We start from the raw sequence: 71,933 nt of genomic DNA on the forward strand, positions 1-71,933 counted from the left end.
CGGTGCAAACCAGTCCCAGTCTGCTGCCTTAACAACCACACACACACACACACGTATGCATAACACGCATACATAACACCAGTCTATGTATGTGTTTGTTGACTGTAGCTCAAGGGGATTCAAACCAGACTTATATATACAACTGTACTAACGCCACATATATGTGTTTGTTGACTGTAGCTCAAGGGGATTCAAACCAGACTTATATATACAACTGTACTAACGCCACATATATCGACACATGTACAGCAAAATGGTTTATACCACATATACACATAACGTCATTACACACCAGTCCACACATCACCCCATCTTAAACGTACATTTATTGACCTTACTGATGGAATGTAGAAAGTTTAACCCCAGGGAGACATTGGAGGTACATTACGCAGCGTGAACGAAGGTACATTGTGGATGAGTGGGGAGCGTTCAGATTTTGGGAGTAGTGTTCAGATTTTGAGAGGAGCGTTCAGATTTTGGGAGTAGTGTTCAGATTTTGGGAGTAGTGTTCAGATTTTGGGAGTAGTGTTCAGATTTTGGGAGTAGTGTTCAGATTTTGGGAGTAGTGTTCAGATTTTGGGAGTAGTGTTCAGATTTTGGGAGTAGTGTTCAGAGAGTAGTGTTCAGATTTTGAGAGTAGTGTTCAGATTTTGGGAGTAGTGTTCAGATTTTGGGAGTAGTGTTCAGATTTTGGGAGTAGTGTTCAGATTTTGGGAGTAGTGTTCAGATTTTGGGAGTAGTGTTCAGATTTTGAGAGTAGTGTTCAGATTTTGAGAGTAGTGTTCAGATTTTGAGAGTAGTGTTCAGATTTTGAGAGTACGTAGTGTGTTCAGATTTTGAGAGTAGTGTGGATTTCTTTTTCTTTATTCCTCATCTTTATTCTCCCTCTCCCTCCCTTTCTCTCTCTCGCTTCCACCTTCACCGCCAAACCGTCATTTCAACACGACACCTGAACTTCATTGTCTCTTTTTTCTATAAATTTTACCACTGATCAGGTGTCGAGTTGCCTGGGCCGCCAATCCAGTATTTATTTTTACATTATTCACATTAAAAAATAAATTACCCCAGAAAAATTTACAGAATTGATGATATAAACATAACTAATATCCCTTAGTTACATCTGCTATATATATACACAATACGTTTATTTCTAGCAATTATTAGATAATTCTTAGTATTATATAAATTAGTAAGCATATCACGTTATTGATGTATTGGTAATTAAATATGAGTGTGTTACCAGCATTGTGGCGTTATTTATCTATGGGTATATGTGATTTAAAACGTCGTGGATGGTGTTTTCTATATAGGTAAATAAATTTTTTTCTCCTTGGTTTTGTATGTACTGTACCGTGTGTGTGTGTGTGTGTGTTCTTAAGGTCTGTATTGGAAGTGGTAAATAGATTCCATAACTTGGCTACCTACATGTTGAAGGTCCTTTGTTCTCGACGTGACTAAGATAACTACCAGTCTTGTCTCTCTCTCTCTCATCTCTTTGTCTCTTCTTACTTCCTTCCTTACCCCCTCTCTCCTCCCTTCTTCCTCCTCCCCTCTCTCTCGACATTTGTTTCGGCGTGGTTTCAGCTAGTTACACGCACACAAATAATGACAAGTGTTGATATCGTAAGCAATGTAATAGCTTATGTGTGTGTGTAGTGTAGCACCCAGGTCTTGTGTGTGTTGAGGGGGAGGGAGGGGGGTGTGGCAGGGGGAAGGGGGGGTGTGGCGGAGGGGAGGAAGGGGAAGGGGTGTTTGGAGATCACCCCTCACACACACTACTAGTACTGCTACTTTGCCGTCACTGGTAATCGAGGCTGACGATCATTCAGCTATGATACAATGATATGAGTTATTAAGGATGTCACCTACAGTAGGTTGGTGAATTCTGGGGTGACTAAAGAGGCCGATACGGGACCGGCAGAGTCGTCCACAGATGTTGCACGTGTGGAGGGCTACATCTACTGCGGCAGCGTCTTTCCGGCGTTGGCGCTTGTCTGCCTCGTCATGCAGTCGGGTTCACTCGAAAGTATTGACACCTCGTGTGGTGCTCCTCCAAGCGTTACGGTGTGCAGTAATCGTCTCCCAGGTGAGGGGGTCCATTTGGCACCTTTTCAGGCTTGTCTTAAGACTATCCTTATACCTTTTCAGTTGCCCGCCAGCGTTACGTTTACTATTCGTAGGTGACTGTAAAGTAGCTGCTTTGGCAGTCTACTGTCGTCCATGTGGGTAACATGGCCAGTCCAGCGTAGTTGTTTATGGATAATGGTAGCCTCGATGCTCCTACAGTTGGTGTCTTCTCAGCGAACTCGAAGGATGGAATGAAGACTACGTTGGGGAAGCTTTCAAGGTCACGATGCTGTTCTCTGCACTTTTCCTGTATCTGGCGGGCAGCCAAGATCATGTCAGTGGTGCCACGTGATGGTCTAAAGTCACATTGAGATTCTGGGAGGAAGTTTTTCTCCTCAGGAAGAAGTCTGTTTAGGAGGACTCGGGCGATAATCTTGCCAGCTACGGACAGCAGTGAGATCCCACGGTAGTTGCCACAGTCTGACCGGTCTCCCTTGTTCTTATAAATATTGACAATGGAGGCGTCTTTAAGAGCTTGGGGGATTTCCTCCTTTTCCCATATATTCTCCAGGAGAGAGTGGAGATGGCTGGTAAGCAGAGGTCCTCCTGCTTTATACACCTCGGCTGGGATTCCATCAGGCCCTGAGGCTTTGTAATTCTTCATCTGTTTGATGGCAGTAGCTACCTCATCCAGGGATAGAGGATAGCTGAGGTGGGTCAGCTCTGGATGCTGGGGGACGTGCTGGGTAGTCAGGTCATCCACATCAGTGTTTCGGTTGAGCAGTGAATGGCAGTGCTCTTTCCAGCATTGAAGGAGGCCTTCTTCATCTTTAATTTGGGAGTTACCGTCGGGAGAGGCGGGGGGCTGCGCCATGAGTGATTGGCCCATAAAATGTTTTAGTGGAATTGAAAATTTCACACATCTTGTGTTGATCTGCAAGTTTTTGCATTTCACATGCTTTATTTTTAAACCAGTCGTTCTTCAGTTTGCGAAGTTCGCACTGGGCCGCAGCTTTCTTCTTGAGGAAGGTATCAGCTTTGGTCCGAGACTGAGGGTTTTTCTGCCAGTCAGTTAAAGAAGCACATTTATCATCGACGAGCACATTGATTTCTGGTTCATTTTCATCAAACCAGCCCTGGTGTATTCTTTCGATCTGGCCGAGGGTCTCTGCAGGTTTTTGTCATGACAGTGCCAAGAATACCCTCTTAGGCACTGGGATTTGGGTTTTTGTTGTCGGGTTGTTTATCAGCCCATGTTCGAGCTGCTATCTGAAAGTAAGTGCAACTACTGGATCCTCCACATGTTTAGTTTTAAATCCTGTTCTGGAGGCTTGTTGCCTTTGCTGTTTTTGGGGTGACGTTAAGTGAGTGCTTGGCTCTGAAGAGCCGATGATCAGTGTCGCAGTGGTCTGAGCCACGTATTGCTCGGGTGATGAGGATATTTCGGCGATCTCTTTCTCTGACAATGAGATGCCAGTGTTTGGATCGTGGGTGTTGCCACGAGCCCTTGAACTTGTCGGCCTGCCTAAAACAAGGTATTGGTGATAGTGAGGTTGTGTGCAGCACACTTGCTGAGGAGGAGTAGGCCGTTGGCATTACAATTGCCTAGTCCATTTCTCCCTATGATTCCCTGTCATATGTCAGCATCTCTGCCAACTCTGGCATTGAAGTCACCAAGGAGCACAACCTTATCTTCTCTGGGGATAGAGGTTAGCACTCTGTCGAGGTTGGCATAAAAGGCCTCCTTGATGTCATCCTCTGCATCCAGTGCTGGGGCGTATGCACTGATGCAAAGGGCATGACGTGAGTGATTCAGTGGGACTCAGGGCGTGATGAGGCGCTCGTTGATCTCAATAGGCATTTCAGTTAGCCTGTGTAGGATGCGTTGGTGGATGGCAAAGCCCAACCCCATAAATGTGGTTTCTCTCCGCAGCAGGCTTACCCTTCCAGAACGCATAGCCAAACCCCTGTTCTGTGAGTTGACCCTCGTCTGGGAGCCGGGACTCACTAATGGCTGCTATGTCGATGTTATACGTAGCCAGTTCTCTTGCCACAAGGGAGGTTCTGACATTCCATGCAGCGACCATAAGAGGTTGTATAGTTTGTTTTTGTTTTGATCTGTGATTATAATTGTGTTTTCGACCACATAAGGATGACCTTACTGGGTGCGGTTGCCCAGTCAGGTTGGTTCTTTAGGCAGGCTATGTTTAGGGCACCTTTTCTAGCCCCCTCCCCATGTGGGGTGAGCAGAGTGGCTCCTCGTAAGGGCTGCTCAATCGCACAGACAGGACTGGGTTGCACTGCTGCCTAGATCCCAGTGCATAAACGACCATCTTATCTGTGCCGCCCATGTGTAGAGTTGTGACTAGAGACTCCCGGCAGTCATCTCTGCCTGTCCCCGTCGCCACTCGTCCGTCGCCATGGGACTTATGGGGGTATAGGGGTTTTGATGATGATGAGAGGTATGATGAGCTGGGTAATGGCTGCGTGTGAGTTGATTTATGTGGTGAGGCAGGAGCGCAGGCTGCAACCACACATCTTGGCTCTCCCTTTTCCTGATCCAGTGGTGCAAGTGTTGCAACGACTGGGGAGAGGGAGAGTTGCAATGGACTGCCGATAGCCAAGTTTGTTGGGTTTCGCCTTAGTAGTCTGTCCATCAGGCATTGCCTTCGTCCGCCGGTGTAGTCGTTGGGTTCCCATGGTGGTCACCTCTTCCGCCTACACCGCCGTTGGGGTCTTGTTGGAGCTCTGTAAGCATGTCTGACTGATGTGGGGCTCCACTGCAGATTTTTAGTTTGAGGTTTTCCCTCCCGTAGCCTTATGCCTACCAAGGTCAATCCTCAAGGCAGCGGGGCAGTGGTTGGTAGGCGCCAGGACGTATCCACATGCCAGTGGGCCGTCCCTCTGGGGCCCACTGCTACTCCGAGATCCCCTGCTGGTCTAGCCTGAGCCCACGTGGCACCCAGTTACCGTGTACTGGCAGGGGAAGACTTATGCAAGTTGCTTCCTTGTTCGCCACGTGGGTTAGCCAGCGGCGGTAGCTGAAAGCAAGAGGAAGCAAGCAGTGCTTGCACCTTAACACTAACATTATGCTGCCACACTAGACGCATTACACCACCCTGTGTGCAGTACACACATACACAAACTACAAACACACACACACACACACACAGCAAATTATGCACACGTCCGCTTATAAAATGAACTCGTCTAGTACCTGTTGTGAACCCCCACCTCCCACACCAACCCCACCTGCCGCACCACCCCCACCTCCCCACGCCCCACCTCCCCCCGCCCCACCTCCCGCACCACCTCCACCTCTCCCCACCCCAGAGAAACACGGAGGCCTCCTGGACACTCGCGATAATAACCCTTATGACAGTTGCTTATTATTATGGCTGGATGGATATTCACCTTCCATTGTCCCACTACCTACTGTACACCTTCCATTGTCCCACCACCTACTGTACACCTTCCATTGTCCCTCTACCTACTGTACACCTTCCATTGTCCCACTACCTACTGTACACCTTCCATTGTCCCACCACCTACTGTACACCTTCCATTGTCCCTCTACCTACTGTCCCTCTACCTACTGTACACCTTCCATTGTCCCTCTACCTACTGTCTTCCTCTACCTACTGTACACCTTCCATTGTCCCACCACCTACTGTACACCTTCCATTGTCCCACCACCCACTGTACACCTTCCATTGTCCCTCTACCTACTGTGCCACCTTCCATTGTCCCTTCCATCACTGTACACTCCATTGTCCCACTACCCACTGTACACCTTCCATTGTCCCACCACCCACTGTGTACACCTTCCATTGTCCCCCTGCCCATTGTACACCTTCCATTGTCCCTCTACCTACTGTACACCTTCCATTGTCCCACCACTCATTGCACACCTTCCATTGTCCTCTTACCTACTGTACACCTTCCATTGTTCCACCACCTACTGTACACCTTCCATTGTCCCTCTACCTACTGTACACCTTCCATTGTCCCTCTACCTACTGTACACCTTCCATTGTTCCTCTACCTACTGTACACCTTCCATTGTTCCTCCACCTACTGTACACCTTCCATTGTCCCACCACCTACTGTACACCTTCCATTGTCCCTCTACCTACTGTACACCTTCCATTGTCCCACTACCTACTGTACACCTTCCATTGATCCTCTACCTACTGTACACCTTCCATTGTCCCATCACCCACTGTGCACCTTCCACGGTCCCTCTGCCTACTGTACACCTTCCATTGTCCTGTACCACCCACTGTACACCTTCCATTGATCCTCTACTCTACTGTACACCTTCCATTGTCCCTCTACCTACTGTACACCTTCCATTGTCCCTTCACCCATTGTACACCTTCCATTGTCCCACTACCTACTGTACACCTTCCATTGATCCTCTACTCACTTGGTACAATCTTCCATTGTCCCACCACCCATTGTGTACACCTTTCATTGTCCCTCTACTCTACTGTACACCTTCCATTGTCCCACCACCACTGTACACTCCTTCCATTGATCCTCTACCTACTGTACACACCTTCCATTGTCCCTCTACCTACTGTACACCTCTTCCATTGTCCCTCCACCTACTGTACACCTTCCATTGTCCCACTACCTACTGCACACACCTTCCATTGATCCCACTCACTGTACACCTCCTCTCCATTGTCCCTCTTACCCACTGCACACCTTCCATTGTCCCTCCACCTACTGTACACCTTCCATTGTCCCTCTCTACCTACTGCACACACCTTCCATTGTCCCTCAATGCACAAAATAATCTTCCATTGTCCCACCACCTCCACTGTACACACCTTCCATTGATCCTCTACCTACTGTACACCTTCCATTGTCCCACTACCTACTGTACACCTTTCCATCATTGCCCTCTACCTACTGTACACCTTCCAATAATCCCTCCCACCCACTGTACACCTTCCATTGTCCCTCTACTTCACTGCACACCTTCCATTGTCCTCTACCTACTGTGCACCTTCCATTGATCCCTCCTCCACCTACTGTACACCTTCCATTGTCCCACTACTACTGTACACCTTCCATTGATCCTCTACCCACTGTACACCCATTGTCCCACTACCACTGCACACACCCTCCATTGTCCCTCCACCCACTGTACACCCTCTCCGTCATCCCACTACCCACTGCACACCTTCCATTGATCCCCTCTACCCACTGTACACCTTCCATTGTCCCACCACCTACTGTACACCTCTTCCATTGTCCCTCTACCTACTGTGTGTACACCTCTTCCATTGGACCCCTCTACTCACTGTACACCTTCCATTGTCCCTCTACCTACTGTACACCTCCATTGTCCCACCACCCACTGTACACCTTCCATTGTCCCACCACCTACTGTACACCTTCCATTGATCCTCTACTCACTGTACACCTTCCATTGTCCTCTAATACCTACTGTACACCTTCCATTGTCCCTCTCCACCCACTGTACACCTTCCATTGTCCCACTCACTGTACACACCTTCCATTGATCCCTCTACTCACTGTACACCCTTCCATTGTCCCTCTACCTACTGTACACCCTTCCATTGTCCCTCCACCTACTGTACACTTCCATTGTCCCTACCTACTGTACACCTTCCATTGATCCCCCACCTACTGCACACCTTCCATTGTCCCTCTACCCACTGTACACCTTCCATTGTCCCTCTACCTACTGTACACCTTCCATTGTCCCCTCCACCTACTGCACACCTTCCATTGTCCCCAACGTGTACACCTTCCATTGTCCCTCTGCCCACTGTACACTCCATTGTCCCAATTACCCACTGTACACCTTCCATTGATCCTCACTCACTGTACACCTTCCATTGTCCCTCTACCTACTGTACACCTTCCATTGATCCTCCACCTACTGTACACCTCTCCATTGTCCCCAATTACCTACTGTACACACCTTCCATTGATCCTCTACTCACTGTGGCACTTCCATTGTTACTTCACCTACTGCACCTTCCATTGATTCCCACCACTGTACACCTTCCATTGTCCCACTACTCACTGTACACCTTCCATTGTCCCTCTACCTACTGTACATCTCTATTGTCCTCTACCTACTGCACACCTTCCATTGTCCCTCCACCCACTGCACCTTCCATTGTCCCTCTACCTACTGTACACCTTCCACGTCCCTCCACTCATTGCACACCTTCCATTGATCCTCTCACTCACTGTACACCTCCATTGTCCCTCTCTCACCTACTGTACACCTTCCATTGATCCTCTACCACTGCACACCTTCCATTGTCCTCTCTACCTACTGTACACCTTCCATTGTCCCACCACTACTGCACACTCCTTCCATTGTCCCACTACCACTGTACACCTTCCATTGTCCCACCACCTACTGTACACCTTCCATTGTCCTGCACCACCTACTGTACACCTTCCATTGTCCCTCCACTCACTGTACACCTTCCATTGATCTCCACCCACTGTACACCTCCTTTCCATTGTCCTAATTACCCACTGCACACCTTCCATTTCTGTCCCATCACCTACTGTACACCTTCCATTGATCCTCCACCCACTGTACACCCATTGTCCCTCCACCCACTGTACACCTTCCATTGATCCCTCCACCACTGTACACCTTCCATTGTCCCACCACCCACTGTACACCTTCCATTGTCCCACCACCTACTGTGTACACCTTCCATTGTCCCTCCACCCACTGTACACCTTCCATTGATCCCCTCCAACCTACTGTACACCTTCCATTGTCCCCTCCACCTACTGTACACCTTCCATTGATCCTCCACCTACTGTACACCTTCCATTGTCCCACCACCTACTGTGTACACCTTCCATTGTCCCTCTACCTAACAACACCTTCCATTGTCCCTCCACCTACTGTACACCTTCCATTGATCCCTCTACCTACTGTACACCTTCCATTGATCCTCTCAATTCACTGTACACCTTCCATTGTCCCTCTACCCACGTACACCTTCCATTATCCCCACTCACTGTACACCTTCCATTGTCCCTCTACCTACTGTACACCTCTTCCTTTGATCCTCTACCTACTGTACACCTTCCATTGTCCCCCACCTACTGCACCTTCCATTGATCCTCTACCTACTGCAATAATCTTCCATTGTCCTCTACCCATCATTGCACACCTTCCATTGATCCACTACCCACTGCACACCTTCCATTGTCTTCCACCTACTGTACACCTCCATTGTCCCCTCCACCTACTGTACACCTTCATTGTCCCTCTACCTACTGTACACCTCCATTGTCCCCTTCACCTACTGTACACCTTCCATTGTCCCACTACCTACTGTACACCTTCCATTGATCTCACCATTGCACACCTCCATTGTCCCACTACTTCATTGCACACCTTCCATTGTCCCTCACTTCCACTGTACACCTTCCATTGTCCCTCCACCTACTGTACACCTTCCATTGTCCCTCTACCTACTGTACACCTTCCATTGTCCCTCTACCTACTGTACACCTTCCATTGGATCCTCCACCTACTGCACACCCTCCATTGTCCCACCACCACTGTACACCTTCCATTGATCCCTCTACTCACTGTACACCTCCATTGTCCCACCACTCCACTGTACACCTTCCATTGTCCCCTCCACCCACTGTACACCTCCATTGTCCCACACTCACTGTACACCTTCCATTGATCCCACTCACTGTACACCTTCCATTGTCCCACCACCCACTGTACACCTTCCATTGTCCTCTCACCTACTGCACACCCTTCCATTGTCCCACCACCCACTGTACACCTTCCATTGATCCCTCTACCACTGGGTACACCTTCCATTGTCCCTCTACCTACTGTACACCTTCCATTGTCCCTCCACCTACTGCACACCTCCTTCCACTGTCCCACCACCCACTGCACACCTTCCATTGATCCTCTACCCACTGTACACCTTCCATTGTCCCTTCTACCTCTACTGTGGGTTACACCTTCCATTGTCCCTCCACCTACTGTACACCTCCATTGTCCCTCTACCTACTGTACACCTTCCATTGATCCCCACCACTGCACACCTTCCATTGTCCCTCTCCACTCTACTGTACACCTCCACTGTCCCTCCACCCACTGTACACCTTCCATTGTCCTCTACCTACTGTACACCTTCCATCATCCCTCCACCTACTGTACACCTTCCATTGTCCCACTACCCACTGCACCTTCCATTGATCCCCCTCACCTACTGCACACCCTTCCATTGTCCCACTACCTACTGTACACCTTCCATTGTCCCTCTACCCACTGTACACCTTCCATTGTCCCACTACCTACTGTACACCTTCCATTGTCCCTCCACCTACTGTACACCTTCCATTGTCCCTCTACTCACTGTACACCCTTCCATTGTCCCTCTACCTACTGTACACCTTCCATTGATCCTCTACCCACTGCACACACACCTTCCATTGTCCCTCTACCTACTGCACCTTCCATTGTCCCTCCACCTACTGTACACCTTCCATTGTCCCACCACCTACTGTACACACCTTCCATCAGTCCCACTACCACTTGTACACCTTCCATTGATCCTTCATCGCACGTATGTCTTCCATTGTCCCTCCCTCTCACCTACTGTACACCTCCATTGATCCCCACCTACTGTACACACCTTCCATTGATCCCTCTACCTACTGCAGCACTTCCCATTGATCCCTCTACCCATCGTACACCTTCCATTGTCCCTCTACCTCCACTGTGGCACCTCTCCATTGTCCCTCTACCCCACTGTACACCTTTCCATTGTCCTGTCTACCTACTGTACACCTTCCATTGATCCTCCACCCACTGCACCTTCCATTGTCCCTCTACCTACTTTGCACACCTTCCATTCCTCTACCTACTGTACACCTTCCATTGTCCCACCACCCACTGTACACCTCCATTGATCCCCTACCCACTGTACACCTTCCATTGTCCCTCTCTACCCACTGTACACCTCCATTGTCCTCCTCCACCCACTGCACACCTTCCATTGTCCCTCTACCACTGTACACACCCTTCCATTGTCCCACCACCTGCCTGTACACCTTCCATTGTCCCTCTACCTACTGCAATAATCTTCCATTGTCCCTTCAATACCTACTGTACACCTTCCATTGTCCCACTACCCACTGTACACCTCCATTGTCCTCTACTCACACCTTCCATCACTGTCCCACTACTCATCAAGCACCTCCCATTGTCCCTCTACCTACTGCATTGTCTTCCATTGTCCCAATTACCACTGTACACCTTCCATTGTCCTCCACCTCACTGTACACCCTCTTCCATTGTCCCTCTACCCACTGCACACCTCCATTGTCCCTCTACCTACTGTACACCTTCATTGTCCCACCACCATCAGGTACACCTTCCATTGTCCTAATTACCCACTGCACACACCCTTCCATTGTCCCACTACCTACTGTGGCTACTCCATTGTCCCACCTGCCCACTGCACACCTTCCATTGTCCCACTACTCACTGTACACCTCCGCTGTCCCTCTACCTACTGCACACCTTCCATTGTCCCTCTACCCACTGTACACCTTCCATTGTCCCACCCACCTACTGTACACCTTCCATTGTCCCTCCACCTACCGTACACCCTCCATTGTCCCCACTACCTACCGTACACCTTCCGCTGTCCCTCTACCCACTGCACACCCTCCATTGTCCCTCTACCTACTGTACACCTTCCATTGTCCCGCACCACCCACTGCACACCCTCCATTGTCCCTCCACCCACTGTACACCTTCCATTGCTGTCCCTCTACCCACTGTACACCTCCATTGTCCCACCACCCACTGCAGGTACACCTTCCATTGTCCCTCTACCTACTGTACACCTCCCACCACCCACTGTACACCTTCCATTGTCCCACCACTACCTACTGTACACCTTCCATTGTCCCACCACTCACTGTACACCTTCCATTGTCCCTTCTACTCACTGTACACCTCCATTGTCCCACCACCACTGTACACCCTTCCATTGTCCCACCACCACTGTACACCTTCCATTGTCCCACCTCACCTACTGTGGGCCACCTTCCATTGTCCCACCACCTACTGTACACCTCCTTCCATTGTCCCACCACCATCACACCTTCCATTGTCCCACCACCTACTGTACACCTTCCATTGTCCCACCACCTACTGTACACCTTCCATTGTCTCACCACCTACTGTACACCTTCCATTGTCCCACCACTCATTGCACACTCCTTCCATTGTTATGGTAAATCAACGTAGACTATAGTGAGGGGGAGAGGGAGGGAGAGGAGGAGAGGAGGAAGATAGGCAGACAGTGAGAGTGGGGAGGTGACCTGTCCATCACCAACAGCTGTTATTCTTCATGAGATAATTAATGCAATACGCACCTGTAGTTCTCTCATCCTTCTCACTGTCTCACTGTCTCTCTCTAAATGAACTCTTTTCTTTCTACCTATGTGAGTTTGTTTTCTCTCTCGGCTTTGTTTTTCACTTGGTCATGTTTTCGATTATTTAGTTATTATTACATTATTTTGGCTATTTTGTTTCTGGCTATATTTTTATTATTATATTTTTGGCTATATTGTTTGCTATCTTGTTTTTGGCTATATTGTTTTGGCTATCTTGTTTTGGCTATCTTGTTCCAGCTTATTTTTTCTGGTGATTTACGTGTGGTTATTAATTGTGCTATTATATATATATACTAATCCTTCAGCTACACACACCAGTTTATTCCATCTGAAGATTAACCACACCTTTATGCTGCCCGGTTCGTAAGAAGTTAGGTTAGGTTATCTTTCCTGACATATACTATAAACAAGTCAATTTACTGTGGGTGTCTGATGACCGTCCAGTAGTCTAGTGTCAGTATGACTTACAGGTCGCGGGGCGGCGTTATTGTGCTTAGGTGATGACGTGATAGTAATTGCAAGGACGTTCGTGCCCAGTGAAAGTTTGGAACATCATGCTGGCTAGAGTATAGCGAATGAGGGTGCGTTTAGTCCGTACACTTGCATCGTTTTCAGCATAAATAAAATGGTTAATTATTATTTCCTAAATATGTCCACGACATGGGACCAGGTTTGTTCCACTTCACGAATTTTTTATGATTTTTCCACCAAGTTTGATGAAAAACGGTTGTGCGTTTCGGCTGCCCAAATATATACACACACACACGGCCAGTCCTATAGCATACTAGATAGCACCATTACACGTGGTGTCAACAGCTCTAACACAATTCCACAATAATGGTCCAGCCACCATAACGCTTCCTCTATGGTGTGTTGTGTACCACTGGTGTTGCTCATCATGGTCGCCCCTTATGTATTAACCTTTTAAAATAAATTCTGGCAAACACGAGGGTTTTATTGAGTCAAGAGCTGCCTCTGCCTCTGTAAAGGGTTAGAGACTGTTCCAAAGGAGGGCCACCAGATCGGTGCCTGCAATTACGGCACCCTCAGTTACCCAGCGAGATTAGGAGCGCCTGCAACTGCCTAGCTTTATACTACAGACGGCAAGGGGTGACTCTAGTTGGAGGTGTATAAACATCTCAGTGGGCACTCACTTCCAGTCAGAGTGTCCTGGACCTGGAGCCAGGACGCCTCGCCCCACAAGGGGTCATATTCTCAAGGTTGAAGAAGCCACAAGTCCAGGAAACTGTGAGGCAAACTTTTTTGGAGGAGAATTGTGAACTGCTGGAACAACCTTGCCAGAGAGTGTTGTGACGGCACCGAGTGTGAGCTGTTTAAGACTCAGACTGACTCAACACTCGAGCAGGTTAGGGTTAGATTAGGTTCGCGGTTGGGTCACTAATCTTGGAGGTAAGGTTGGGTTAGACTAGGTTAGTTTGGCTAAATTAGAAGAGGTTAAGTCTTGTTGAAGAAGGTTCTGCTTAGGTTAGCTATCTTGACACTTATATCAATTACCCTGCATATCTATAGCTGGAGGACAAATAGTAAGTAAGCGACTCGTCACCGCCACATCACCAGGAGTAAAGACCAGTAACACGTTCTGTAGGTTAACTTGAAAGAAGTCGTCACTACACCAGAACCCCATCATTTGACTTTTATGTAACGACAGGTTTCATTGATGTTAATAAACGGGGTGTGTGTGAGAGATGGTTTATTCTTGACAGATGCATTGTGTGTTTGTCTACGGTGTGTGTGTGTGTGTGTGTAATATAAGATAGAACGAATATTGTAAAGGTCATACTACTAATCTGGTAAGGACAGGTGAAAGTTCTACGTGCATACATGTGGCCAAATGACCTGCTCTTCACAGCTTGCAAACACAAATCATCACCATATGTACCCACAGAGAGTACATGTTCTATCTAGGAGTATATGATCTAGAGTACATGATCTATCTTGGAGTATACATGATCTATCTTGAGTACATGATTCATCTGAGTACATGATCTATCTTGAGTACATGATCTATCTTGAGTACATGATCTATCTTGAGTATATGATCTATCTTGAGTACATGATCTAGAGTACATGATCTATCTTGAGTACATGATCTATCTTGGAGTACATGATCTATCTTTTAGTATATGATCTATCTTGAGTACAGATCTATCTTGGAGTACATGATCTATCTTTTAGTACATGATCTATCTTGAGTTTTGAATTGAATTGAACAGTTTATTTGAATAATAAAACACAGATACAGAGTGGATATTAATAATAATATTAACATGGCTGAGCTTGAAGTTGAGAACCTGAGCTGCACCTGATATATACTATACATTTATCTCATGAAGTATTATAACACGTAGTGTCATCATCTGGAACAAGTAATAACAGAATGGTGGTGATAGAATATCTCTTAATGTTACTTTTACGGTTATCACTTCAATATTTATTTATTTTATTTATTTATTATCATTTTTAGTTTTATTTATTTATTTATATATACATAAAATTACAGTGAATTTAAAAACATAAGTATAATGGGGGAGTGCATAACCTGGCTGTAAGAGTAATATAAGTTGAATAAGAGGACAGAGCTGTTGTGATTTATATGTCTAGGTTGGCAATTATGTTTATTTGCAATGGTAATTACTTATCTAATTACATGATAATTTCCTGATAAACGGTTTTGATGGTACACAAAAGCAGGTACTGTAAATATAGTAAGTGTTATAAGAAATATTAATACTTTAGACAATAGATATTTTTTTTAAGAGATGATTTAAAGGAAGGAGCGTAGTCTTGCTGGGATGGGTGGGGGTGTTGTTCCACATCTTCACACTGTGATATTTTATGAGGTCTAGAACTGAGAGGGAGCGCATGTGGGTGGTCTTAGTAGCTCTGGGTGCCTTGTTGTATCTCTGATTATTCCAAACCGAAATAATTATTGTCAAGGTGATTGATAGATTTGTAAACAAAGAAGGCTGCAGTAGGTGTTAATATCTTCGAATTTTAACATTTTCACTCTGCAAATTTTTTTGTTTGTGTGGATCTGTTACAGGTCATTGTCCGTACAACTCTCTTTTGTGCAGTAATCAGGATTGTGTTTTTGGAGAGCCATAGAGGCCCCCTATATGTGTGACAGTAGCATTGTGTGTTGGTACAAGAGATCATGATCGATTTCTTTCTCTTGCTGTAGAGTGAGTGATCGTCGAGTGACAATATGATACTGCACTGTTTGTTGACCTTATCAGAATGGCTTGTATGTGGTTTCTCTCCAGTTAAGTTTCTCATCAACAATAACCTGGAGGAATTTAGTCGCGTTTGAGGACTGTATTACCAAGGTACAGGGGGTCCAAGTTGGGGGGTAAGTTTTCTGTGAAAGATCGTAGTGGGTTTTCTGCTTAGCGTCAGTTTATTACGTATTACCCAGGTCCTGACTTTAGTCAATTCAGTGTCTATGAAGTTCTCATCAAGGAATGGAGGTCTGAGTTGTTGGCATAGAGATGACTATCGTCTGCAAATAAGTTGTATTTTGCGAGTGAGATTGGTGGATTATTATACAGATATACTGCATCTTTGTTGGACAGATATGAGGTAAAACCAATTAAAGGGACAGGCCCCCAACGCCGTAATGTTCAAATCACAGAGGAGGTATAATGACAGTATCGAAGGCTTTAGGAGAGGTCCAAGAATATACCGATCAGAACTGACTGTCATCAAAGGAATTTAAGATGTCATTAGTAAAGGATAGCAGAGACTCTCAGTCGAGCTTTCTAGCCCTAAATCCAAACTGGGAGTCTGTAAAGATGTCATTGGTATTGCAGAAGGAATTTAGTCTACTATGATAGCTTTTTCCAGTATCTTATCATGCGCTGAGGACTGATATGGGCGGTAGTTCTGAAGAGACCTTTTGTCCTGTGATTTTATATGCCGGGTGGACTTTAGCAATTTCAGCTTATCCGGAAAGACGCCACTAGGCGAAGGAGGAGTTACAAATGGAGGAGAACAGGTAGTAATAAGTGGGGCCACTTTTCTAATGATGCTCATTGGTATATTGTCTTCGCCACAAGGCATCTTTTGGACATTTTTATGATGGCTGTCTGCATTCATCTGCTGTGACAGGGGATAAGAAATAGCCTATTTCTTGCTGGGTCTGTTTCGGGTAAGTAGGCTCTAAATTCTCATGGTGATCAGGATGCTTCTAAAGATTTTTGCCAACATTAATAAAATATTCATTCATTTCAATAGTTGTTGGCAATGAGGAGGGTCCTTATTACAACTGAATCATTTATCATAAAACTGGAGGGAAATAATGAGTGTTCCTGTTCGAATAGAATTTATGACTTTCCATTTCTAACTGCTTGAGCATTTTATTTCTGGATACTTGGTAAGCATCACCGAAAGTTATGGGTCTTTACAAATTCCCTTTTGGAGTTTGTGTTTTTCCTTTATCATTATCTTCACTTCTGCTTGTAGATATATAGGTTTGGAAATGGATACAGTTTTCACTGACTTAGTCTTGAGCGGGAAGCATTTATCAAGGCAAGCATTGAAGATGCTAGAGAAGTTGCAGCTGTTCACGTTAGGGCTGTTGTTGGAGGGCTGACAAGATCCCAGTTACATTCACATTAGGTTGTTCTCAGACAGTAGTTTCGTATTGTATTGAGACTTACTTCTTGACCCTTCAGGTCTTGTGGCTGGGCTTTACATGGCAAAAACTGGGAAGTGATCTGAGATATTGTTATAAATAATTCCACTTGCTAGGTTGTTAGGAGGTTATCCAGATATGACCTTTTTTTTTTTTTTTTTTTTTTTTTATCAAGGTGGCAGAGGTGGTAGTTACTCTAGTGGGGTTTCATATAGTGTTGAAGAAGAGTTTAGAAATGACAGTATCAAGAAGGTCTAATACTGGAGGTGTTGGTTTTATATTTTAATAGACTGCTGCTGAAATATCCTGTGATGTAGCAACGTTTCTCCTCTCAACTTAAGGATAGCGATAAGCTCTGAAAAATTATCAAGAAATTCATTACATTACCATGGGGTCTTCAGATTACTCCCAATAGGATATTTCTTGTAAGCCGTTACGTAATTCAATGAAAACATTCTCCATGTAATTCTCCTGAATCCTTTAAATCATCTCTACAAGCAGAAGTGTTATAATTATACTGGCCTGGTGTAACTATGCTGGGTGACGCTCGTTATCTGTTACTATAAATTTTAGGTATTTCCTGATATATGTCTGTAGCACACTGTTGGCAAGTACTAGGCATGTACTGGCTTCTCTGCCACACACTGTTGGCAAGTACTGCATGTACTGGGTTTCCTCTGTTACACACTGTTGTTGGCAAGCATAAGCATGTACTGGCTCTCTATTACACACTGTTGGCAAGGACTGGGTATGTAATTGGCTCTCTGTAGCACATCACAAGGGCATTAGCCATGTACTGGCCTCTGTAGCACCCTGTTGTTGACTGGGCATGTATTTGCCTCTATTACACATTGTTGGCAAGTGATCAGTATGTATTGGCTTCTTGTTATACACTGTTATAAGAACTGGGTATGTACTGGCTCTGTTACACATTGTTGTTAAGGCATTGGCATGTACTGGCTTCTGTTATGTTAATTGTTGTTGGCTATAATAAGTATGTACTTTGCCTTTCTGTTACATTACTGTTGTTAAGTACTGGGTATGTACTGCTCTTGTTATACACTGTTGTTGGCAAGTACTCGGTATACTACCTCTGTTATACCACTGTTGGCAAGAACTGGGCATGTACTGGCTCTCTGTTACACACTGTTGGCAAGTACTGGGTATGTACTACTCGTTACACACTGTTGGCGCAAGAACTGCATGTATTGGCTCTGTTACAATAATTGTTGGCAAGAACTGGCATGTACTGCCTTCTTGTTACACTGTTGTTGGCAAGTACTGTATGTATCACTGTTATACACTGTTGTTGGTTAGTACTGCATGTACTGGCTCTGTTATACACTGTTGTTGGCATGTACTGCATGTACTGGCTCTTCAGTTATACACTGTTGTTGGCAAGTACTGGGCATGTACTGGCTCTCTGTTAGTACACTGTTGTTGCGTTACTGCTATGTACTGGCTTCTTACACACTGTTGTTGGCAAGCACTACATGTACTGGCTCTGTTACACACTGTTGTTGGCAAGTACTGGGCATGTACTGGGTCTCTGTTACACTGTTGCTATGCTACCAAATACTGGCTCTCTGTTACACACTGTTGTTGGCAAGTACTCTGGGCATGTACTGGCTCTGTTACACACTGTTGCAAGCACTGGGCATGTAATTGTCTCTGTTACATAATTGCTGGCAATTACTGCATGTACTGGCATTTACTGTCTCTGTTACTTACTGTTGGCAGCAAGTACTGGGCATGTACTGGCCTCTGTCACACTAATTGCTGGTAAGCATTATCATGTAATCGTCCCCATTACATCTCTACAAGTAAGCACTAAGTAAGTGTACTCTGGGCCATGTACTGTCTCAGCAATACTGCTGGCAAGTACTGGGCAAGGGTACTGCACAAAATGGCCCCTGTTACACACTGTTGGCAAGCACAAGCATGCACCGCCCTGAACGTACCTTGAACCTGCTCCAGTGTTGGTCAAGTCTGGTCTTGAAACAGCTCACACCTTGTCATGTCAACACTCTCTAAAGCAACCCAACAGTTCACAATTCTCACTCCTCCGAAAAAAAGCTCTGTCTCACAGTTTCTGGACTTGTATTTCTTTAACCTTTGAGCTGTAATTCTCTTGTGGGGCAGAGCGTCTGCCCCAGGTCATCAGGACACTCGACTGAGTAGTGCCTTTGGAGATGTCAGTTTACACCTCAACTAGGTCCCCCTTGCCCGTCTGTATAAGCTTAGGCGTTGCAGGTGCTCTGATCTCTCAGGGTAACTAAAAGCGAAGTAGGTACCCAGTCTGGTGGCCTCTCCTTGACATTTCTAATCAAATTGACAGTACTCTGCATCTCTCGGGGACCAGACGGGGTGATAGTATCTAGATGGGGGAAGACTTCACTCTGAAGATCGTTATGAGAGACGGATCGTCTAGATATCTGGAACGATCTTCTTTTAAGACCCACAGTTTAGTAGCCTGATTCACCTTTCTTCCTCAATGGCCTGAGAACTTCAGCTCATTGTCAACATAAGGTTCTTGGTCCTTCCACATTCAGTCTCCAATCTAGTGCAGTTTCTTCCTCCTGTTGGGACATATGATACGCCTCCTTACCGTTGGTACGCCCCAGGTACAGCTTCTTTACTCTTTTCTTGACATTGAATCTAGCGGCCATTTCTTGGACTATTCTTGAGGGCTGACAGAGATGTTTGTGCAGTTTTCACACTCTGTTTGGTTCTAATTTCCTTGAAATAACTTGGCGTCATCTAAAAAATATTTGTACGGTGGAGGAGTGATACACAGCGTCAGGCATGTCATTAATGAAGCAAAACAAACAACAGAGACCTAATACATTGCCCTGTGGTACCGCTGATGACGGGCAATAATATGATGATTTTTTACGAGGCATTGGTAATACGACCCACATCGAGGCTCAAAAGAAAAATATAATAATAATAATAATAATAATAATAATAATAATAATAATAATAATAATAATAATGATATCAATGATAATAATTTTATAAAAAATAATAAAGAACCATAAAATAAATACAAGAATGAAAATAAATCAATAGTGAGAAAAACAATATACAGTATGCACGTTATGTTGTCAAAGTAAGAAAACAATGGAAAACTCCTAATTGTGTGTAGCCGACAGAAGTCAGATCATCAACCTGGGACTTGGTCACATATGCAAGCAGGGTCTACCATTAAAATTACACGAAGCTTCCAATATCTTCTCCCAGGCGGTAAAATACCTCCCGTTTGATAGCCACTACCCAATCACCTCACATCACTTGCGATCATGCAGAAAAGTCTCCAATCCACGCTAGTTTAATTTTCAGTCTTTCATGGTTCACGCTGCCCACGAACCAGCCACCAAGCTGTGACAAAGAGCAAAGACCACTAACACGTCCCTTGGCAAGATTTCTTCTTTGACAAGTTTAGTTAATAGGTAGTAACAGGAGGTTAGATTAGGTTGTTATAAGTTAGTTTGTTATATTGCTGAACTAAAGTGATTTAATCATCAGGTAAACACAGCACATTGATTTTCACCTAACGGCAAGAGGAACACACACACACACACACACACCCAGCCACACCTCCATTACCAAACACACACACACACACACCCAGCCACACCCACACACACACACACACACCCAGCCACACCTCCATTACCAAACACACACACACACACACACACACCCAGCCACACCCCCATTAACAAACACACACACACACATACACACCCAGCCACACCTCCATTACCAAACACACACACACACACACCCAGCCACACCTCCCCACACAAACACACACACACACACCCAGCCAGCCACACCTCCATTACCAAACACACACACACACACACCCAGCCACACCTCCATTACCAAACACACACACACACACACACCCAGCCACACCTCCACAATAAACACACACACACACACCCAGCCACACCTCCATTACCAAACACACACACACACACACACACACACACAGCCACACCTCCACACAAACACACACACACACACCCAGCAGCCACACCTCCATTACCAAACACACACACACACACACACTCCAGCCAGCCACACCTATTACCAAACATTGACACACACACCCAGCCACACCTCCATTAATAATAAACACACACACACACACACACCCAGCCACCCTCCGCCTCAAAAAATTAATTATACAAAGCATTTATCTCCAACACACTGCCAAATTGAGAGCCCTGAACACATATACACTCATAGACTGATGATAATATCACACAGACCATCTACACTGATGGATCTCAAACACCGCCTGTGGGGGGGCTGGAAGTGCTATTGTTGGACTCAACCTGACGGTAATATAATTGAGAAAGGAGTAGAATTAACAACTGCATCCACTCTACAAACTGAATTAGTTGCCATACTCACAGCTATTAAATTCATTGGAAACCACTGTTACTGCACAGTCTCATCATCACTGACTCTCTATCTCACTACTTGCCCTTGCCACCTCGACTCAGGTTGTCATGATCTTGTCTCTGAAGCCAGACACAAATATGCGTGCCTGTTGACCGGGTGTCAAGGTCAAACTGTTGTGGATCCCTCTCACATAGGCCCTCATAAAACATGACAGAGTTGATGCCCTCGCAAACTCGCGTCTAAAAAGACACCGTGGAATACAATTTGGGTCTGTCAAAAAGAACCCTTAAAACTGTAATTAGGAGAGAACTTATTGATGAGTTTGACGCAAGTAGACAAGTGCAAACAGGCACTAGTCGATCCATAGTTTACTATGATGAGATGTATCATGAACATGTATGGGAGCAAGTAACAAGATCACTAGATTACAAGATGTTGTAACCGCTAGATTAAGGTTAGGATATAAGTACTTCTGGCAGTATGTTCCTCACAGATGTAAACAAAACTAATGTAAAGTGTGTGGCCATACATATGGCCACACACTCTGAACACTACGTCCTCGACTGTGTGAAGTTAGAACCTTTAGGACAGGTCCAAGCACACTGTGTGTGAAATGGCACAACACTTCATCTCTAATGGCAAGATAGCCGACATATTAAGATTGTGTCCACTTTTTGCACTCAGTAACTATATCAGTTCTCATGTACAGAACCAAACACACAATGTTTGAATACCTCCACGTAAATGTGAATAACAAAGTGTGAGCCAGACATACTGCCTCATTACGCCTGTTCTCACGCAGTTGTGAATAAGTTTTATGTATAGAACTAAACAAATAATGTAAATGAAAACTGTGTAACTTTGGTGCCATAATATCCTGACAACCGGGGTTAATTATTATGACCCTTTGTAAACCCTACTCTGTAATCCTTTTGCGCTACTGCTCACAGGATGAGTGGGTGCACATTAAAGTAGGCTACAAGCGGCAAAATAAAAATCAAATCCATTACCACACACACACACACACACACACACACCCGCCACACCTCCACACACACACACACACACACCCATTACCAGCCTCCACGGCGGAGAAGTCGGAGTATCCAGCAGTTACCGGCCCTACCACCACCACACACCTCTTGTTCCCTTGTTAGTACTTCCAGTCTTCGTAATCATTCGTGTATACCAGCTCCCTCAGCGCATAATGAAGCCCTCTATATAACGGACTTCTCCTCCATATATTTCTCCATATAATGGACTTCTCCTCTTATAACGGACTTTTCCTCCATATAACGGATATTCTTATAACGTGGATTCTCTCCATATACCGACATTTCCATATAACGGACTTTTCCTCTTTATAACGGACTTTTCCTCCATATAACAGACTTCTACCTCCATATAACGGACATTTCTCCATATAACGGACTTTTCCTCTTATAACGGACTTTTCTCTCCATATAACAGACTTCTACCTATATAACGGACATTTTCCTCCTATAACGGACTTTTTTCCATATAACGGACTTCTCTCCATATAACGGACTTAAAGTATTGAAAGTGTTGGGAAATGTTAAAAAATGATGGAAAGTGAAAAAGTGTTGGAAAAGGTGTTGTGTTTGTGGGTGTTAAAAGGTGTTTGTGGGTAAAAAATTGGAACTTGAGTTAATTATATATTTGGTAAGACTCAACACTAACAAGTCCTCAATGGTGGGAAACGAACATGGGACAGTGTGTTTATGTTGTCACGCCCCACCAATTGTTTACACCACAAGGCCTGTCTACACCTACTTCAGGATCTGTGTATTGGTTGCATACACTTATGAGAGAGGAACCATCTATTTGTCTACATCTACAGGAGGTCTGTTCCATTGTGTACACCCACAGGAGGTACTGTCTACTTGTGTACACCTACAGGAGGTACTGTCTACTTGTGTACACCCCACAGGAGGTACTTGTCACTTGTCACCTACAGGAGGTCTGTTCATTTGTGTGCACCTACAGGAGGTACTGTCTACTTGTGTACACCTACAGGAGGTACTGTCTACTTGTATACACCACAGGAGGTACTGTCTACTTGTGCACACCTACAGGAGTGCATTGTCTACTTGTGTGCACACCTACAGGAGGTACTGTTCACTTGTGTACACCCACAGGAGGTACTGTCTACTTGTGTCACCTACGGAGGTACTGTCTACTTGTGTACACCTACAGGAGTACTGTCTACTTGTGTACACCTACAGGAGGTACTTGTCTACTTGTGTACACCTACAGAGGTACTGTCTACTTGTGTACACCTACAGGAGGTACTGCCTCATTGTGGACACCTATACAGAGGTACTGTCTACTTGTGTACACCTACAGGAGGTACTTGCCTACTTGTGTACACCTACAGGAGGTACTGTCTACTTGTGTACACCTACAGGAGGTACTTTGCTACTTGTGTACACCTACAGGAGGTACTGTCTACTTGTGTACACCTACAGGAGGTACTGTCTACTTGTGTACACCTACAGGAGGTACTGTCTACTTGTGGACACCTACAGGAGTACTGTCTACTTGTGTACACCCACAGGAGGACTGTCTACGTGCACTCTACAGGAGGTATGTCCACTGTGCACACCTACAGGAGGTTTCACTTGTGTCCAGGAGGTACTGTCTACTTGTGTACACCTACACAGGAGGTACTTGCTCCACTTGTGTGCACACCTACAGGAGGTACTGTCTACTTGTGTACACCTACGGAGGTACTGTCTACTTGTGTACACCTACAGGAGGTACTGTTCACTTGTGTGTACACTTCCACAGGAGGTACTGTCTACTTGTGGACACCTACAGGAGGTACTGTCTACTTGTGTCACCCCACAGGAGGTACTGTCTACTTTGTGTACACCTACAGGAGGTACTGTCTACTGTGTACACCCACAGGAGGTATTGTCTACTTGTGTACACCTCCAGGAGGTAATGTCTACTTGTGTACACTGGAGGTATGTCTACTGTGCACTCCAGGAGGTACTGTCTACTTGTGTACACTCATAGGAGGTACTGTCTACTTGGTACACCTACAGGGTACTGTCCACTGTGTACACTACAGAGGTACGTTCACTTGTAATTTGTCGACAACATTAACTGTCATGAATGATGTTAGATATGACAGTAGATATGACAGTGGATATGACAGTAGACGAGTAGACGTGACAGTAGACGGAGGTAGAGACGATAGTAGACATGAGAGTAGACATGATAGTAGACGTACAGTAGACATGACAGTAGACGTGATAGTAGACGACAGTAGACGTGACAGTAGACATGACAGTAGACGTGATAGTAGACATGACAGTAGAGACGATAGTAGACGTGACAGTAGACGGGATAGTAGACATGACAGTAGACGTGATAGTAGACGTGACAGTAGATGACAGTGGGCGTGACAGTGGGAGTGAGGAAAGCATGATAAGAAGCAGTAGACATGACAGTAGACATGAGTGGCCATTAGACACAGTATATATATATAGCTGAGTGAACTGGAAGCTACACGAATCGAACCACTGACCCTTGAACAAAGAGAGCGAGTTATATCCATTTCACCACAACACTTCGTTCATTGATGGTACGACCCGTTAGTTATACTTGGGTAACGTTAAAATTATCAAGTTTTAGGAAAATATTTTTTACGATGCTCGTTCACCTCTATTAACCATCATAGTATAATTTATTGAGAACGTAACACCTGGCTCACGTCTTTAACCTGAATTATAGTAAATTTCTTTTAACACTAAACTTTTACTTTATTCTCTTCACCACTGATGGGTAATGTTAGCACTTGGATGATCGGTCACGTCTCTGTTACACACTGTTGGCAAGTACTGCAAGTACTGGCTCTCTCGTTACACACTGTTGGCAAGTACTGCATGTAATGGTTCTCTGTTACACACTGTTGGCAAGTACTGGGCATGTAATGGTTCTCTGTTACACACTGTTGCAGTACTGGGCATGTAATGGCTCTGTTACACACTGTTGGCAAGTACTGCTGTACTGGCTCTCTGTTACACAATTGTTGCAAGTACCATGTACTGCTCTGTCACTGTTGGTCTGCAAATGGCTCTGTTACACACTGTTGGCAAGTACTGGGCATGTACTGGTTCTCTGTTACACACTGTTGGCAAGTACTGACATGTACTGATTCTCTGTTACACACTGTTGGAAGCAATTGATGTACTGGCTCTGTTACATTAATTGGCAAGTACTGGCATGTACTGGTTCTCTGTTACACACTGTTGGCAAGTACTGGGCATGTACTGGTTCTCTGTTACACACTGTTGGCAAGTACTGGACATGTACTGGTTCTCTGTTACACACTGTTGGCAAGTACTGGGCATACTGGTTCTCTGTTACACACTGTTGGCAAGTACTGGGCATGTACTGGTTCTCTGTTACACACTGTTGGCAAGTACTGGGCATGTACTGGTTCTCTGTTACACACTGTTGGCAAATATTAGCCTGGGTTTAATCCCCGTTATATAAACAAAGAAAAAGATATCAGACTTGAAAGGAAAAACAAGTGTGTATAATCAGCACGGTAATTAATTGGAATGAACACGAGCCACTGTTTATACCACCAACTAATAATAATAATTATAACAATAATAATATATATCTATGCAACGTTACATACATACACTGCATTTCCATCTTTATAATTATCATTCATCTACCTCACTTTGTGTTAATGGCCAGAGTCAATTTATCTTTCTATCCCAGCGTAATATAAAGTCTATGGTGTTTTAATATTAACACTTGGGTTCTTAACCCCCACACAAAGCATAAACACTTGTTACTGCTTTTTACACATGTTGTCTTTTAGTCTTAGTGCACCTCTCCTCTCGCTCTTCATTCGCAGGTGTAGAGGCAACGGTGCGCTAGAGATGAACAGTCCTTCGTTCTACAGAGGTATAGTGTATGTTATTTTTATTTTTAGTTTATATTAGTTTACCTACTTTATAATCTTCACCACTGATCGGTCTGTTACCTATTTGAGCGGCCGGTCACGTCTCTGTTACACTCTGCTGGTAAGTACTGGGCATGTGCTGGCTCTTGTTACACACTGTTGCAAGTACTGGGCATGCTGGCTTCTGTTACACACTGTTGGCAAGTACTGGAATAGCTCTCTACACATAATTGTTGACAAGTACTGGGCATGTACTGGCTCTCTGTTACACACTGTTGACAAGTACTGGGCATGTACTGGCTCTCTGTTACACACTGTTGACAAGTACTGGGCATGTACTGGCTCTCTGTTACACACTGTTGGCAAGTACTGGGCATGTACTGGTTCTCTGTTACACACTGTTGGCACTGGGCATGTACTGGCTCTGTTACACACTGTTGGCAGATACTGGGCATGGCTGGCCTCTGTTACACACTGTTGACAAGTACTGCATGTACTGGCTCTTGTTACACACTGTTGGCAGATACTGGCATGTGCTGGCTTTGTTACACACTGTTGACAAGTATTGGGCATGTACTGGCTCTCTGTTACACACTGTTGGCAGATACTGGGCATGTGCTTCTCTGTTACACACAGATACTGGGCATGTGCTGGCTCTCTGTTACACACTGTTGACAAGTACTGGGCATGTATTGGCTCTCTGTTACACACTGCTGACAAGTACTGGGCATGTACTGGCTCTCTGTTACACACCTGTTGACAAGTACTGGGCATGTACTGGCTTCTCTGTTACACTCTGCTGGCAAGTACTGGGCATGTGCTGCCTCTGTTACACACTGTTGGCAGATACTGGGCATGTGCTGGCTCTCTGTTACACACTGTTGACAAGTATGTACTGGCTCTCTGTTACACACTGTTGACAAGTACTGCATGTACTGGCTCTCTGTTACACACTGTTGACAGTATTGGCATTGGCTCTCTGTTACACACTGTTGGCAGATACGCATGCTTGCTCTCTCTGTTACACACTGTTGACAAGTACTGGGCATGTACTGGCTCTCTGTTACACACTGTTGGCAGATACTGGGCATGTTGGCTCTCTGTTACACACTGTTGGCAGATACTGCATGTGCTGGCTCTATGTTCACCGGTGACAAGTACTGGGCATGTACTGGCTCCTGAATGTACCTGAACCTGCTCCAGTGTTGGTAAGTCTGGTCTTGAAACAGCTCACACTCGGTGCCGTCACAACACTCTCTGGCAGGTTGTTCCAACAGTTCACAATTCTACCTGGAAAAGTTTGCCCTCAGTTTTCTTCTGGACTTGTGGCTTCTTCAACCTTGAGCCGTGACTTGTGGCGAGCGTCCGCCCAGGTCAGGACACTCGACCGAGTAGTGCCTTTGAGATGTTTATACACCTCAACTAGGTCCCCTTGCCCGTCTGTAGTATAAGCTGGGCAGTTGCAGGCGCTCTAATCTCTCAGGGTAGTTGAGGTGCCGGAGGCAGGCACCAGTCTGGGGCCCTCCTTGGACATTTTCAATCAACTGACAGTCCCTGGCATATCTGGGACCAGACGGGTGACAGATGGGGAAGCACTTACTTGAATATATAGAAGCTATCGCCAGCACAACAACCAAACCCTGAGTTAACAAGCTCATGACCCTGTGTTTAAGGTGTAGAAACTGTCACCAATTAGATTCTATAATGTTCCTACTATCAATTGAATTACAAGGTAATATTGAGGAGGCATTATCCCAGTCAATGCAATGCTTGTTATCCCTCAAATGAACAAACAGAGCATTGATTCCTGGCCTGTCCTAACACTGTATTTATGTTGTTTAAGTCTAGTTACAAGCGCTTGGGAACTTCGTGTTTTTCTTTCCTTGTGATCAGCAGATACTCTGACCACGCGCACCTACAGTGATTTACTTGCTATATATATATATTATAGATAAAGTGTATTTGATACAAACAATATACCTAGACAGTACAGGTATACAAACAACATACCTAGACAGTACAGGTATACATTCATTTCCAGGTCATAAAAAGTGAATTCTTGTTTAATTGTAAGTGTAAATTTTATTGTTACATTGGTATTACAGTTTAGTGTATCTATGTGTTTAGAATAAATAAGTAAAGTAATAAGAACAAGTATGTGTTGATATTTCACTTATTGTCTTAATACTTCACTGTCACAATGTGCAATTTCAACATATCCTCTATCTTCTCCTCTATTATTCTCTAAATTATTCCCTATTCTTATTATTAATTTCTACATCATTGTTTTTTCAATTCATTTGTTTCTCAGCTGTGGGCCAAAGGTCTTTATTTATACGAGAATATTGACATAACACCTGGCCTATGCATATATAGAAACAGGTGTATGTGTGGTGTTTGTGTGTGTGTGTGTACAGTGTGTGTGTGTACAGGTGTGTGTGTGTGTGTGTACAGGTGTGTGTGTGTGTACAGGTGTGTGTGTGTGTGTGTTCAGGTGTGTACAGGTGTATATGTGTGTTTGTTTAATATCTTTTGTCTAATACAACTTATATAAAATTTTCCATCCTGTTATGATAGAGCTTTTAAATAGAGCTCAATGATCTATTAAAGAGGTTCAATTTCTAGAACTTTTATATCAATACTACAGGGGTTCAAATCCTCTTATTAATACTACAAGGGTTCAAATCCTCTTATTAATACTACAAGGGTTCAAATCCTCTTATTACTACTACAAGGGTTTAAACTCTTATTAATACTACAAGGGTTTAAATCCTCTTATAATACTACAAGGTTCAAATCCTCTTATTATTACTACAAGGGTTCAACTCTTATTAATACTACAAGGGTTCAAATCCTCTTATTAATACTACAAGGGTTTAAATCCTCTTATTAATACTACAAGGGTTTAAATCCTCTTATTAATACTACAAGGGTTCAAATCTCTTATTAATACTACAAGGGTTCAAATCCTCTATATTACTACAAGGGTTCAAACCTTTTATTAATACTACGGTTCAAACTCTTATCAATACTAAGGGTTCAAATCCTCTTATTAATACTACAAGGGTTCAAATTCTTATTAATACTACAAGGGTTCAACTCTTTATTAATACTACAAGGTTCAAATCCTCTTATCATACTAAGGTAAACCTCATCAATACTACAAGGTTCAAATCCTTTTATCAATACTACAAGGGTTCAAATCCTCTTATTAATACTACTAAGGGTTCAAATCCTCATCAATACTACAAGGTTCAAATCCTCTTATTAATACTACAAGGGTTTAAATCCTCTTTTATCAATACTACAAGGGTTCAAACTTTTATCAATACTACAGGTTCAAATCCTCTTATTAATACCACAAGGGTTCAAATCCTTTATATCAATACTACAAGGGTTCAAATCCTCTATCAATACTACAAGGTCAAACTCTTATAATACTACAAGGGTTCAAATCTTTTATCAATACTACAAGGGTTCAAATCTCTTTTATCAATACTACAAGGGTTCAAATCTCTTTTATCAATACTACAAGGGTTTAAATCCTCTTTATCAATACTACAAGGGTTCAAATCCTCTTATATACCATTTTTTAAGAGTTTCAAGTGAACGAGTACCAAATGGAAGTGGACTAACCCAACCTTGTACTCAGCAGCCGATAGAGGAGACATCAATGGACTCAGTCGATGGAACTTCAGACGAGAGGAGGAATTTAAGAACAGTTCCAGCCTCCCCAGATCCAATTACTAATACCCAACAACCTTACCCTTATGGTATCTTTTAATGTTATATTGGAAGGTGAGGTTGTTATCGTGTTTCAGAATGATTGTTAATGTATAGGGGTGGTTAATCTTGGGTGTTAAATAAGCTTAAGGTTAATGTTAGGGGTGGTTAATCTTGGGTGTTAAATGCTTAAGGTTAATGTTAGTGGTTAATCTTGGGTGTTAAATGCTTTAGGCGGTTGTTAGGTGGTTAATCTTGGGTGTTAAATAAGCTTTGGATTAATCTATAGGTGGTTAGGTGAGGTTAGATTGGGTTATTACGTTCGTGTTAGGGGTGTCTAATCTTCAGGTGGACTAAGCTGGTGTCTAATCTAAGGAACTAAGCTGGGTGTCTATTCACAGTGAACTGCTGGGGTGTCTAATTCAGGTGGACTAAGCTGGGGTGTCTAATCTACAGGTGAACTAAGCTGGGTGTCTAATCTACAGGTGAATCGTTGGGTGTTAATCTCAGGTGAATAAGCTGGGGTGTTAATTAGTGAATGCGTGTCTAATCTTCAGGTGACTAAGCTGGGGTGTCTAATCTACAGGTGAATAAGCTGGGGTGTCTAATCTACAGGTGAACTAAGCTGGGGTGTCTAATCTACAGGTGAACTAAACTAGGGTGTCTAATCTTCAGGTGAACTAAGCTGGGGTGTCTAATCTCAGGTGAACTAAGGCTGGGGTGTCTAATCTACAGGTAACAAGCTGGGGTGTCTAATCTATAGGTGAACTAAGCTGGGGTGTCTAATCTTCAGTGAACTTAGCTGGGGTGTCTAATCTACAGGTGAACTAAGCTGGGTGTCTAATCTACAGGTGAACTGCTGGGGTGTCTAATCTACAGGTGAACTAAGCTGGGTGTCTAATCTTCAGGTGAACTGCTGGGGTGTCTAATCTACAGGTGAACTAAGTGTTTAATCTTCAGTGAAATAAGCTGGGGTGTCTAATCTTCAGGTGAACTAAGCTGGGGTGTCTAATCTACAGGTGAACTAAGCTGGGTTGTTTAATCTACAGGTGAATTAAGCTGGGTGTCTAATCTACAGGTGAATTAAGCTGGGGTGTCTAATCTATGTGAACTAAGCTGGGGTGTCTAATCAGGTGAACTAAGCTGGGGTGTCTAATCTTCAGGTGAACTAAGCTGGGGTGTCTAATCACGGTGAAATAAGCTGTGTCTAACTTACAGGTGAAATAAGCTGGGGTGTCTAATTCAGGTGAACTAAGCTGGGGTGTCTAATCTACAGGTGAACTAAGTTAGGTGTCTAATCTACATGTGAACTAAGCTGGGGTGTCTAATCTACAGGTGAACTAAGCTGGGTGTCTAATCTTCAGGTAGTTGTGTGTCTAATCACAGGTGAACAAGTGGGTGTCTAATCTTCAGGTGAAATAAGCTGGGTGTCTAATCTACAGGTGAATTAAGCTGGGGTGTCTAATCTACAGGTGAACTAAGCTGGGGTGTTCTAATCTACAGGTGAACTGGTGTCTAATCTACAGGTAAATAAAGCTGGGGTTAATCTACAGGTAATTAAGCTGGTGTCTAATCTACAGGTGAAATAAGCTGTGTCTAATCTACAGGTGAACTAAGCTGGGGTGTCTAATCTTCAGGTAAAATAAGCTGGGGTGTCTAATCTACAGGTGAACTAAGCTGGGGTGTCTAATCTACAGGTGAAATAAGCTGGGTGTCTAATCTACAGGTGAACTAAGCTGGGGTGTCTAATCACAGGTGAACTGCTGGGGTGTCTAATTTACAGGTGAACTAAGCTGGGGTGTCTAATCTACAGGTGAACTAAGCTGGGGTGTCTAATTTCAGTGAACTAAGCTGGGTGTTTAATCACAGGTGAACTAAGCTGGGGTGTCTAATTCAGGTGAACTAAGCTGGGGTGTCTAATCTTCAGGTGAACTAAGCTGGGTGTCTAATCTACAGGTGAAATAAGCTGGGGTGTCTAATCTACAGGTGAACTAAGCTGGGGTGTCTAATCTGGTGAAATAAGCTGGGGTGTCTAATCTACAGGTGAACTAAGCTGGGGTGTCTAATCTTCAGGTGAAATAAGCGTGTCTAATCTACAGGTGAATAGGTCTAATCTAGTGAAATAAGCTGGGGTGTCTAATCTACAGGTGAACTGCTGGGTGTCTAATCTTACAGGTAAAATTTGGGGTGTCTAATCTACAGGTGAACTAAGCTGTGTCTAATCTACAGGTGAAATATGCTGTCAATTCAGGTGAACTAAGCGTGTCTAATCTGGTAAATAAGCTGGGTGTCTAATTCACAGGTGAACTAAGCTGGGTGTCTAATCTACAGGTAAATAAGCTGTGTCTAATCTACAGGTGAACTAAGCTGTGTCTAATCTTAGGTGAACTAAGCTGGGGTGTCTAATCTACAGGTGAATAAGCTAGTTCTCAGGTGAACTGTGGGTGTCTAATCTACAGGTGAACTAAGCTGGGTGTCTAATCTACAGGTGAACTAAGTCAGTGTCTAACTTACAGGTAAAATAAGCTGGGGTGTCTAATCTATGACTCAGTTCATAGGTGAACTAGCTGTGTCTAACTTCAGGTGAACTAAGCAGTGTCTAATCTCAGGAAAATGGTGTCTAACCAGGTGAACCAAGCTGGGTGTCTAATCTACAGTGAACTAAGCTGGGGTGTCTAATCTTCAGGTGAATAGCTGGGGTGTCTAATCTAGGTGAACATTAATCTAGGTGAACTAAGCTGGGTGTCTAATCTTAGGTGAACTAGCTGGGGTGTCTAATCTACAGGTGAATTCTAGCTGGGGTGTCTAATCTACAGGTGAACTAAGCTGGGGTGTCTAATCTACAGGTGAACTAAGCTGGGGTGTCTAATCTACAGGTGAACTAAGCTGGGGTGTCTAATCTACAGGTGAACTAAGCTGTGTCTAATCTACAGGTGAACTAAGCTGGGTGTCTAATCTTCAGGTGAACTAAGCTGGGGTGTCTAATCTACAGGTGAACTAAGCTGGGGTGTCTAATCTTCAGGTGAACTAAGCTGGGGTGTCTAATCTGGTAAAGAACCGGGTGTCTAATCTTCAGGTGAACTAAGCTGGGGTGTCTAATCTACAGGTGAACTAAGCTGGGGTCCTAAGCTGGGTGTCTAATCTCAGGTGAAATAAGCTGGGTGTCTAATCTTCAGGTGAACTAAGCTGGGTGTCTAATCTACAGGTGAACTAAGCTGGGGTGTCTAATCTACAGGTGAACTGCTGGGGTGTCTAATCTTCAGGTGAACTAAGCTGGGGTGTCTAATCTTCAGGTGAACTAAGCTGGGGTGTCTAATCTTCAGGTGAACTAAGCTGGGGTGTCTAATCTTCAGGTTGCAGTGATAAGAATTATAAAGAATGATAAAAAAATCTTGATAAATATTTAGATAGATATAAAATGATAAATTAAGGCGTAAAAGAGAGAATAAAGAGAGAATATGCAAATAGAGAGAACATAAAGCTTTATATATGGACTTATGAATAACGACAATAACTGAAGTTTTTTTCTGTATACATGTAAAGAAAAATTATATATTTAAGTAATACATAAAGATTTAATTGTTGTATTTTTTTATGTATTTTAGATAAAGGAAATATTTTATTTTGTCTACATATACTGTAATTGTTATTCCTTATAATCACAATCAACCAACAATATCTTATAAAAAACATCTCTTGGTTATTTATATCGTAATTTATGACACTAATTACTAAGATAATATTAATATATATATAAATAATTGATATATAAATTATAATTATATGTTTTAAATTATATAAAATAAAATAATTTAGTTGTGATGGTAGAGTTATGAAGGAATATTGGAACATAGCATCAGTGTATTTCTTAAGGACATTGAGAGACACAGTTCCTTGCCACATTTTTTTATCCTTTTTCAAGATTTCTTTAAAGGTAAGACCATTAACACCTAATTAACCTTCCTATGAGATCAATCAACACTAACACCATCATCTATCACTTTAAATACGAATGTCAGGTTATTTTTAATGGGTTTTAGGAGACGATATAACACACGGGGTATTTTTCTCTTATGTTAAAAAATATTTCCTACTTGTGTGTAATATTTTGTTTTATTTTAGTTGTCTTGGTTATGGGTTTATGGTGGTTTGAATTGGGTGGTTTAGGTTTTTTTTTTTAGGTTTTTTTTTTAATTTGTGGTTAGGGTTTCGGGTATTTTGGGGGAGCCTTTTTTGGGGTTTTGTTTTAAGGTTTTGTTTTAAGGGTTTGTTTTAAGGGTTTGTTTTAAAGGGCCCATTTTTAGGGTCGTTTCTTAAGTGTTATGTTGTTTAGGGTCGTCATGGTAACTAAATATTTTTAAAGGAATTTTACTCAAAATTTTCTTGTTTATAAAATATTAAAAAAAAAAAAAAGTGAGATTTTTGGGGAACTTTTGTGATAATTTGTCTTTTTAGTTTATTTTATTTTGAATGTTAATCTACGTCGACGCGGCTGATCTAGTTTAGTTTAGGTTAGGTTAGGTTAGGTTAGGTTAGGTATCTAAATACAAGAATGACCAAAATTTATATAGTGACTCAAAATTAATTCTTCCTGCAGTTTTCATCGGTTTCTCTTAATAAAACGCAATTTATCTTCGGTGGAAAGTCTTCGTCCGGTACCAACTAAGGCCAGACAACCTTCATTGAGCATCACCCGGGTAGCCAAGGTATAGAAAGGTCTCCGGGAATCGTTCGTCAATAGAAACACTCGTGGCATCGTTGCGTGCTCTGACTACATCCTTAACAATGGCTAATAATAAAAACAAAAGTACGTGAGTTCCAATTCCTTCTGTTATTTTATATTATGATTCTCGGTACATAAAGAGAGATTCTTCCGTTACCTGCGAATTGTTTCCTTGAGTTGTTGTTTATGACGAGTCGATGTTTAATAGGACCGTAGTGTATTAGGTTGGGTTAGGTTAGGTTGGGTTAGATTTGGTTAGGTTAGGTAGGTTAGGTTAGTCTGATGTATCTGTGTTTTACCTGTACTATATAATGTAGCAGTAAGGCAGGTTATTAAGTTGTTACTGTGAGAGAGAGAGAGAGAGAGAGAGAGAGAGAGAGAGATATGAAGTGCTCTGGGGCGTAATAATGAAAAAAAAATTTCGTCGCTGAGAGGTAGCCAGTGAGTAGACGAGTTTGGGACGGGGAAAAACAAAAACATATAAATTACAAATTCTCGTCTGGAACCCACACCCGTCCAGCAAGATCGTCGAGAAAGCCTATAGGAAGAAATTGAGAGGTATGAGGCCTAATGAAGAGGATTCGTAATTTGTTTAATACTGTAATATATCTCCTAACACTTCCCAGAGTACAGTTCCTTCTCGACTTACGACGGGGTTAGGGACCCAAATCCAGGCCGTAAGTCGAAAATGGTTAAATACATAGAAAATCTTAAATGGGTGTCTCTTTTTCTTCTCAGCACCACAAAACTCTCACTTTTAAGCTTGCCAGCCATTTTAAAGTGAATTACAAATGAAAATATTGTCAGTGCACAGCGCAATCACTGACGTTGGGACTCGATAATATGTAATTTGACAAAATTTTGGTACTACTGAGGCGGTCGTATGTCCGGCTGGTCGTAAGTCGAGTAGGTCGTAAGTCGGGGAGTAGCTGTATTCTGTATTGGGTTACAGAATAGTACAGGTAAGGAGGATACAGTATTTCAATTTGATTAGTGTACCTGTGTTCTGATTGCAACGATGCATCCAAGAACAAGACCAGTCGTAATTTTAATCTTTGTGTATCACCTGAAGATTAGACCCCCTCCCCCCCCATCTCTCTCCTCAAGTCGATGATCTGACTTTCTGCCTCATTTACACACAGGGTCTCAATTGTTTCTCTTACAACATAACATACATATATTGTTTCTCACTATTGAATTTGTTTTAATTTTTGTATTTATTTATGGTTCTTTATTATTATTATTATCATTATTATTATTTTTATTATTAATATGTTATTTTTTATTACATTTTCGCCCCCCAGGCCCTGATGTGGGTGAGGTAAATAATAATAATAATAAACGGTTTATTAATAGAGTTGCAGCCGGTGGCTGAAAAAAACTTCCAAGTGATTTAGACATAATGATATGGGTTCAATACATTTACAGGGCTGTACAGTACATAAATCAGGAGCTGTTTATTATTTTAACAATAGATGGGATGGTGCTGTTCTTATATCTATCGGTGCGGGCTCTTATGGGCTGAATTTTGTTGCAGTGGCGGGGGACTGCCGGTGGCAGGAGGTGTTGATAACGAGGATGGTGCAGTAGTCCACTGCCAAACCCTGCTAGTGCTTGGTGGTGGAGGTCACTGAGGGATGGCATTTCCAGGGTGGAGAGAGCGTTGTTGTAGCCGGAGTAGTCTGCGCTGAGCATGATTCTGCTGGCCCTCATCTGTACCTTCTCTAGCCGACGTTGTTGGGTAGAGTTGAGAGAAGACGACCAGGCTGGTGACGCATACGTTAATCTTGGGAGAATAAAGGCACTGTAGATGGTCCTCAGCTCTGGCGTGGGTGTCCCAAGTGACCTAAGTCGTCGTAGCATGTAGAGTCGGTACAAGGCCGCCTTGATTGTGTTGTTTACATGGGCCTTCCAGTCCAGTTTGTGGTCTATGGTAACACCCAGGAGTTTGGCAGACTGCACCAGCTGGAGTGGATGGACACCCACTGTGACTGCTGGAGCTTGCACTGGAGTGGTGGCGGTATTGATGTGCATGACTTCTGTTTTAGTGTGATTGATGGTGACCTTGTTCTCCGTAGTCCATGCCTGTAGCCTGTCCAGGGTGCCTTGTAGCGATGAGTAGTCTGGTGCGGTGTTGTCCACTGTAACCCCCACAGTGCAGTCATCCACGTACTTCCACCGTCGTTGATCAGGATGAGGAAGCACAGTGGTCCCATCATGGTCCCCTGGGGAACACCGCAGGTGAGGTGTTGGCATGTGGAGACAGACCCCTGGTACCTGACTGCCTGGCGACGCTCACTCAGGAAATCAGTGAGCCACGAGACCAGGTTGTTGGGCAGCCCTAGTGCAATGGCCCTGTTGATAACAGTGCAGTGAACAACAAGGTCAAAAGCCTTCCTGAAGTCAACAAGTGCAACGGCCAGTGATGTCTTACGTTTCTCCAGGTGAGCGCTTGTAAGGGGTTAATCTTCAGGTGAACAATTGGGGGTTAATCATGAGGTGAGCATTTGGGGGGGTTATAATCTTCAGGTGATCACTCGGGACATGGCTAATCATCAGGTAATTCACAAAGACATAAAATACAAAAGGTGTCGTTGGTGGCCCCGATTTCATCTCCATCACCAGTCGCCAGTTAATGATCTTTCTCCTGTAATAACTGTACCGTGCTTCTCTTTCCAGAATTTTGACAGTTGCCCGGTAGAAACTGGCATGGGGGAACCAGCTTCGGGGGGTAACAGGTCGGGCGAGGCCAGCAGTGGCCGAACTCGCAAGCGTATCCTTGACCCTCTTGAAGCTCACGAGGATGACAACAATGCTCGCCGCCTGGGGGTCTTCCCTGATTGGCAGGAAGCCATAAAGAGCATCGGAGTGCCAAATAAAAAAGGTAGATGTCGCAAGCGTTGGTTTTGGCTTAGGGTAGTGCTGGAGTCCTCTTGACCTTACACCACTGAGTTCCTCTTGACCTTACACCACTGAGTTCCTCTTGACCTTACCCCACTGAGTTCCTCTTGTCCTTACCCCACTGAGTTCCTCTTGACCTTACACCACTGAGTTCCTCTTGTCCTTACACCACTGAGTTTCTCTTGACCTTACCCCACTGAGTTCCTCTTGTCCTTACCCCACTGAGTTCCTCTTGTCCTTACACCACTGAGTTCCTCTTGACCTTACCCCACTGAGTTCCTCTTGACCTTACACCACTGAGTTCCTCTTGACCTTACCCACTGAGTTCCTCTTGTCCTTACACCCACTGAGTTCCTCTTGACCTTACACCACTGAGTTCCTCTTGACCTTACCCACTGAGTTCCTCTTGTCCTTACCCCACTGAGTTCCTCTTGTCCTTACCCCACTGAGTTCCTCTTGTCCTTACACCACAGGTTCCTCCCTTACTGAGTTCCTCTTGTCCTTACCCCACTGAGTTCCTCTTGTCCTTACACCACTGAGTTCCTCTTGACCTTACCCACTGAGTTCCTCTTGTCCTTACACCACTGAGTTCCTCTTGTCCTTACCCCACTGAGTTCCTCTTGACCTTACCCCACTGAGTTCCTCTTGTCCTTACCCCACACTGAGTTCCTCTTGACCTTACACCCCTGAGTTCCTCTTGTCCTTACCCTACTGAGTTCCTCCCTTACCCCACTGAGTTCCTCTTGACCTTAACCCACTGAGTTCCTCTTGACCTTACCCCACTGAGTTCCTCTTGACCTTACCCCACTGAGTTCCTCTTGTCCTTACCCACTGGGTTCCTTGACCTTACACCCTGAGTTCCTCTTGTCCTTACCTACTGAGTTCCTCTTGTACCCCACTGAGTTCCTCTTGACCTTAACCACTGAGTTCCTCTTGTCCTTACCCCACTGAGTTCCTCTTGACCTTACACCCCTGAGTTCCTCTTGTCCTTACCCTACTGAGTTCCTCTTGACCTTACCCCACTGAGTTCCTCTTGACCTTAACCCACTGAGTTCCTCTTGACCTTACCCCACTGAGTTCCTCTTGACCTTATCCCACTGAGTTCCTCTTGACCTTACCCCACTGAGTTCCTCTTGACCTTACCCCACTGAGTTCCTCTTCAACTTCTTGACTCAACATGCTACATGATTCTCAGTCCAGTATGCACTATTAACCTCCTTACTACAGGGATACTATTTTTAATATTTCATTTGGCCAACACCAGATTTTATTCACCTCAGGAGTGGCTCAAGGGGGTTGAATATTCTCCCCTAACCTCTCAAACTATGTATATTATTTCATTGGTGCATTTAAATAGATCGGGGAAAATCGGAGCTATCAGGTAGGAGGAAGGCCCACCTTATCCTCCCCTGATTCATGTGTTAACTGCAGGGAGTAAGTTTACGGTAATGAATGGCCCCGAGCTCAGGGTGTGTTTAGTGTTCGTAATAAATATCCTCTCTGCCTGTCCTTGTATATATGAGTCATAGGGTGATTGAGACTTAGTTACCGTTGGTTAGCTTTTGATCTTTTCTTTTGAGGTTTATTTTATTTATTTTTTACTTCCCCTCCTCCTCCTCCTCCTCCTCCTCCTCCTCCTCCTCCTCCTCTCCCCAGTCTTCACACCTCTACTGCATTATGTATCTAACCTAACTTGACTCTACCTTAAGCTAACCTAACCTATTTCACTTAACTACAGTACAGTGGTCCCTCGGTTAACGAACACAATTCGTTCCAGAAGGTCGTTCGTTAACTGAAAATTTTGTTTCAATGGGATTTTGGGTAATTGGTTTCAGCTCACCGAAAATTACATACAAAGTAAAAATAAATGCAGTAAATTATACTTACTTTGAGGTGTGTGTATATAGAAGGCTCCTGGTTGATGATGATGGGAATTAGAAGTGGGGGTGGAGGAGAAGAGAAGGAACTGGGGGTGGAAGAGAAATCACCCCATGCTTCATGCCGCCATTTCACCCGTATAATTTCAAGGTCACTTGGTGTAATACAAGATTATTTCCTTTAAATCAACACTGCACTGCACTATATATTGTCAATATGTTAAATAAATTTCAGAATGACCAATAATTGTACTGTAAAAACGTAAAATTAGTTTATGTTCAAGAGAGTCTCAAGCAAGATGTTACCTCTACTGACCAGAGATACAAACTGATGCCTGTTTGGTGAGTTGAGTGGCTGTTTGGCACACTAAAAACTAGTTTCCTGTGCTTCAATTATGTTAAATGATTGTTAAAATGACTAAAAAATTTAATATAAAACTTGGAAAATTATTGAATAGTACAACCTTCTTGATATTTACTGAAATGGGAACGAATTTAAGCCCTAGAACCGATTACTGTATTGGCGGACTAATATTCCAGCTTGTGAGCAAGCGAAAACATGTTTACATGATTTCGTAAGAATTTAGTTCACCGAATTGAATATTCTTATGGAAGGTAATTCGTTAACCGAAATTTCGTGAACCGAGGCGTTCATTAACCGAGGAACCACTGTATACCTAACCTAATCTAGTCCCTAACCTAAGCTAACTTCACTTAACCTAACCGGTGTTATTCATTGCAGGTTTTATATCCATGGAGAGCAGTCATCACAGACACTGGGAGTCAGACGAAATCGACCAAGGTCTCGCGGCGGATTTTGACGACTCCCTGTCCGGCCTGGGGGTGGACATCAGCACCGCCTCGTACAACATGAGCGAGGCACTGTTGGCACTGCCCAACGTGTCACAGTTCAAGGAGGAGGCAGTGTCCCCAAACCAGGACAAACAGAGCGTCACTTCGTCCACCCCGGCGACGTTCGACGAATCGTCACAGAGCAACACGACCGACAGACTCTTCAAGCTGCTGAGTAACGATAACCTGTCGGACGGTCCGGCGCCGACCATCCACCAACTCCTGCAGCAGCACCTCAACCCCGGAGTGAACCAGACCGCCTCGTCGGCCAACCTAGCGTCCTGCCATCACGCATCACTCTCATCCGTCCACTCATCAAACACAGTTGGTGCCCTCGAGACAGTCTCTGTCTCCCCACAGAACATGTCCTACGAAGACAACAGGTTCGAGTCTTGTCTTGAACTTAGATACACATCATAAAAATCACATTTATTCTGGTTTAGATTGTGTTACCAGTAATACATAAGTTAACACACTGAATATATTACATACAACACAAACCCCAGGAGCTTTAGAATAGATACTGAAATATTGTGTTACTATATACAAGTGTTTTGGGCTGCAATACCTGTTTAGTTATGCATCTCTTGAGTTTCTGGAGACGAATGCTTTTATGATGTTTATTTCCCTTTCATTTCTTTCATTGAATGTGTGTGTTGGGGGGGTGTGTTTGGATGTGTGTGTGTGTTGAGAGACAAACAAGATACCATGCATACCATCTTACAGTATGAAAGATAACCAAGACAGATCAAGACCCATCAACTATATAAACCCCCCTCTTGTTGTTTCCAGGTTCCAGTATATATTGGGAGCTGCCACATCCATAGCAACCAAGGTCAATGAGGAAAGCCTATCCTACCTGAACCAAGGGCAGTCTTATGAGATCAAAGTAAAAAAATTGGGTGATCTGACGAGGTAAGATGTCTTGGTTCATGATCTGTTGTGATGGTTGGTTTTTAACTTTCAGGATTTTAGTTGGGATGAATTGCTGTACTGGGTGTGAGATGGGTGAGGTGGGACTGATAGACAGGGGGGGGGTATGTTTAAAGGCATGGGGGTGGCTGGGTGAGAGATGGGTGAGGTGGGACTGATAGACAGGGAGGGGGGGGGGTATGTTTTAAAGGCATGGGGGTAGCTGGGTGAGAGATGGTTCAGGTATATGGAGGAGACTAGTTGTGCTAAGAGATGGAAGATCAACACCTCAGATTTGACTGATGCGATCTTGAAGTTGTTGTTGTCGCTGCTGGACCTGATTAAAGAAGTCTAGGTAATTTTGACATCCCATCCAGCTGCACCTTATCTGTAATCAATAATTAACTAGTATTTACTTGGATGAATCTAGGTTTAGCCAGACTTTTCAACCTATATATTGTCATAAAAGAAAATGTAGTTAGACTGTATATATACTGTACCTACAATTTATACAGTATATACAGTTTAGTGCAGTACAGTATAGTACAGTGCAGTACAGTTTTGTTAATTAGGGATGCACCGAAACCATCAAGTTCCTAGCCAGAACCAGAACATTGATTAGAGCAAGTTTATCAAGATGATCCTGGTCCATCATATAGTATCTCTGAGACAGTGTTGAGACATAACACTCACAGATGAACACAACACAACAGGCAACACTGTCCTGGCAGCCACCACAATAGGGAAGAGGATGCCAGACAGCCAACTCTCCTGACAAGTTTAACACAGTCATCACAAACAAACATTCCTTATACTGTACACATAACCTCACATATATTTACTTACATCACTTCAGCTCCACCTGGGATTTCCCCTTGAGGCATCACCCCCCCCCAGGCTCAGGTCATATTATCCCATCCTTGGGCACAGTTTGTCACACCTACCAGTAAGTGACAGCTGCGGTCAGAAGCTGGTGGGCCGGGCAGGTCAACGCACACAATGAGTTACCGATAGGTCAGTTATTTGATACCGATGTATTGTTGACAATTTTTTGAGCGATGTAAGTTATTCGGCCTGGATCCACCAACCCTGAGATGTATTGAGGGTAGGAGAGCCAGGGGTAGGACGAGAGCCAGGGGTAGGACAAGGAGGACATAGGGAGAGGTTGTGAGAAATGACATTACTGTTAAGAACCTAAAATGGCCGTAAAATGTTGTTGATGATGGTGGTGATGGTGATAATAATTATGATGGCAACTTTGTGCTGGTGGAAAGTGGAAATACTAGATGTTGCCTTTAAACTCCCCCACAAATATATTAAATGTTTTGATGGCTGTGATAGTTGTTAATTAATAAAAGCTGTAAAGAATATATTGATGAGTGTAAAATAAAACAAAAAAAACTAGTTATTAATGAGTAAATGTTTATTTTTTTCAGTTGTAAAGGGAAGCTGTACCATAGTGTCATTAGGGTTTGTTTCCACGAGCGGCGACTTCAGTACATGGAGAGACAACAGCTCGATAGTTGGCGCCAGATGAGACCTGGGGAAAGAATATTGGAGGTGAGTGGTGTGGTGTGGTGTGGTGTGGTGGGAGTGAATACTTTAGGTGAGTGTGGTGGTGTGGTGTGGGGGTGAATACTTTAGGTGAGTGTGGTGGTGGTGGTGTGGTGTGGTGGGAGTGAATACTTTAGGTGAGTGTGGTGGTGGTGTGGTGTAATGGTGTGGCAGTGGTGTTGACTCGGTATCGTTAACTCTAGCTCGTTTGGTCGTTGATTACACGAGGGTGATTAAAACGTGTGTCTGAAGGAAGGAAGAGGTGACCCAATAAGATATGTTGGTAGGAGATGCAATGTGTGAGGGACATCTGCTGTAGGAATGACCTTTAGTATCTTATTATTTAGGCCTTTTCTTGTTGTTTCTGGCCCTTAAATGGTGCCATCATTAGTACCCTAACCTAACCCTTACCCAACCCAACCTAACCCAACCCAACCCAACCAAACCTAACCCCCAGGCAGCAAGGCGGTGTTTAACCATCAGGTGAAATAAGGTGTGGTTGGGGGGAGGGGGAAGGTGACTAATCCTGGGGTATATCGGACTGTCTTATATATTTCTCCCTCTCTCCCTCTCCCCCTTCAGGTCGACATCCCTCTTTCCTACGGTGTGTTCGACGTCAAGCAAGATTCAAATTCCCTGAATATGTGCGAGTTCGATTGGGACCCAACGAAAGAAGTTGGAGTTTATATTAAGGTAGGTCCGTGTTATTGTTTATTATTGTTGCTGTACGTATACCTGAACCGCATATTGTACCGTATTCTCCGTGGCCTGTGTGTACTGTATGACTGTGTTGCCTGTATACATGCTGAAATGTATACTGTACCGGCATTGATCTCTATACATGCTGAATTGTATATACTTGCATTGATAACTAGGTTGGGTTGTATTAGATTAGTATTATAGGTTAGGTTAACTTTGGGTTAGGTTAGCATTAGGTTAGGTTATCATTAGATTATTTTATTTGGTCTAATCTGTGAGTTTCTTTAAAGGACCCATAGACAGTTTAGGTTAGGTTAGTATTATAGTAAGTTAGGTTAGTGTTACGTTAGACTAGTGTTAAGTTAGTTCAGGTTAGGTTAGACTAGACTAGTGTTAGGTTAGGTTAGACTAGTGTTAGGTTAGGTTAGACTAGTGTTAAGTTAAGTTAGGTTAGACTAGTGTTAAGTTAAGTTAGGTTAGGTTAGACTAGTGTTAAGTTAGGTTAGACTAGTGTTAGGTTAGGTTAGACTAGTGTTAAGTTAAGCTAGGTTAGACTAGTGTTAGGTTAGGTTAGACTAGTGCTGTTGCTTTAGGTTAGACTAGTGTTAGGTTAAGTGTTTCCATTAATCCTCACATCAGTTGTGGGTTTTTTATATATATCATTTCTCTGTAGACCCTTTGACCCCCTCTAACTCCTCTTCAGGTGAATTGTTGTATCAGCACAGAGTTCACGCTCAAGAAACACGGTGGCGCAGAAGGGTAATTGCTGTGATTCAGGTGAGTCTGCTCCCCCTCTGTCTGTTTGTCTATATTTCTGTCTATCTTGTTGTCTTTCTGTCTATTTCTACCTCTGTCTGTCTGTCTATATTTCTCTGTCTATCTTGTTGTCTTTCTGTCTATTTCTACCCCTCTGTCTGTCTGTCTACATTTCACCATCTTGTTGTCTTTCTGTCTATTTCTACCCCTCTGTCTGTCTCTATATTTCTGTCTATCTTTTTGTCTTTCTCTGTCTAGTTCTGCTCCTCTGTCTCTGTCTGTCTCCATTTAATGAACTATACAGTACAGATAAAAGTCCATTATGTGGAGGTTTCGCTGTATGACCATGTAATAATATATCCGACCACCGACTTAAGAGAAATCCACTAACGGCTCTTCTCTTATGACCATGTAATAATATATCCGACCACCGACTTAAGAGAAATCCACTAACGGCTCTTCTCCTATGACCATGTAATAATATATCCGACCACCGACGTAAGAGAAATCCACTAACGGCTCTTCTCCTCCCAGGTGGAAACATACAACCAAACCAGCTCCGGACTCGAACGGTTATACGTCTGTGCTTGTCAGATCAAAGTATTTAAGGTAAGATTCGCATTTTGTTACCGGGTCTCTCTGTGTGTGTGCGTCTAGCCTTGTCATACCTGTAAACTGAATTTCTCCGAGATTTATTGTTTTTGTTTTTTTTTCGGTGAGAATCGTGAATTACTTAACCTGAGCTAGACTAAACCCCCTCTAAGGTAGTACATTAGCATTAGGGAGTACTAATCATCAGGTGAGATAAGCCCCCTCCCCTCCTCCCCTCCCCTCCTCCCTTCTAAACTCCTACAACACTGCGGGGAATTGAGTACAGTTCACTTACCCCCTCCCCCCCCCCATACCCCCATTCCCCCTCCGAAGTTTATAAAAAAGTGCCGCTGTATCTTCAAAGTGGACGGCTGATGATGTTTGCTCAGTGGGTTCATTGTGGTAATTACATCTCTAGTGACATAGCATCTGAGGTCGTACGCTGCCGACGGAAGGATGTGTATGGATGGAAAATGTCAAGTCTGCGGTTCTTGCCTGTCTGTGGGGGCTATAGGTGACGTGGGTTGACTGATCGTCGTGTGATGTGTTATTTTAATGTTTTGTTTTTCCTCGGCAGCTCAAAGGGGCCGACAGAAAACACAAGCAGGACAGAGAAAAGATAATGAAAAGATCGATGTCAGAGCAGGAAAAGTACCAGCCATCTTGTGAATGTACCATTTTAACTGAGGTAATGTTGACCTAACCAAACCTAACCCAACCTAACTAGACCAAACCTAACCCAACCTAACCTAACCCAACCTAACTAGACCTAACCCAACCTAACTAGACCAAGCCTAACCCAACCTAACTAGGCCAAACCTAACCCAACCTAACCTAACCCAACCTAACTAGACCTAACCCAACCTGACTAGACCAAGCCTAACCCAACCTAACTAGACCAAACCTAACCCAACCTAACCTAACCCAACCTAACTAGACCAAACCTAACCCTACCTAACCTAACCAAACCTAACCTGACTTAACCATATTTTACTTACTTTATCACAAAATATACAAAGGTTAGTGTTATTCATTTGTCTACTTAACTTTTGGCAGACTTGAGGTGTCATCCACGCCTTCTGCCGTAGATTCTCTCTCAATAATAAATCATCGTTTTAACGGGAATGGTCGAGGAGCACCGATAGTGACGAAGCGACCAATGGCGGCTGTATTGGGTAGAGAATGAGTCGGGCTTCATATTGAGACAAGAATCTGATTTGGACGCCATTGGTTGGTTCGTCACCATCGATGGGAGGAACTCAATTGACCTTGTCGTTGTTTTGGGGGTAAAATCCAGTTAAAGTTCTGACAGGTGTTTAGGGTCGGCGTTTGGGTGTGAGTACAAACATCACGCTTGAACGGCAACATTTTTGGTGAGGTGATTGAAAATGTTTAGTGAAATATAAACATTATAGTCATTAATTTTTTTTTTACATGCTAAAGTCTCTTGGTTTCAGCTGAAGGGTGAGCGTGTTGGTGTTTACCATTGGGGGTAGTATTTTCCGAGGCTTTCCCGTCTTGTACACGGAGAAACGAGAGCTCTGTGTATCTCGATGGTAAATAAGCTGCAGTTCAAACACACTACAGCGTTATCATTTCTGTATAATGTCTTGTTAGGATTTCAGTACTGTATTCCGATTGATGTGACGTTGCGTAATTTAATCGGTTTTATTCTACAGTACAACTCCCCCCAGGCATTGTATTCTCATTAATTTTGTTTCGTTTTTGTTGTTTTTTTCGCAGTTGTCCCCCGAGGCTGTGTACGTCCCAGTGATCGAGTCCTCGTCCCCCATAGCGACGCCCATCGCAGGAGTTAAAAGCCTGTCACTCAGGGGCCACAGTCCATCTAACGAGTTGTAAGTCGTTGTGGTCCTATGCTCGCTGGTCTTGTGGAAGGAGAGGTTATAACAGTAGAACCCTTTGTTGGGATGTGGGTCTTTTGGATTTGATTCTTGGGATATATGTACCTGGGATAGGTTGTTGGTCACTGGTCACTGGGATCTGGGTTTTTTTTTTTGCCACCTCTACACCCAACCAACCAACCAACCCATCATTATATTTTACAAACTCCTCCACTATTATCACCAGGTACTCTCCTCTTAGCGTATAGATGAAGATGCTTTATGTGAATTCGTCCAGGAGAGTAATTTTCAAACCTGGGTTTTATTTATTATTGTTATTGTTATTTTTATTTTTGTATATCTTAATCATAAACATTGATTATGGTACGTCAATGTGTCTGTGTTTTGTAATTTTTTAATACTGTAGATGTCGCTAATTCTCTTAAGTGAACTCAGCGTCACATAATTCCACCATAACGTTACTAACTCTCCATCACTGACAGTATCTAGGTGTTGTGTGAGGCAGCTTGATGATGTTAAGTCTGATAGGTTTTAATTCTTCAGTCCACCATATACATTCCTCTGTTCCTACTTTTAACACCTATATGTAAAGTTTATATATATATATACATTTGTTATTTTAGTTATACATTTGTTTTTATATATGTATCTATTGTAAGAATTTATATTGTGAAACCTGTATTTAAAGGGCTGTTTGGAGATGAAAGTCCATTATATCGAGGGTCTGTCAGATGTGAAACCTCCCATCAATTGAACTGTATAGAGACAAAACTCCATTATATAGAGATTTCACTATATGGGTAATTACTTCTTATATACAGTAACCTTCCTTGAAATTAATCTATCGTCGTTTCAGAGTAAATAACCCAGTGATCTCCTGGGCCCATCAAAATATGCAGCTAACTAATCGATAGTCGTTTCAGAAAAAGCGACCCGGTTATCTCCGAGGCACCCAAGAGCACCATGTCGGAAAATGGCAGCCCGTGCGGGGAAGATGGGGAAGACCAAGATATTTCGGTAAGCAAGATAGCTAAGATACCCACTGGCCTCTCTCTCAAGGGGAAACTAAACACCCACAAAGTAAATATGAATATCCGTTTAACTTGTTATATCAGAGCGTCACGTGGAGGTTGTGTGTCGCCGGCTGCTTGTTTCACCGTGGTTAAACGCCTGGACGCTATACTAAAAGGGGGGGGGGGTGTAGGTTAGGTTAGGCGAGGGTTTTGGTATGTTTAAATACCCTAATGCTGCCTAGAGAGGGTTAGGTTAGGTTAGCATTTTACCATAATTAAACTACTTAACTCTACCTTGGGGTGGGGGGGAGGTTAGGTTAGCCTAGCGTTGGGTGGATAATCATAAGGTAAAATAAGCTGTGATACCTAATGACCACGTGACGCCGTTAATCCTCTTATGTATGTTTATGTGTGTGGTCCCTGGTGGCTGTCATAGGTACTAAATTAATACCATTCCATATAGGTGTATTAAATTGTACCTCACATGAAACATTGTCTATCGGTGTTTATTGTTGACGTCTCGTAAGCGGGATTTTTCTGGTTCGTCGTTAGCGATGTTGTCGTCATCGTACGGTGAAACCTCGATATAACAGACGAACTTTTTACATCCGTTAGAATTAAATTTGATAATGGGGCGACGTCTTGCATATTGTCCGTTAAACAGAGGTCTCGCCGTGTCTACCGCATATATACTCCTTTATCGTGTTCTCTTCCATGAATCTAGGAACACAACCTGAGGTCTCGAGGTGTATGAGTGTTATCCTGCCTATACCACTACTTACATTAATTCTTACAGGGGAAAATTTATCATTGTTAAACGTTTCAGGATAAGTCGGTGTTTTGCCGTAGATTACTCAATAAAAACGCCTCATTTAGACAGATCGGGGAATGAGGCAGATAAAGAAATACAAGTCGGACTCGAGGGAGAGATCGTGAACGGTGGACATACACGTCGGGGTCATAAGTCCGATTGTTTTTCCCCTACTTACCGCACTCCCAGATCATTCAGTGTCAGTCTCTTATCTCCTGTCAACTCCCGTTCTCGTGTGGGGTCGGTCGCAGCGTGCAAGGTCGCGCGCCGGAGCTAGACGTCTGGCGGGTCGAACACCGTAGAAGAGTCTATTTCTCTGTCGTTTTCGTTGATTTGTTTTGATTCTTCGCCTGAAAGAAAAAACACAAGGATGCTCATTTTACTATATTGTGTGACTTGAGATATATACAGTACAGTTCCCCGGATAATTCACGGATTTTTATTTCGCGATCCTCAGTTATACGTGGATGACACCCGGGATGTACCCAAGAATGTCTGCTTATTGTTTTAAAGTTACTGGCATTTAAGTTACTCTCACTAAGAATCAGAAACAAATTTATTAAAAATTTTGAGTCTACCCTCAAGTCTGTGCTGTATTATAGTACTTTATTAATAGAGCGCAGACTTGAAGGTACACTGTCACATTATTATTGAATTTGTTTCTCATTATTAGTGAGAATATTTCCCCATTATTATTTATTTGTATGTGATTTGTGTGTCTGTATCTGCACACACACACATATACAGGTAAAAGAAATAATTGTCCTAAGGGTAAACATATAAAGGGAATATACATTTCATTGTACACAAGTAAAAATGTACCCCCTCCCCCATCTTTCCCAAATGTTATTCGCGGCCAATTTGAGAACCTAACCCCCGCGAATTTGAAGGCATACTGTACCTTGGAGAAATAAACTTTCCTATGATGCACGACTCTTGTAACACACCTGTACCGAAATGTCAAAAGAAAACGGAGGGAAGGTGAGGGAGGACGATGGAAGATGAGTGCAGAGAGTGACCAGAAGGTGCTGAGAGTAGAAATGATTCTCACTGTGTTATCTGCTCTTGTATAAACAGTCTACACGATAAACCCACTAACCTTACTACTAGTTTACTGTTCTACATCATACCCCCCCCTCTCCTCCCCCCTCCCACCCCAGCGTCCCAATATGTTTCTCTTTTGCGTCTTCCCCCCCGCAGTACCACGGGGTTCCTCTCAACACCTCCAGCAGTACGGCCCAGACAATGGCTTGGTTAATGGCCAATCGGTTCAACAAGTACACCAGCATGTTCTCCAATTTCTCGGGGACGGATATTCTCAGACTGTCCCGCTCGGATCTCATAGAAATGCTTGGGTTGGCCGATGGTCTGCGACTCTTTTACGCCCTGCATGCCAAGTAAGTATTAGTGTTAGTGGGTTAGTGGAGAGAGAGAGAGAGAGAGAGAGAGAGAGAGAGAGAGAGAGAGAGAGTCCACATTGTCTTCTTGGACCGTTACGTCGAGGCTTCATAACGTCACTTTGGTTGGTCGGTTCCATGCAGTGCAGGAGTCAGTGCCAGGCTGATGGAAAGAGTCACTGTTGGGTTTTAAATAAATATTGATACTGGAGATGAACACACACACACACACACACACACACACACACACACACACACACACACACACACACACACACACACACACACACACACTCACACACACACACACACACACACACACACACACACTCACACACACACACACACACTCACTCACACACTCACATACATGTTAGTTCAGTGACTGTACAGTGTTTGAAAGAAGCATATGTTTGAAAAAGGTTGAAAGTAGTGATGTGAATATAAGTAAATTAAAGAAAATAGATAAAGAGAGGGAGTGAAAATATATGATGATTGAGTTTGAATGGTGGAATGTTTCAGGAAGTGGAATGATTAAGGATGATATGAGCCACAGATTATCAGGAGGAATCAAGTCGCGTTTTCAATCGACTTACGGTAACGAGTAGAGGAGAAAGGTCTCGGCCCATCGGAGTCATAATTATGTGTATTGTAGATTTCTTCAACAGCCAACTTCTCAAGATACTTAACTAATTGAGTTTTGGTTGAAATTTTGAGAGTTGAGTCACCGATAATATGTTAAATGCTGACGGGCTGGAGTTACTGATCATGCTACGTGCTTCAACGACCTCGGTTGTTGAAGTGCTGTTCATGATATCGTGACGTGAACCTCTTTCTTCCCTCAGGAACGTAGTGCCGAGATTGACTGTGTACGTCTGCCTGGAGCACGAGCAGCTCTATCATGCGGTGTACCTGGAGAACCTCACCTGTGTCGACTTTACGGGGAAGTTGTCCACGTTAATGCAGATCACGCCGGAACGCATCCACGACGTGTATTTACAAGGACCATCGGGGATCCACATTCTGGTCACGGACGAGGTTAGTCTCCCACGAATTTCATCCGTTGTTTGTGTTGGGTTGTGCGGGCAGACCTAGATTCACGAAAGAATTGTCTTCCTTAAAAAAAAAAAAAAATAAGTTATGATCTGCCTGTTCCAATATCAGTTCTCAGTTCAAATCCTAATCTCTATAGTTATTAACCCTGTGTCTGCGTAAAAAAATTGGCCTCCGTTCACTCACATAAGAGAGTCGCCACACATCGAAAATCAAACCGGACGCGTAACTCCCCGTCAAGAATATTTCAAAATCGCGTCTGGTTATCGACGCATCCCAGCGACAGATTGTAACGTGTACCCTTATGTCTGATTTTTAGGTCATTTCACCACTAAGGCTTTGATTATAATGTCTTGTCTGATTTCAGGTGGTGCAAAACATGACCGAGGAGTCAATGTTATCCATCGAGGTGCTACAAGACACGGCTGGGGAACGGTTCAGATTACTCCTCAGTCAGCCCAGCATCTCACAGTCTTAGTATATAAGTAGTATATATGTCAAAGTTTACCTGTGACTTCTTGCCAGTGGGCGGTGTGAGAATTACGAGGGGGGTCAGCTACAAAGTATGTTTTATAATTCATTGTTATTAATTAAGTAATGTGTATATGTGTGTGTGTGTTTGTGTATGGAGAAATTTGTCTGTACAGTAGCGGCAGAACGAGGGGGGGGATGGGGGGTTATGGGGGGGGGTTCCTCGAGGGAGTTGGGTCCTTCCTCCACCTCATCTAACACCCTCTCTTATTTGGCTGGATTCTCTCTATTTTCCCAGTAATTACCTCCGTAGATCTTACTCGATCGATGGTACACTAAACCTTTGCTCAAATGCTACACACGCTGCTAATATATATATATATCCTGTACACTACACTCTGTTACTAACCCTTCACTACCTTCCTACCTCCTCCTCACCCTCTACCCATATCATTGTCCATGTGTTTGTCGTTTGCAGTTAAATCTAAACCTAACTTAACCTAACCTGACCTTACATTCAGTGTCCTTCTGTGTATCTGCTGCTCCCCCCCATCCAATAACCCCCACCCCCTTCCCCTCTGCCCCCCCCATCCAATAACCCCCACCTCCTTCCCCTCTACCCCAACAACTTTGAAAAAATATCCGTTCTGTCGCTGCTGGGTCGGGTCAAGACAAACTCAGTGCCTCATTAATGTGGTAAGCACCTTGCATAAGGACTGTCATTGGGAGAAGCATGAGGTATGGAAGTGAACCATATACAGCTCCTCCCCGACTTAGGACCATTTCTACTTACGACCTGGATTCGGGTCCCTAACTTCCGTCGTAAGTCGGGGAGTAGCTGTAATAATACATGTATCTTGTATGTATTAATATCCATACATATCCATGCTGTACCCCTTCTTGTACTGTATCGGACAAAGTCTGTAACTGATTGTAGAGTCAATACAGTAAAGAACCTGCATCTTTGTCCTTTATGATAAGATTTAGATAATATATTCCACATTGGAATTGACAACGCAGATTTCCTCATGAAAAATTCAGCTTTAGGTCTGCACAAAAGAACACGGCTTCAGCTCCTGTCAGTGTGATTTTTTTGGTAGAGATAATGGAGAGTTATCTTGCACAATGAAGTCGAGCGTTGATAAGGTGAGAGGTACCCCAATCATCTTTTAGCTATTTAAGCATTTCTAGATGCTTTAGGAGTGTAAACATTGGCCATAAAACATAGGCCATAAGTCATAGGCCATGAGTCATAGGCCATGTAGACATTGGCCATATATCAGATTGTTGATGAACAGGAAATAAGATTATATACTATGTCACATTTTTGTATACAAGAGGGTCATAAATTGCCCTGGGGGAGTGAGGCGTAGTTGTGATTGGAAGATGTATTTCATATGTTTCGTGGTGGATGTTTTGTTTGAGAGAGAATATTAATCACTGAATATTGATGAGGTATCCATACTTTCATATACCTTAATACGTACTTGTGTTTTATTTTGGTACGGTATTGACACGATGTAAAATATTATAGGTCTTTTAGGTCAGGGTCATTGTGTTAGTGCTGTAGAAGCCATTTAATTCTTGTTTATCGCTGTCATCGTTTTCCATTTATTTTATTTTTTTATATACTTTCACTTCATCGAGCAAAACGAGAGCGGTTGTGCAATATTTTTTTCCACGAAGCTCATATTCCATTTGTGTTTTTCCGTAATTACAACAAACCAATTATATTCTGATGATTTTTTTTCCCCCCACCTCCCTTATTAGAACTATAAATGATGATTATTACTTTCTGAACCATTACAGTTACCTTTCTGAACTGTTACAAGCAAACACTTATCACACAACAGTCAGCTCTCTGAACTGTATCCATCATTGTCATTATATTCTGTCAGGTTCACCCCACCCCCAGGGCATCTCATTCTGTTACCGCCCCCATGAACGACGCTCCCACACACACCAATCAAAAAAAAATCAGAACCGCGTATAATGTAAAAAAAATAACGATTTGCATTTCATGTTCACATCTCAAGAGGCATTATACCTGAATGTCTTCATTTACAATGGACGACGAGGCAGCTAACTGTAATATTGTACTGAGGCGTGGCTGTTTATACCTTTATATGACTACTGTATTTTATGTATTTATTCTATTATGTTACATTTTATTCAAATACTCAAGAGGTGAATTTTTTTTTTTTGGTGGGGAGGTGGGCGGGTGGGGGAAGATATAAGATATTTAATACCCCCCCCCCCAAGTAATATATGCTCTGCAGTGGCGAGTGTTTACCGACCGTCATGTAAGTTACTATTGGGTCCCAGTAGGGTGGGGGGTGTGGGTAGGGGACTCTTATAGGAGACACTTGAATACTGTAACGGCTATTTTGTATTTTGTCCACTGTCAACATGTTCAGTTTCAAGAATTTTTTCAGGATTGGGTGGTAGCCAGTCTAGTTTCAACAAGATTCGGGATAGGGTGATAGCTATGATTAGTACTACATCGTGATTTATATACGAAGAAACATAAGTTGTACAGAATTTAATATATATCATATACAGGTACTCCTCGACTTATGACCACCCGGACATACGACTGCCCCAGTCGTGCCAAAAAATTGTCAAATTACGTATTTTCGAGTCCCGACGCTAGTGTTTGCGCTGTGTACTGACAAAATTTTCGTTTGTAATTCACTTTAAAATGGCTGGCAAGCTTAAAAGTGAGAGTTTTGTGGTGCTGAGAAGAAAAAGAGACACCCATTTTAGATTATCTATGTATTATTTAACCATTTTCGACTTACGACCTGGATTTGGGTCCCTAACCCCGTCGTAAGTCGGGGAGGAGCTGTAGTCCCACAAATAATATGGCTACAGTGTTTAGTCACCACTGTGGGTTTTGGCACGAATGACGATCACTGTAATAAACCGTCGGCTTCACTTCCCTCGAGACGTTATTGACAGAGGCGAGGAAGTACGAGACGATCACCTAAAAAAAATCAATAAAAAATAATGAAAACTCCATCCATTGATCTCATGAGTAAAGGAACAATCTCTTAGCCTGTACAAAGTGACCAAAGTTTTCTCTCTCTCAACATATTACTGACTGTACTCACATCTGTGTTAACTCTATTGCTTATCATTGGTCGACACTTAACCCCTAGAGTACGTAAAGCGCCCCAAGACGAAAAAAAAAACAAATATATTTTTTTTTCGATGTAATGGAATGTGAAGTCCTTATGTGGGCCACTGAAGTGATGTAGCACCGTGTCAAAGATACACCACTTAATTTGGTAAAACACCGATGAAAAAATATTACAGTGGTCCCCCAGTTAACGAGCACAATCCGTTCCAGCAGGTTGCTCGTTAACCGAAACCATTGTTTCAATGGGTTTTTGGGTAATTGGTTCCAGCTCTCCGAAAATTGCCTAAATTCAACAAAAAAGGTAGAAAAGTACACTTACTTTGAGGTGTGTTTGTAGAAGGCTCCTGGATGATGATGATGATGATGATGGGAATTAGAATGGGGGTGGAGGAGAAGGAAGAAGAGAAGGCATTGGGGTGGAAGAGAAGTCACCCCATGGCACCATTTCACCCATTAAATTTTAGTTCTCTTGGTGTAATTCAAGATTATTTTCTTTAAATCAACACTGCACTGCATTATATATTGTCAATATGTAAAATATATTTCAAAATGACCAATAATTTGCTTGGAAACACAGAAAAAAAGCGTTTAGTTGAAGAGAGTCTCAAGCAAGATGTTACCTCCACTGAAAACAAGAGAGACTAACGCCTGTCTGGTGTGTTAACAGGCTGGATGGCATGCCAGAAACTAGTTTCTTTACCTTCAATTATGCTCAATAATTGTTAAAATGACTAAAAAAGTTAATATTAAACTTTTAAAATTATTGAATAGTATAAACTTCTTGATATTTACTAAAATAGTAAGGAATTTAAGCCCTAAAACCGATTACTGTATTGGCGGACTAATACTACAGCTGGTGGACTGCCAAATGCAAGCGAAAACATGTTGAAGTCGGCTCGTAAAAAAGTCGTTAATCGAGGGATTGCTCGTTAACCGAAGTTAAGAATCTTATGGAAGGTAAATCGTTAACCGAAATCTCGTTAACCGAGGGATCACTGTATAGATGAAAGTATAGATAAAGGGGAGGGGGCGACACGTGGAGGTGGAGCAGCATCAGGTTCAAGAAGATACTGAGGGTGGGGGAGGGGGGGGGGGCCTGTGGGTGGTGGGCTCACGGTTACCACAAATAATTCTTCAATTTATTAGCCACGAGACTTTATATTCCTGGCCAAATAAAGCCGCACAATTTGAAAACAAAACCAGGACTGTCCTTACATCGATCAGTGGGGTCAGTACTGTAGGGGTTAATTTACTGTACAGTGAGTTCTGCTATAACGCGTGTTTTGATAACGCGAATTTGCTCTAACGCGATTTATGAATTAGGAACGATATTTGTATAACGCGAACGCTTGTTTGCTATAACGCGATTTTTGCTTACTATTTCTCCAATTTTGTGGTATTAACTGTGAATATGGTAAAGAAGAATATCTCCAAGAAGCGTTCTGGTGATAGATTTCCCGGTGATGATCGTAAAATAAAGGATATAACACTTGAAGAGAAGCTCGATGTTATCAACCTCAAAATCACCCTTCTCCCCCATCAAGTTACATTTACTGTATGATTTCATTATTAGATATAATGTAACATTTATTTAGACTGTGCTATCCTTTGTGTTAGGCTAACTACTAAATTTTTTCGATTTCGAGCAATCTGCACCTAACCCTATTTTCTCCATAAGCCCTGTTATTTCTATTACGCGATTTTCTATAACACGATATTTTACAAGAACACAATTATCGCGTTATAGCAGAACTACCTGTACCACTTATTAATGTCACTTAGGTTACTCTACCACTAATGACTGCTATTTATATTAATCTACCACTTATTAATGACTGCCACATATTAATCTACCACTTATTAATGACTGCCACTTAAGTTACTGTATCACTTATTATTAATGCTACTTATTGTTACTGTACTTATAGCCTATAGTACATCTTTTATTATTCTACAGTACACACACACACACTTTTGGCTGAATATTTTCTGGTCTTGTCTGTCTATCCAGTAATTGCTTAGTTTCTCATCAGTAACTTGTAACTTCAGATTTATTTAGAGAAATATACTCGTAGAAAAATTCAATTAATTTTTTTTTAGTTTAGTGTTTTGGGGAGGTGGATGGAGTTTATTATAATTCTGTAACGAGTTTTTATTTTTCTGTAACGAGTTTTTATTTTGGTTTATTGCCCCACCCCTCCGATTACCCCATTGGACGGCCCGCAGTCTGTATGTACACGAACCATTCCAGTGTTTAAACTTCATTGACTCGATGATAATTTTAACACGTCAGTTTGTACGTTTATATACCAGTCTCTCACTTAACCATAAGACGTTTTAATAAGCGATGTGTGTGTGTGGTCAAATGTTATATTGTATTGAAATATATTGTCTTATATTGCCAGCAGTTTCATTTATATTGTCAGCAGTTTCATTAATATTGTCAGCAGTTTGTGAGGTATGCTGATGTCACCTTATTATCATTAAACAATTTCTATCTATACTTTATCACAATACATAAATAAGAATGTATCATATTTTAACCATATCAGTGAATTCTCTTAAATATTTAACTAACTCGTTAATTTTTATTTCACTTAAACCTAATAAATATAGACTCAAAGGTGAAAGGTTTATATATGAATTATTTTATATATAATATCTGTACAGTCGCTTGCATTTAAACCTGACACAGCGCCTGGGGTGTTCTGTAATATGTGGCAACACTGTACAATGCTTATCTAACATCCTTAGTGTGGCTGCTATCGTGAGGTTCCTTAGGGGCCATTCTGGGAGTTTTAATACAATGTAAACAAACACACAGTTGCCACATGTCACAGATTGTACCAGTTACTGTTCTAGGCATAAGTGAGGCAACTGTACCTTAGTAAATAATAGACTATTATTATTTTTTTTACATTGTTTAGAAGGAGAGTTTAAGGTTCTTCTTCCATAGCTTTTTGTAAACCACTACATGCCTTCATTTTATTGCCAGGCACAACAGTTGCAGTACTTGAATTATTTAGCTAACATTGTTCTATAAAACATTTAGCTAACATTGTCTGTGAAATATTTGGCTAATCGTCCATGAAACATTAACTAGCCTGAAGTCCAATCACCCTGAAACTGTACTGTAAAGGGTAACTTGTGAATGGGGTCGTCCGTGGTTCGACTAAATCCCAGATGAGGACTGAAATTGGAATTGAACATTTACTTACCGACCGTGTGTCTGACTGGCTAGTGAGCTAACCGACCATGTGTCAGACTGGCTGGTGAGCTAACCGACCGTGTGTCTGACTGGCTAGTGAGCTAACCGACCGTGTATCTGACTGGCTAGTGAGCTAACCGACCGTGTGTCTGACTGGCTAGTGAGCTAACCGACCGTGTGTCTGACTGGCTAGTGAGCTAACCGACCGTGTGTCTGACTGGCTAGTAGGCTAACCCGACCATGTCAGACTGGCTAGTGAGCTAACTTGACCGTGTATCTGACTGGCTAGTGAGCTAACCGACCCGTGTGTCAGACTGGCTAGTGACTAACCGACCATGTCAGGCGGCTGGTGAGCTAACGACCGTGTATCCTGTGGCTTTAGCTGGTAAAGCTAACCGGCCGTGTGTCAGACTGGCTAGTATGAGCTAACCGACCGTGTGTCTGACTGGCTAATGAAGCTAACAGAGCCGTGTGTCAGACTGGCTAGTGAGCTAACGACCGTATATCTGACTGGTAGAGCTAACCGACCATCATCGAACTGGCTGGTGAGCTAACCCGACCGTATATATCTGACTGGCCGAGAGTGAGCTAACCGACGTGTATCTGACTGGCTAGTGAGCTAACCGACCATGTGTCAGACTGGCTAGTGAGCTAACCGACCGTTAGCCGCCGACTGGCTAGTGAGCTAACCGACCGTGTGTCTGACTGGCTAGTGAGCTAACCGACCGTGTGTCTGACTGGCTAGTGAGCTAACCGACCGTGTGTCTGACTGGCTAGTGAGCTAACCGACCGTGTGTCAGACTGGCTAGTGAGCTAACCGACCGTGTATCTGACTGGCTAGTGACCTGACTGGGGGCAAAACATCCCCCAAATTTAAAGTAAACTAGTTTCTGCCTTCTACAGTGAATCGAGTCATCTCCTCCCACGTTCAAATTAAGTAACTCGAGTTGTACTGATTTCTGTGTTTACTGTCCATCTGTTGATTATCTTGGTGAGGTTAAGCTTTATAAGCCTGTTTGTAATGCTTAAAAGTTACATCATCAAGAGTTAGCTGTAGGGACGGTGGTCATCATCAGTGGTGGTTAGCTGTAGGGACGGTGGTCATCATCAGTGGTGAGTTAGCTGTAGGGACGGTGGTCATCATCAGTGGTGGTTAGCTGTAGGGACGGTGGTCATCATCAAGAGTTAGCTGTAGGGACGGTGGTCATCATCAGTGGTGGTTAGCTGTAGGGACGGTGGTCATCATCAGTGGTGGTTAGCTGTTAGGGACGTCAGCCATCATCAGTTAAAGTCAGTACAGTATCATTTAGTTCCAATAACCCAAACCACAAATATCCCAGACTTGGTAAAAGAACAAAACACATTCAATCTTTAAATGGAATGTCACCACAAGTAAACATTTTAATAGGATGTGTATTTATATATGTATCTATATATTTGTTAAGCATATTACACCATACAGCGTCTCATCCCATGTGTGATGTGTATGTAATCTATAGTCAAAATGTGATCATGCAGACAGCCGTGGAGAGCTACTGTTTAGTTTATCTTTGTAATTGTAGTATATTTTTATTCACTGTATTTTCAAGCAATTTTAGTTTATTTTTAAGCAATTTTAGTTTATTTCAAGCAATTTTAGTTTTTTTCAAGCAATTTTAGTTTTTTCAAGCAATTTTAGTTTATTTTTAAGCAATTTTAGTTTATTTCAAGCAATTTTAGTTTATTTCAAACAATTTTAGTTTATTTCAAGCAATTTTAGTTTATTTTTAAGCAATTTTAGTTTATTTCAAGCAATTTTAGTTTATTTTCAAGCAATTTTAGTTTTTTTCAAGCAATTTTAGTTTATTTTCAAGCAATTTTAGTTTATTTTCAAGCAATTTTAGTTTTTTTCAAGCAATTTTAGTTTTTTTCAAGCAATTTTAGTTTATTTTCAAGCAATTTTAGTTTATTTCAAGCAATTTTAGTTTATTTTCCTGCAACTTCAGATTCATTCTGTTTCTCTTGGCTGAAATAGTTGATAGAAGTAAAGAATAAACCTAAAAGATTATACAAATTTATTTCCGGGAAGTGAAAGACTACTGTTAGGTTGTGGGTGCTGAAGTGATGTTTATACTCTAATTCTTTTATGTTCATTTACTCCTGTAACATAACAACGTGTCTCGGAGAAATATAATCCACCGCGTTTTATAATTTTCCCAGACAATTTCTTTCGTGCACTTCTCTAGTTAACTTAATTACTACGCTATATAGGTCGGCATAAGCTTCTATATATTTCACCCTATATTTAAAAGTGAATTTTTATTTTATGTCTTGATATTTTAAGTTCAAATTAATGTGTAAGCGATGATTTGTCACAGTTCTATAAAGTTAGACGTGTAGGTAAATATGTTTCTAAGTATTTTGTAAATTTTATAAATGGTCGTCATACAGTATATATTAACTTCATGACTCCTCAGTAAAAAATGAACTTAAAAAAGTGACTTGTATTTTATATATCCAGCATAAAACACTTACTTTTATACTATTATTATTATCATCATCATCATTAGTTTTATTACACTACTCTATGTACACACGCTCCAAAATATATCTTTACGGTATGGTGTGAGACGTGACGCAATGGACAACGGATTTCGACAACCCCTCCTCGTAAAGATATATTTTTGAAGCGTGTACAAGGTGGGTGTCTTAGAAATACGTATACACACGGCCTTGTGGACATAACATACACGTTTGAATGTTTGTATTATGAGAGCAACATTTTCCTCCTCATTTGACAGCTATATTCTCCTCCTTGTTGATGTTGTGATGTGCGAAATCAAGAGAGGACAATGTTGCTGTATATATTGTTCTCACTTGCTGATGTGTGAAGTCTCCCATAAGTAAAGACAATATTGTTAAAATGTTCAAATATTCACTCAATTGTCAAACTCTTAATTCACTTCTATCCTAATACTGTACTGTAACTTATTCCAATTTACTACTATGGTGACTACTGTAGAGGGGCATTGGTCTTCCTACAGTAGCTCAAGAGGTGTATTATTTTGTCTTACAGTATAATGTTAGGGTTGGAGGTGGAATATAGTGGTACAGTAGTATTATATCCTGGGCTTTAGAATCACAAAGAACACACCAACTTCCTGAATGGTTAGGTTAGGTTTATACTGGGCAAGGAGAGGAGAGGAAACAGGAAAATATTGGTTAAAATTGATATTTGGAGTAGGTTGAGAAAAGAAATTGAGATAGAATTTGTGTTCAGTCATTCCTCAATACACGAAGAGTTTTTCAATCATGGAACCTTGACATGAATCTATGGATGTCTGAATTAGGAAGAACTTGAGAAACAACAGCAATGGAACAATATCAAAGAAATTATATTAACACCTTCGAAACAGGGACGCCACTTTTGATATTTTATTTGGCTAACGTCAGTTGATTCCATTTACCTCTGAGGGGACCCCATACACAAGGGGTTGGAGATAAATTTATTAATCAAATGAGAAGCCACACTTAACTTGACTAGCTCACACACTAAACAGAAAATGGAAAAAACATGAAAATATGAGACCGAGATATGAGAAATGGAATGGAAAAGATGAAGTACTGTAGATGGGGTTGAACAGTGAAGTTTACTTAATGCAGAAGTGTGTGTACATCTTAGGGTAAGACTTGATTAATACTGTTGAAGGTTCATATACATTCTAGAGCCAGTACTTGTGAAGAGTGTGTAAAAGAGAGCCAGTACTTGTCAACAGTAATAGAGAGCCAGTACTTGTCAACAGTGTAACAGAGAGCCAGTACTTGTCAACAGTGTAACAGAGAGCCAGTACTTGTCAACGGTGTAAGAGAGAGCCAGTACTTGTCAACAGAGTGAAACAGAGAGCCAGTACTCTTTGGATGTTCTGTCGCAGTTTCTGGACTGTTAAGACATGAACCCAGCCACCAGGTCGTACTCCTCCGGCAGCTACCAGCCAGCCAGCCATACCTGAGACACTACAGTACTTCAAGAAGACTTAAGGGTGAGGATATAGGCATGTATTAATGAAACACTGAGAAGATATTGGAAGCATAATGTGTAGTTTAATGGTAGACCCTGCTGCCATATGTGACCAAGTTGATGATCTGACTTTCTGTATTTTTGGTTCAATGACCCGATCTCATGTTGACACTGGTGTATATACTATTCAACACAGTATGGTGGCTCACTGGCAAGGTACCTGTTGTGGATGATGGAGGCCTCGGGTTCCACTGCCAGATGGATTGAAGTCGTGTTGAACTGGACGAGGCAGAGACAGGATTTTGAATGGTTCGTAATTAAAATTTATGTTTTACCAGTGATGTTGGGGCTGGTGCAATGGAATTACTCTACTATAGAGAAAGAAGCTATGGCTCTGCTTATGGCACTGGAAAAGTTTAACATATATCTTCGGAACACCTACCAGAGAATTGTAGTTTACAGTGACCATAAGTTATTACAGTTCAGAAGTCGAAGGAAAAACAAGAATTAGAGACTTAATAGATGGTGATTAACTCTGCAGGGAAGGACTTGGCATGTTGTGTAGGAGTGAGGGAAGGGCTTGGTATGTTGTGTAGGAGTGAGGGAAGGACTTGGTATGTTGTGTAGGAGTGAGGGAAGGACTTGGTATGTTGTGAAGGAGTGAGGGAAGGACTTGGTATGTTGTGTAGGAGTGAGGGAAGGACTTGGTATGTTGTGTAGGAGTGAGGGAAGGACTTGGTATGTTGTGAAGGAGTGAGGGAAGGACTTGGCATGTTGTGTAGGGTGAGAAGGACTTGGTATGTTGTGTAGGGTGAGGGAAGGACTTGGTATGTTGTGTAGGGTGGGGAGGACTTGGTATGTTGTAGAGAATTGAGGGAAGGACTTGGCATGTTGTGTAGGAGTGGGGAAGGACTTGGTATGTTGTGTAGGGTGAGGGAAGGACTTGGTATGTTGTATGAGGAGTGAGGAAGGACTTGGTATGTTGTGAAGGAGTGAGGGAAGGACTTGGCATGTTGTAGAAGGGTGAAGGAAGGACTTGGTATGTTGTGTAGGGTGAGGAGGACTTGGTATGTTGTGTAGGGAGTGGGGAAGGACTTGGTATGTGTGTAGGGGTGAGGAAGGACTTGGTATGTTGTGTAGGGGTGAGGAAGGACTTGGTATGTTGTGTAGGGTGGGGAAGGACTTGGTATGTTGTGTAGGGTGAGAAGGACTTGGTATGGTGTGTAGGGTGGGGAAGGACTTGGTATGTTGTGTAAGATGAGGGGAAGGACTTGGTATGTTGTGTAGGGTGAGGAAGGACTTGGTATGTTGTAGGAGTAAGGGAAGGACTTGCAGTATTGTGTAGGGTGAGGAAGGACTTGTAGTATTGTGTAGGAGTGAGGGAAGGACTTGGTATGTTTGTGTAGGAGTAAGGGAAGGACTTGTAGTGTGTGTAGAGAGTGAGGAAGGACTTGGTATGTTGTGTAGAGGTGGGGGAAGGACTTGGTATGTTGTGTAGGGTGAGGGAAGGACTTGTAGTGTGTGTAGGGTGGGGAAGGACTTAGTATTATGAGAAGTGAGGAAGGACTTGGTATGGTGTAGGGTGAGGGAAGGACTTGTATGTGTGTGTAGGAGTGGGGAAGGACTTGGTATGTTGTGTAGGGTGAGAGAAGGACTTGGTATGTTGTTTGGGGAGTGAGGGAAGGGCTTGTAGTATTGTGTAGGAGGAGGAAGGACTTGCAGGTTGTGTAGAGGATGGGAGGACTTGCAGGTTGTGAGTGAGCGAAGGACTTGCAGGTGTAGGGGAGTGAGGGAAGGACATGCAGGGCTAGTGTAGGGAGTGAGGGAAGGACTTGCAGGGTAGTGTAGGAGGAGAGAAGGACTTGCAGGGTTGTGGGGAGTGAGGAAGGACTTGGTGGTGGTGTAAAAGTGAGGGGAAGGATGCAGGGTTGTGGGGAGGGAGGGAAGGACTTGCAGGGTTGTAGGGAGGGAGGAAGGACATGCAGGGTAGTGTAGGGAGTGAGGGAAGGACTTGCAGGTTGTGTAGGAGTGAGGAAGGACATGCAGGGGTTGTGTAGGAGTGAGGGAAGGACTTGCAGGGTAGTGTAGGAGTGAGGAAGGACATGCAGGGCTGGTGTAGGAGTGAGGGAAGGACTTGCAGGGTAGGTAGGGAGTGAGAGAAGGACTTGCAGGGGTGTGTAGGGAGTGAGGGAAGGACTTGCAGGGTTGTGTAGGAGTGAGGGAAGGACTTGCAGGGTTGTGTAGGAGGGAGGAAGGACTTGCAGGGTTGTGTAGGGAGTGAGGGAAGGACTTGCAGGGTTGTGTAGGGAGTGAGGGGAAGGACTTGGAGGGTTGTGTAGGAGGAGGGAAGGACTTCAGGGGTTGTGTGGGGAGGAGGGAAAGGACTTGCAGGGTTGTGTAGAGGAGGAAGGACATGCAGGGTAGTGTAGGGAGTGAGGGAAGGACTGCAGGTTGTGTAGGAGTGAAGAACACATGGAAGTGTGTAGGGAGTGAGGGAAGGACTTGCAGGGGTAGTGTAGGAGTGAGAGAAGGACATGCAGTGTAGTGTAGGGAGTGAGGGAAGGACTTGCAGGGGTAGTGTAGGAGGAGAAGGACATGCAGGGTTGTGTAGGGAGGAGGGAAGGACTTGCAGGGTTGTGTGAGGAGTGAGGGAAGGACTTGTAGGGTAGTGTAGGAGTGAGAGAGAAGGACATGCAGGGGTAGTGTAGGGAGTGGGAGGGAAGGACTTGCAGGGTAGTGTAGGAGTGAGAGAAGGACATGCAGGGTAGTGTAGGGAGTGAGGGAAGGACATGCAGGGTAGTGTAGGGAGTGAGGGAAGGACTGCAGGTAGTGTAGGAGGAGAGAAGGACATGCACGGGTAGTAGAGTGAGAGAAGGACATGCAGGTAGTGTAGGGAGGGAGGGAAGGACTTGCAGGGGTAGTGTAGGGAGGAGAGAAGGACATGCAGGGTAGTGTAGGAGTGAGGGAAGGACATGCAGGGTAGTGTGAGGAGTGAGAGAAGGGACATGCAGGGTAGTGTAGAGTGAGGGAAGGACCTCAGAGTAGTGTAGGAGTGAGGGGAAGGACATGCAGGGTTGTGTAGGAGTGAGGGAAGGCATGCAGGCAGTGTAGGAGTGAGAGAAGGACTTGCAGGGTTGTGTAGGGAGTGAGGGAAGGACTTGCAGGGTAGGAGTGAGAGAAGGACTGGAGGGGTTGTGTAGGGAGTGAGGGGAAGGACATGCAGGGTTGTGTGGATGGGACTGCAGGGTTGGGTGTAGGAGAGAGAAGGACATGGGGTAGTGTAGGAGTGAGAGAAGGACTTGCAGGGAGGTAGGAGTGAGGGAAGGACTTGTAGGGTTGTGTAGGAGGAGGGAAGCAGGTAGTAGGAGTGAGAGAAGGACATGCAGGGTAGTGTAGGAGTGAGAATGAGGAGAAGGATGCAGGGTTGTAGGAGGGACAGAGTAGGTAGGAGTGAGGGAAGGACATGCAGGGTTGTGTTGGAGGAGGGAAGGGCATGCAGGGAGTAGGGAGTGAGAAGGGACTGTGGTAGTGTAGGGAGTGAGAGAAGGACTGCAGAGAAGGTGTAGGAGTGAGAAGACATGCAGGGTTGTAGGAGTGAGAGGGAAGGACCTGCAGGTGTAGGGAGGAGGGAAGGACTTGAGGGTTGTAGGAGTGAGGAAGGACATGGTGGTCGTGTAGGAGTGAGGGAAGGACTGTGGAGGGTGGTGGGGACTGAGAGAAGGACATGCAGAGTGGAGTGAGGAAGATGGTGTGGAGGTGGGGGAGTGAGGGAAGGACCTGGAGGGTGTAGGAGGAGGGAAGGACATGCAGGGTTGTGTAGGGACTGAGAGAAGGGACAGAGTTGTAGGAGTGAGGGAAGGACTTGCAAGGTAGTGTAGGGAGGAGAGAGGACATGCGGTAGTGTAGGAGGAGGGGAAGGACTTGCAGGGTGTGGGGAGGAAGGACATGCAGGGAGTGTAGGAGTGAGAAGGACTTGGTAGTGGGAGGGAGAGAAGGACATGCAGGGTAGTGTAGGGGAGGAGAGAAGGACATGCAGGGTAGTGGGAGGGAGGGAAGGACTTGCAGGATGGTGTAGGAGTGAGGAAAGGACTGCAGGGTTGTGTAGGGTAGAGAAGGACATGCAGGGTAGTGTAGGAGTGAGGGAAGGACTTGTAGGGTGGGAGGGAGAGAATGATGCAGGGTAGTGTAGGGGAGAGAAGACATGGTAGTGAGAGTGAGAGAAGGACATGTAGGGTAGTGGGGAGTGAGGAGAAGGACACAGGGGTAGTGTAGGAGGAGAGAAGGTAGGGTAGTGTGGGGAGTGAGGGAAGGACTTGGGTAGTGTAGAGTGAGAGAAGGACATGTAGGGTAGTAGGGAGGGAGAGAAGGACATGTAGTAGTAGGGAGGAGAGAAGGACTTGTAGGGTTGTGTAGGAGTGAGAGAAGGACATGCAGGGTAGTGTAGGAGTGAGAGAAGGACATGCAGGGTGGTGTGTAGAGTGAGAAGGACTTGCAGGTAGTGTAGGGAGGGAGAGAAGGACTTTGCAGGGTTGTGTAGGAGTGAGGAAGGAATTTGCAGGGTTGTGTAGAGAGAAGGACATGGAGTGGTGGGAGTGAGGGAAGGACTTGTGGCTGTGTGAGAAGGCATGTAGGTAGTGTAGAGGGAGAGAATAGGTAGTGTGGAGGGAGAGAAGGACAGGTAGTGTAGAGAGGAGAGAAGGACACAGGGTAGTGTAGGAGTGAGGAGAAGGCATGTAGGTAGTAGGAGTGAGGGGGACTTGCAGGGTAGTGGTATGGAGAAGGACATGTAGGGTTAGTGTAGGAGTGAGAGAAGGACATGTAGGTAGTGTAGGAGGAGAGAAGGACTTGTGCAGGTAGTGTAGAGTGAGGAAGGCTTCAGTAGGGTAGTGTAGGGAATTAGGAAGGACTTGCAGGGTTGTGTAGGAGGAGAAGTGTGTAGTGTGAGAGTTGGGATTTGCAGGGTAGTGTAGGAGTGAGAGAAGGACATGCAGGGGTGTAGGAGAGAGAAGGACTTGCAGGGTAGTGTAGGAGTGAGGGAAGGACTTCTGTAGGGTTGTGTAGGAGTGAGAGAAGGACTTGTGGTGGGTAGTGTAGAGTGAGAGAAGGACATGTAGGGTAGTGTAGAGAGAGAAGGACGTAGGGTAAAGCGAAGAGTAGAGGGAAGGACATGCAGGGGTAGTGTAGAGTGAGGGAAGGACTTGCAGGGTTGTGGAGAGTGAGGGAAGGACATGCTGGGTAGTGTAGGAGTGAGAGAAGGACTTGTGGGCGTGTAGGAGTGAGAGAAGGACATGCGGTGTGTAGAGGAGAAGGATGGTGGTAGTGTAGGAGTGAGGAGAAGGACTTGCAGGGTAGTGTAGAGTGAGGGGGACTGCAGGGTTGTAGAGTGAGGGAAGGACTGCAGGGTTGTAGGAGTGAGGGAAGGACTTGCAGGGGTGGTTAGGGGAGAGAAGGACATGCAGGGTGTAGAGGGAGAAGGACTTAGCAGGTAGTGTAGGGAGTGAGGGAAGGATCTGCAGGGTTGTGTAGGAGGAGGGAAGGACTGTGTGGGGCTGTAGGAGTAGAGGGAAGGACTTGCAGTGTAGAGAGAAGGACTGTAAAGGACTTGCAGTGTTGTGGTGGAGAGAAGGGACTCTGTTGGCAGTGTAGAGTGAGAGAAGGATGGTGTTGTGTGGAGTGGGAGGGACCATGTGTTGGTAGTGTGGGAGGAAGGACTGGGTAGTGTTGTGTAGGAAGGAAGGGAGTCTTAGTGGGTGTAGGAGTGATTGAAGGGTTTTGTGTGGTGGGTGTAGGATGAGGCAGTGTGGAAGGTGTGTGTGGGGTGAGATGGATTTGTGTATTGTGTAGGAGGAGCGGACGGTATGTTGTGTAGAGTGAGGATGACTTGCAGGTGGTGGGAGTGGAGAGGCATGTGGTGTAAGTTAGGGAGTGGAGTAGTGATTGTGTAGGAGTTAGGGATGAATTGCTGGTAGTGTGAGTGAGGGAAGGACTTGCAGTATTTGTGTAGGGAGTGAGGGAGGACTAGGTTGTGTGTGGGAGGAAGGACTTGGTGTGGTGTGGGGAGTGAGGGTAGTGACTTGTAGTGTGGGGTGGGTGTAGGGTGGGGTTGGTGGTGAGTGAGGGGGATGGACTTGTTGTGTGGTGGTGGAGAATTTTGTAGCAATGTCTTTCTTTTCACTAGATGGAAGGAATGGATGCAAGTTTATTTTTGGAGGGGAGTTTATGCACTGAATATATTTTGATGGAGATGTAATACACTGCTGTTTGTGGTGTGCAGGGTTTATATGTTCCTGTATGTAAACATTGTCTAGTATGTTATATATATATTATTATATTATATGTAATAAGTAAATCAGCTTAATCGTTGTGTATTTGTTAGGCAAAAAAGTAGAATATGCATGGCATTCACATTGTTGGGCTTTCATGTGGTGTGAGTGTTAGACGGTCTGGCTGGTGATAGTGTGTGCAAGGTGGCACAATTGGTTGGACTAAGGATATATTATGTGGAGATAAGTGGTAATGTACTTTTTGTGCGTATGGTGAGTTAGTGTCAAGGTAGTTTTGTATGTGGTCTGGTATTGCTTAAATGTTGTTCTTTTGGCTTGACTCTTGTTTGTGGTTTTTGGCTTTATAATGCTGTTGTGTATTTCTATGATTTATTTCAATGAGGTATCATATTTTGGGAAATGAGGTTATTTTTGTGTGTTTGGTGGAGATAATATAAGTGTCATTATAGTGTTACTCATGTTTTGTTGTACTACTGTGTGACTCTGACTAGTGGGTAATTCTTGCAAAGAGAGTGCCATATTGGTATGTTGTTATTATTTTAATTTTTCTGCCCTGGCAATATATACAAAAAAAGTTTTTGGTTATATTTAATTTACAGGGTTAAATGGAAAATACTATTCAGGGGAGTGATGAGGACATAATTCTTGTGTAATAGATGATGAGGATAAATATCAAGAGTTGTACAAGTAGAAATGATTAAGAGTAGTAAGGATGTAATGGTTTTAAATAACTAATGTTTGGCAAAGATGGGGTGAAGTTGTAATATATGTAAGTTATTAGAATGCTCACATAAATACTAAAACAGATTGATGAAAAGTGAAATTTTATCTACTGACTACAATGTTGCATAGGATTGAGGAAAGAATGTAAGCAATGTTATGTAAGAGTGAGGGAAGGACATGCTGTGATGTGGTGAGGAGGTTAGGAAAGTATGCGGGTGTGTAGAGTGATGGCATGTCACAAGTAGAGTGAAGGAGTGACTTGGGATGTTATGGAGGAGGGAAGTGGTGACTTGCAGTATGTGAGTGAGGGAAGGGACTTGTTAGTGTTGTGTAAGTGAGTGGGTGGAATTGTAGTGTTGATAAAGGACTTTGTGTGTTGTAGAGTTAGGGAAGGACTTTTGTAGTTGTGTATAGTGGAGGGAAGTACTTGTGGTGTAGAGGAGGAAGGACTTGTAGGTGGTGTAGGTGTGGTAGAGAAGGACTTGTAGTGGTGTAGAGGAGGGAAGGGTTAGGTGTATGATGAGAAGGAAAAAGTGTTGTGTGGGAGTGAGGAAGGACAGGGTGTGGAGGAAGGACTGTAGTGTTGTGTGGGAGTAGGGGAAGGGCTTTTGAGTGTGGTGGGGGTTGGGAGGAGGGAATGAGCTTGTAAATGGTGTAGGAGTGATGAGAAGGCATAGTGTGTGGTAGGTGTGAGAGGAAGGTACTTGTAGTGTGTGTGGAGTGAGGAAGGACTTGTAGGTTGTGTAGAGTGAGGAAGGACTTGTTGGTTGTGTAGGTTATGAAGGACTGTATGGTTGTGCGGAGGAGGGAAGGGTTTATAGGTAGTGCTATGTAGGACGCAAAGGCTGTGAAGTGTTATAGGGACTTGGTGGTTGTGTAATTGTGATTGTAACTAGACAGTCAGGAAGTATTTTGTTCAACTTAATTATTTTGGACTTAAGTTTCATCTTCATTTGCAAAACAAAATATTTTTTTCTCCCTGGCAGAGAATTACAAGATGTTAGTTTAAGATTTTACTGTAAAATTAAGTAATTATTACAGCTTTACAACTTACTTGTAACCAATGAGCATTTCCTGTGGGCAAACTTTTGAAAATGTAAAAAAAGATTGTATTTGTTGTAAATGTTCTGAGGCAGTATGTCATTCCTAGGGGCTATGTGAGGCCCCCAGGGCTTATATGCCGCCGCCACGGACTGTTTGGCTAATTAGGGCTGTGTGATGATCATAGGTGGTTGTATAATGGATTTAAGGACTATGTAAGGTTGTCAGGGGTAGTCTGATCCAACCAGAGGCTGTTTGTGGCTATATTGTGAATATCAACTTGGAGATGTGTGAGGCTCTTAGAGAGCTACTATACTTGTGACTGAGGGGGTTAATTGATGCTCCTAATGTCTGTGTACAGAAAAAGATGAATATATCGTAAATAAGTTAGTCTACCCGACATGACAGGAAGTTGTGTATAATATTTACTGTTGGTTCGACAAGTCTTTATAAACGCTAAAATAGATTATAACGGTGTATTCAAAGTTTATCTACTGATTATTGTAGGACTGAGGGAAGGACATGCAGTATTGTGTAGTATTGAGGGAAGGACTTCAGCATTGTGTAGGAATGAGGGAAGGACTTGTAGTGTTGTGTACGATCTAGGGAAGGACATGTAGTGATGTTCGTAAATGAGGGAAGGACTTGCTGACCTCCTAATGACTGAGAGGAGGACTTACTGACCTGCTAATTAGTGAGAGGAGGACTTACTGACCTGCTAATTAGTGAGAGGAGGATTTACTGACCTACTAAGGAGTGAGAGGAGGATTTGCAGTGTTTTATAGGAGTGAGGGAAGGACATGCAATGTTGTGTAGTATGAGGGAAGGACTCATTGTGATGTATAGGAGTGAGAGAAGGGCTCACTGTGATGTGAAGGAGTGAGGGAAGGACTCACTGTGATGTGTAGGGGTGAGAGAAGGGCTCACTGTGATGTGTAGGGGTGAGGGAAGGACTCACTGTGATGTGTAGTATTGAGGGAAGGACTTCAGTATTATGTAGGAATGAGGGAAGGACTTGTATTGTGTAGGAACTAAGGAAGGACATGCAGTGATGTCCTTATACGAGGGAAGGACTTGCTGACCTAATGAATGAGAGGAGGACTTACTGACCTACTAAGGAGTCAGAGAAGGACTTACTGACCTACTAAGAAGTGAGAGAAGGACTTACTGACCTACTAAGGAGTGAGAGGAGGACTTACTGACCTACTAAGAAGTGAGAGGAGGACTTACTGACCTACTAAGGAGTGAGAGGAGGACTTACTGACCTACTAAGAAGTGAGAGGAGGACTTACTGACCTACTAAGAAGTGAGAGGAGGACTTACTGACCTACTAAGGAGTGAGAGGAGGACTTACTGACCTACTAAGAAGTGAGAGGAGGACTTACTGACCTACTAAGAAGTGAGAGGAGGACTTACTGACTTACTAAGAAGTGAGAGGAGGACTTACTGCCCTACTAAGGAGTGAGAGGAGGACTTACTGACCTACTAGGGAGTGAGAGGGGGACTTACTGACCTAAGGAGTGAGGAGGAGGAGGATTTGCAGTGTTTTATAGGAGTGAGGGAAGGACATGCAATGTTGTGTGGGATAAGGGAAGGACTTGCTGTGTGTGGGAGTGAGGGTAGGATGCAATGTTGTTGTGTAGGATTAAGGGAATGACTTACTGTGTTTTGTAGGAGTGAAGGAAAGACAAACAGCGTTGTGTAGTATGAGGGAAGGACTCATTGTGATGTATAGGAGTTTGAGAAGGACTCGCTGTGATGTGTAGGAGTGAGGGAAGGACTCGCTGTGAC

General features: G+C 43.5%; 1 protein-coding gene across 1 annotated transcript; it reads left to right on the plus strand.

Moving 5' to 3' along the window:
- Positions 1-26,492: 26,492 nt before the first annotated feature.
- LOC121867646 (transcription factor CP2-like protein 1) lies at positions 26,493-51,937 on the plus strand. The gene is made up of 15 exons (XM_042367663.1): positions 26,493-26,554; positions 30,150-30,350; positions 37,678-37,882; positions 40,519-41,011; positions 41,421-41,543; positions 42,977-43,100; positions 43,677-43,890; positions 44,497-44,570; positions 45,084-45,158; positions 45,718-45,828; positions 46,884-46,996; positions 47,926-48,082; positions 50,027-50,223; positions 51,069-51,261; positions 51,644-51,937. The coding sequence occupies exons 2-15, from the start codon at positions 30,336-30,338 to the stop codon at positions 51,752-51,754; spliced, it is 2,205 nt and encodes a 734-aa protein (XP_042223597.1). The 5' UTR covers positions 26,493-26,554; positions 30,150-30,335; the 3' UTR covers positions 51,755-51,937.
- Positions 51,938-71,933: the final 19,996 nt, after the last annotated feature.

This window comes from Homarus americanus, unplaced genomic scaffold, assembly GCF_018991925.1.
Source record: "Homarus americanus isolate GMGI-L3 unplaced genomic scaffold, GMGI_Hamer_2.0 scaffold46583, whole genome shotgun sequence".
Classification (NCBI taxonomy): domain Eukaryota; kingdom Metazoa; phylum Arthropoda; class Malacostraca; order Decapoda; family Nephropidae; genus Homarus; species Homarus americanus.

Bases quoted from the DNA above. Each gene is read 5' to 3' on its own strand.
- LOC121867646 (XM_042367663.1), top strand. The intron at 45,829-46,883 runs GTAATGTTGACC...TTTTTTTCGCAG, and splicing joins AATGTACCATTTTAACTGAG to TTGTCCCCCGAGGCTGTGTA. The intron at 51,262-51,643 runs GTTAGTCTCCCA...GTCTGATTTCAG, and splicing joins ACATTCTGGTCACGGACGAG to GTGGTGCAAAACATGACCGA.